General features: G+C 40.7%; 7 protein-coding genes across 9 annotated transcripts in view; 2 read left to right on the top strand and 5 right to left on the bottom strand.

Moving 5' to 3' along the window:
- LOC111964322 (uncharacterized) overlaps positions 1-1,676 on the bottom strand; it is a 1,777-nt gene extending 101 nt beyond the window's left edge. The window contains exons 1-4 of the mRNA XM_023988186.2: positions 1,283-1,676; positions 968-1,140; positions 429-768; positions 1-254 (exon numbers count right to left, since the gene is read on the bottom strand). The exon at positions 1-254 is cut by the window's left edge and continues 101 nt beyond it. Coding sequence (XP_023843954.1) covers positions 201-254; positions 429-768; positions 968-1,140; positions 1,283-1,366 — 651 coding nt within the window. The 5' untranslated portion in view covers positions 1,367-1,676 and the 3' untranslated portion in view covers positions 1-200. The remainder of the gene's footprint in view (positions 255-428; positions 769-967; positions 1,141-1,282) is intronic.
- Positions 1,677-7,944: 6,268 nt separating this feature from the next.
- Positions 7,945-14,496, bottom strand: casr (calcium-sensing receptor). The gene is made up of 7 exons (XM_023988118.2): positions 14,193-14,496; positions 12,624-12,927; positions 12,122-12,428; positions 11,197-12,036; positions 10,827-11,057; positions 10,015-10,138; positions 7,945-9,912 (listed from the first exon to the last, which is right to left on the bottom strand). Exons 2-7 carry the CDS (start codon positions 12,806-12,808, stop codon positions 8,774-8,776), a joined length of 2,826 nt encoding a protein of 941 aa, XP_023843886.1. The 5' UTR covers positions 12,809-12,927; positions 14,193-14,496; the 3' UTR covers positions 7,945-8,773.
- A 93-nt stretch (positions 14,497-14,589) lies between these two features.
- On the bottom strand, positions 14,590-18,541 carry eif4e1b (eukaryotic translation initiation factor 4E family member 1B). 2 transcript variants are annotated; one of them, XM_023988185.2, is made up of 7 exons: positions 18,333-18,541; positions 18,025-18,128; positions 17,523-17,618; positions 17,303-17,324; positions 17,029-17,142; positions 15,383-15,522; positions 14,590-14,919 (listed from the first exon to the last, which is right to left on the bottom strand). In XM_023988185.2, exons 1-7 carry the CDS (start codon positions 18,357-18,359, stop codon positions 14,805-14,807), a joined length of 618 nt encoding a protein of 205 aa, XP_023843953.1. In that variant the 5' UTR covers positions 18,360-18,541; the 3' UTR covers positions 14,590-14,804. The 2 variants fall into 2 exon arrangements, with proteins under 2 accessions (XP_023843953.1, XP_023843952.1); XM_023988184.2 differs by having other exon boundaries at positions 17,261-17,324; positions 18,333-18,538.
- Positions 18,542-21,732: 3,191 nt separating this feature from the next.
- On the top strand, positions 21,733-29,034 carry zgc:175280 (cationic amino acid transporter 2 family protein). The gene is made up of 12 exons (XM_023988128.2): positions 21,733-21,784; positions 22,426-22,796; positions 23,028-23,183; positions 25,473-25,635; positions 25,759-25,895; positions 26,009-26,231; positions 26,325-26,461; positions 26,603-26,705; positions 26,807-26,940; positions 27,027-27,193; positions 27,270-27,378; positions 27,568-29,034. Exons 2-12 carry the CDS (start codon positions 22,427-22,429, stop codon positions 27,675-27,677), a joined length of 1,809 nt encoding a protein of 602 aa, XP_023843896.1. The 5' UTR covers positions 21,733-21,784; position 22,426; the 3' UTR covers positions 27,678-29,034.
- A 2,191-nt stretch (positions 29,035-31,225) lies between these two features.
- On the top strand, positions 31,226-41,544 carry LOC111964283 (matrin-3). 2 transcript variants are annotated; one of them, XM_023988116.2, is made up of 22 exons: positions 31,244-31,325; positions 31,718-31,784; positions 34,527-35,068; positions 35,197-35,258; positions 35,399-35,440; positions 35,544-35,644; positions 35,752-35,795; positions 35,958-36,074; positions 36,203-36,328; positions 36,413-36,577; positions 36,817-36,941; positions 37,049-37,610; positions 38,662-38,755; positions 38,893-38,912; positions 39,040-39,168; positions 39,291-39,413; positions 39,562-39,690; positions 39,782-39,912; positions 40,167-40,290; positions 40,542-40,689; positions 40,795-40,916; positions 41,229-41,544. In XM_023988116.2, the coding sequence occupies exons 2-22, from the start codon at positions 31,745-31,747 to the stop codon at positions 41,265-41,267; spliced, it is 2,985 nt and encodes a 994-aa protein (XP_023843884.1). In that variant the 5' UTR covers positions 31,244-31,325; positions 31,718-31,744; the 3' UTR covers positions 41,268-41,544. The 2 variants fall into 2 exon arrangements, with proteins under 2 accessions (XP_023843885.1, XP_023843884.1); XM_023988117.2 differs by lacking the exon at positions 31,718-31,784 and having other exon boundaries at positions 31,226-31,325.
- A 462-nt stretch (positions 41,545-42,006) lies between these two features.
- Positions 42,007-45,352, bottom strand: LOC111964323 (transgelin-3). The gene is made up of 5 exons (XM_023988188.2): positions 45,150-45,352; positions 44,077-44,290; positions 43,331-43,505; positions 42,976-43,078; positions 42,007-42,717 (listed from the first exon to the last, which is right to left on the bottom strand). Exons 2-5 carry the CDS (start codon positions 44,254-44,256, stop codon positions 42,576-42,578), a joined length of 600 nt encoding a protein of 199 aa, XP_023843956.1. The 5' UTR covers positions 44,257-44,290; positions 45,150-45,352; the 3' UTR covers positions 42,007-42,575.
- Positions 45,353-49,469: 4,117 nt separating this feature from the next.
- On the bottom strand, positions 49,470-52,078 carry abhd10a (abhydrolase domain containing 10, depalmitoylase a). Its single transcript, XM_023988168.2, has 5 exons — positions 51,918-52,078; positions 50,989-51,172; positions 50,770-50,881; positions 50,294-50,431; positions 49,470-50,002 (listed from the first exon to the last, which is right to left on the bottom strand). Exons 1-5 carry the CDS (start codon positions 51,991-51,993, stop codon positions 49,661-49,663), a joined length of 852 nt encoding a protein of 283 aa, XP_023843936.1. The 5' UTR covers positions 51,994-52,078; the 3' UTR covers positions 49,470-49,660.
- Between the last annotated feature and the right edge of the window lie 17,501 nt (positions 52,079-69,579).

Genomic DNA, 69,579 nt, shown 5'->3' with positions numbered 1-69,579 from the left:
TACCACAAAAATCACACATTGACCCATGTCTACTAGACGCAAAGGATATCAGTTGTCCAGCTGCTTTTGTATGTTGGCCGTCTGGCACACTTAGAGGTCAGCCAGCGGTCCACGGCAGGAGTGGGATCGAACTGCCCTAAGCTTTAGTGCTTCCAGTCTGGTCACTGTCTTCCTCAACTCTGATGTGGCTTGGGGGAGGATTAGGCCATTCCTTTGCAGGGTGAGGCTAACTGAGGATAGCTCCTCAAACATGTCTGAAAGAAAATGGCAGAATACACAAAAGAGTGCATTCCCATTTCCCTCTTTATCTGTTAAGAAGTGAGTTAATAAACTGTCACCTGTCATTTACTTGATTCTGAAAGTTAATTTGAGTCTTGAACCTATTTTTTAAAACTAGTGTGGTATTACATTTCCTGTGTAAAACTGACCTTCTTTGCCCGCCCTTGAACTTCCGCTGTTGTTGATGCTACAGCCAGGTGCTCCGTGTGCTGCAGAACAACGGAGTACTGGCCTTCGTCAGTGGCAAGGTCCTTGTTTTGTCCATGCCATAGAAACAGTTTGAAGGCTCTGTGGACATGGGGGATCCAGCGAGGTCCCTTGACGCTAGACAGTGTGCAAATATCCACACCGAGCTCTTGCCCGAGAACACAGAGCTCTCGTTTGGATTGTCCGCTGAAGTGATACGTCTTCCATATCAGATTCAGAAGATCGTACACGACAGACACCTTTGGCTCTTTCTTCTGAATGGTCAGTATTGCCAGCTCAAGTCTGTGAAAGTCAGAACAGATTCTTCCAAACAATTCACCATCTCCTTCCCCCCCTGTCTCTTGTGCTAACAGAAAACAATAATTCTGTGGTATTTACCATTCCAGCACTTAGCGCACGCACAGAGACACACACACAGTATTGTTTAACATTCTCTGCTAGCAAATAAAACTAAATCATAGAGAATTTATTAGTTACAAACCTATGTGGCATACAGTGGATTGGGATTATATGCTCCCCTGCCTCTCTCTGCAGGTGGGCAATCACTCCCCCACGGTGGCCCATGTTCACGGAGGCACCATCTGCTCCGAAGGAGATGCACTTCTTCATCCATCCACCCTCCATCCTCTTCTGGGCAAACAGCACGAAATGTGGCTTTGGTGGCATTCAAAACACATCGAATGACAACACAAAAAAACAATTATACAAAAGTATTTCTGACAAACTAAATTATCTCCATTATGAATAATGATTAAACTTTACACAAGAATAAAGCCTATAAAGAGGAACAACTTACCAATGGCATGGGAGTGCTCAAGGGTCTGTTGTCCGACCAGGAGATTGAATGGCTTCCCATCCTCCAACGGGCGTACATATGCATTCAGTGTTGGATATATCAGTGTCTCTGTCTATTAGAACGGCAATATACTTTGCGGCTTTCAGCTTCGCTGACAGGCTCTCTCTCATTGTGTCAGCAACTTGACCGATCATCTACGCACATCTTACATCATTGTCGTATGTGGGATTAATGTCAACTCCGTTTTTGTGGTGGAGTCTGATAAGCAGCCCAAATTTGACGAAAGGTTCTTCTTCTTTCGCAATGAAGTATGCAATGTTTATCATTATTTTTAGCTGCCTCCTCCACCTTCTCCTCCTCAGACAGCAGCACTTACCTCCTCAAGGCTGCTGACACCGTGCCTGATGGTTTCTACCTGTCTCAACAGGTACAGATCTCTGCACTGGATATGCCGCCGCAAGATGTTATGTTTTGCTACGCTATCTCTTTCAGATGCGGGTTTCCTGACACGAAGGACGAGTTGCCCGCCTGTTTCTGCCCTCTACAATATTTGCAGTACATGACGTTGTTTTTGAACTCTAGCCATGGGAACGTTTTGAGCCAATTCGCATTGAATCTATATGTTCTCCCTCCACCGGCTACAGTGGACGTTGAAGTGACAGCGGGGGCCACGGTAGCTTCACTAACGTTGTTCTCAGCATCCCTAACATTAGCCGCCATGTCAACGTTAGGCGCCTCAGGTAAACCTTGTGAAGAGGCTTCATTAGCTGAACCTTGCAAATCGCCCTTGCCGGATTCCTCTTTCTCCTCGTCTCTTTTTCGTTTAAAATAAAATTGAATGGGCTTCATTTTTAGCGATGTCTGCATGTTAACTTATAGCCTATACCGATACTATTTTCCAGTGTTCACCTTTCTCTCTCTGACTGGATGCGTCATCACAGAAAACTCTACTGTGGTTGGCGCATGCCGCTTGTGGAATGTGGATTGGATTGAATTGTAGTTTTTAAACAATTAGCAGAGGGGGAAAAATAGATTATGGTAGGTTGTAATCTTTAATCGCACACTGTTTTTTCCGGTTCGCACATATCTATTTTTAGGGGCAAATGCGAGTGAAATACTCGCATTGTAGAGCCCTGGGTAGCATGTAGCGTTTGCAGCTCAGTGAAGGGGAAACTGCCAGTGTGTGTGATGAATGTGACTCCGGAATCACAGTTACTGAGGGAGGGCACTGAACTGGGGGGTTTCTCTATCTGGGAGAAGGGTAGTGAAGACACTCGTTGCTGGACTACAGGATTCTAACCAGCCGCCATACTCTCCCACCACAGCAAAGTGGGACGTAGAACAGATAATGCAAGAGCTGGACAGATTGCAGCCAGCTAACTGAGGTGCAGCTGAGAGCTGTAAAGGAAATGGTGGGAAGGTATGTGGGAGTTTTTAGCACTGGTGATTTTGACTTGGGCTGCACAAAACTAGTCCAGCATAGGATTGACACAGGGGACAACAGGCCAATCAAACAAACGTTGAGGCGGGTGCCTGTTCATCTGCAAGTAGAGTAGGACAAGCATTTGCAGGACATGTTTGAAATGGGAATAGTTAACCCATCCAGCAGTGGTGTTAGTAAGAAGAAGGATGGCTCAATCAGGTTCTGTGCGGATTACAGAAGGTTAAACAAAAACACTGTTAAAGATGCTTATCCACTTCCTAGGATCGACGAGACCTTGGACTCGCTTGCCGGTGCTCAGTGGTTTTCCAATTTAGACTTAGCCAGTGGGTACTGACAAGTCGAGATGCACCCGAGGATCTTTGCAAAATTGCTTTTGTAACAAAGAGAGGGCTTTTCGAATTCCAGGTCATGTTTTTTTTGGTTGACAAATGCTCCAAGCAGCTTCCAGTGTCTGATGGACCTGGTTTTGGTTGATTTACAGTGGACAACAAGTTTGGTGTACTTAGACGACATCATAGTGTTTGGTCGTACATTCCAAGGGCGTGTGAAGCATTTAGACAATGTTTTCAGCAGATTGGAGCAGACAGGACTTAAGGTCAAGCTATCTAAGTGCTACTTGTTCAGGTCGTAGGTGAGCTACCTGGGACACATCATCTCGGCTGAGGGAGTGTCCACTGACCCCATGAAAACAGAGACAGTCAGGTCATGGCCTAGCCCCAAGTCACTGCCAGAGACAGTCAGGTCATGGCCTAGCCCCAAGTCACTGACAAAGACAGTCAGGTCATGGCCTAGCCCCAAGTCACTGACAGAGACAGTCAGGTCATGGCCTAGCCCCAAGTCACTGACAGAGGCAAGAAGCTTTTTAGGCCTGGCGTCATACTACAGGAGGTTCAGACCAGATATTAAAGCTATGGTGGAGCCTTTTTACAGATTGACAGATAAGTGGGAAATGTTTGAGTGGAACTCGGCGTGTGAAGTGGCCTTTAATTAATTAAAGTCCAAGTTTACCGCATCCCCCCATACTTGCTTTCCCGAACCATAATCTAGATTTCATAATGGATACTGACGCATGTGACACAGGCATAGGGGCAGTCCTCTCCCAGAAACACGAGGGTAGAGAGAGTAGTAGCGTATGCCAGTCGGTCACTGTCAAAACAGGAGAGGAAGTATTCCACTACCAAGAAGGAGCTTCTTGCTGTGGTAGTGTTTCTTAAACATTTCAGACCCTTTTTGCTGTGGAGGAAATTTCTACTGAGAACTGATCACAGCTTACTGAGGTGTCTGAGTAACTTCAAACAACCTGAGGGACAGTTGGCTAGATGGTTCGAGAAACTGGATCAGTTTGACTATGATATTGTCCACAGGCTAGGGAGACTGCACAGTAATGCAGATGGTGAGTCACGCCGACACACACAGACAGTGAGTGTAGACACAGCCGTCTCACAGGAGGCCACTGTCAATCTGAGAACCATCGTATACAAGCCTCAGGATGTCACTATTGAGCCTGTAGTTGGAGCTCAGACAAGCCAGGCAGTACCCAAAAATGCAGCTTTCCTTTTGGAAGCACAGGATAGAGATCCAGTGGTCTCCCAGTTAAAGAAATTGAAAAAAAGAGGGTAGAGCAGAGCTCCCTGTGGAGTAGAAATGGGACCCAAAGATCAGGCCTTTCAAACAAGTGTGGGGGGCATTACATGTGAAGAATGGGGTGTTATGCCGTGAGAGTCAAAACTATGAGACAGATGACACCATCTGCAGAGGGGTTGTACCAAATGAGCTCGTACATGAGATACTTACCTTTATCCACAATGATAGAACCGGAGGCCTTTTAGGAGTTTAAAAACTCACCCGTAAAATTAGAGCAAGATTTTATTGGCCAGGCTGGCAGAGAGCTGTAAAGCAGTGGTGTTAGGGCTATGTGGCGCTGCATACAAGTAAGTTGCAGGGTCCAGCCCCCAGAGCGCCCATGACAAGTTCTGTCACAGGCCGCCCTTTTGAGAGGATAGCTGTAGACTTAATGGGTCTGTTTACAGAGACGGGGCGAGGTAACAAACACATTATGGTAGTGTCAAATTACTAGGTGGTCAGAAGCATATGCTATACCCAATCAGGAAGCAGTAACAGTGGCCAAGAAACTGGTAGAGGAATTTGTGTTGAAGCTAGGCATTCCTCGCTCTATCCATAGCAACCAGTGGCAATATTTTGAATCTACTCTTAGAGAGATGTGCAATCTTTTACAAATCAACAAAACACTAACCATTCCATACAACCCACAATCAGATGGTTTAGTGGAAAGAATGAACAGAACTCAGATCAATATGCTGTCACTTTTTGTTGATGACAATCAAAAAATTGGGATGAGATACTCCCATATGTGATGATGTCATACAGGTGTAGTGTTCAATCTTCCACGGGGTTCACACCATACAGGGTGCTGTTCGGCACTGAAATGACTTTACCGGTTGATGTGGTTATGGGATCACAACAAAATGAAGGGAAACAGTATGTTTCTCAGTATGTGCAAAAGGTGCAGGGGTATTTAAGCACTGTAAGAGAAGCTGTAAAGAGAAATCACCTAAAAGCCACAGTTAAACAAAAGCAATACTTTGATCTAAAGGTGACAGCACAGAGGTATGAGGAAAATGAATATGTGTGGCTTAGGGACTACCAGAGGAAAAAGGGGTTGTCACCCGAACTGACAGAAATTCAAGGGTTCTTTCAAAATTGCAAAGAAACTGTCAGAGGTGCTGTATGAAGTGAGTGCTGTGTAATGGACCTTATCATGCCGTGGTACACTACAACAGGCTCAAACCTTACTTTGGGATTAAATCAGAGTATGAGGTCACTGGCACGGGACAAGAGACTGAGTTGAGCACTGACTCATTTGTGCCTAGTCAGACATACTATCCCTCAAGGAAACAGGGTGCTCTGAGGAAAAAGCAAACAATTTTGCCTCAGTTACCCTTCAGGAGAAGGGTGGGGGAAATTGTGAGACTGGGGGCTCCAAGGGATGTTAATGTCTCAGTGGAACGGGAACTGGACACTGTCAGGATTGAAAGCTCATCCGAAGACAGAAACTCATACCACACAAACGGATGTGAACAATGAGTTGCCCTGTGCACCTGCAAGAGAAAGTGTCTCCTTTGAGACGAGTCAAGCACCTGAGTCAATTGCAGCAGAAGATCACATGGGTCACACCCCAAATAACTATTAGGAGGCCTGTTTGGCAATGTTATGCAAATTAGTTGCTGTATGTGAGGATGCGGGAGGCGTGCTTAGGGAGAGTTTTTGGGAAGGCGTTTTGTGTGGCGGGTCAGTCATGGGATGCACTGTCTGTTCATCCAAATAAAATACGAACCTGATTATTTCATGGGAAATCAGTGTCCTAGACTGTTTACGCCAGTCAACAAACATGCGAGTTTCGGTAGCCTTACAGGTAGGTTTGTTACAACACAAAACTTATTTGCATTTGGTGGTCAACCCCCAAATTTGACCATTTAAAGACTTGATAGTTGCATCCTTCCTCAGGGAACTTTCTGCTGATAGCTGACAACAGGGTGTCTCGGAGCTCTGCGGACAATTCCTTCGACCTCATGGCTTGGTTTTTGCACTGACAAGCACTGTCATCAATTGTGGGACCTTATATAGACAGGTGTGTGCCTTTCCAAATCCTGTCCAATCAATTGACTTTACCACAGGTGGACTCCAATGAAGTTGTAGAAACATCTCAAGGAAGACCAATGGAAACAGGATGCACCTGACTTCAATTTCAAGTCTCATAGCAAAGGGTCTGAACACGTATGTAAATATATATATTTTTTGCAAGAATGTCTAGAAGCCTGATTTTGCTTTGTCATTGTGGGGTATTGCGTGTAGATTGCTCAGGAAAATGTTGAATGTAATCAATTTAGAATAAGGCTATAGCGTAACAAAATGTGCAAAAGTAAAGGCACTGTATATGCGTGACTTACATACATGGAGTGCTCCATGTTCCGGGTGGTAGCAGGCCTCAACCTGGATGCAGGGAAATGCCCTGCCTTGGAGTATGGTTATATCCATCTCCACCAGGCTCCTGGAAATCATGACAAACCTGCTTATATTAACAAAAGAAAAAGGTAACTTTATTTAGTCAATGGAAGTCATGACAGCCATAGTTTCTTTACAAGGGAGAGTACAGTCGTGGCCAAAAGTTTTGAGAATGACACAAATATTAATTTTCACAGTCTGCTGCCTCAGTTTGTATGATGGCAATTTGCATATAGGTGTTAGTTGGTGGTATATAATAGTGGTATATAGGTGTTAGTTGGAGGTATATAATAGTGGTATGTAGGTGTTAGTTGGTGCTATATATAGTGGTATATAGGTGTTAGTTGTGGTATATTAATAGTGGTATATAGGTGTAAGTTGGTGGTATATAGGTGTTAGTTGGTGGTATATAATATGGTATATAGGTGTTAGTTGGTGGTATATAATAGTGGTATGTAGGTGTTAGTTGGTGCTATATAATAGTGGTATATTATAGTGGTATGTAAGTGTTAGTTGGTGGTATATAATAGTGGTATATAGGTGTTAGTTGGTGGTATATATAGTGGTATATCGGTGTTAGTTGGAGGTATATAATAGTGGTATGTAGGTGTTAGTTGGTGCTATATAATAGTGTGTATATAGGTGTTAGTTGGTGGTATATAGGTGTAAGTTGGTGGTATATAGGTGTTAGTTGGTGGTATATAATAATGGTATATAGGTGTTAGTTGGTATATAATAGTGGTATATTATAGTGGTATGTAGGTGTTAGTTGGTGCTATATAATAGTGGTATTATTATAGTGGTATGTAAGTGTTAGTTGGTGGTATATAATAGTGGTATATAGGTGTTAGTTGGTGGTATATAATAGTGGTATATTGGTGTTAGTTGGTGGTAGATAGGTGTTAGTTGGTGGTGCAATGTTTTCCTTTTACCCTCTTCCTTTTTGACTTCTTGTATCAAAAAAATGTTATGAGATTAAACACACTACCGCACAGTAGGTGGCAGCATGCACAAACAAATGTGCGAATGCTAGGATACCAAAGAAGAAGGTTTGTTAGTGCAGGGCTGAAATAAAAGCCTCTTCTCCATGTGTGTCCCCAGACAGACTGATGCATTGATAGACTACCACTACTAGCCTACATCTGATGAGCGTCCACTAATAGGCTACTTATTGCAGACTCTGATGCTTCTCTTCATTGGCATATGGTGATTTTATTGTCATTGGATGCATTGTGAAAACAAACCTTTTATTCCAGTGTATAGGTCTAACATGTGCAGTAACTTGGTGAAATACACACATGCAGAAAACAACCAGACAGTAGTATGACACCATATTGAAGAACCTACAGTAGTCCTAATGTAATTTTTCCCAACCCTGGTCCTCCAGTTCCCCAACAGTACACATTTTTATTGTAACCCTGGACAAGCAAACCTGATTCAACTTGTCAACTAATCATCAGGCCCTCAAAGAGTTGAATGAGGTGTGTTTGTCCAGGGCTACAACAAAAATGTGTTCTGTCGTGGGTACTGAAGGACCAGGGTTGTTAAACACTGGCCTAATGAGAAAGACAGTAGGAAAGAGACTGATATAGCGTACATTAGTAGGCCTATGTCCTGTGCCATTGTGCTTAGAGTGAATTACATAGTTTTATTGTCTCCTGTTATACCTCATGTATTTTACAGGTCATAGTTGAACTTTGACAATGTGAATCTATTGTTATAGAAAATAGGTATGGAAAGTATTACATCATTGTTAATTAATGTCTGCTCAACAATGACTTGAATAGGCTATTCTATTCTCAAGAAAACTCAGTAAATTATGTATTTGATGATTTTCAGCATTTTGTAATGAACAACACAGATTATTGTAATATAATGGAATCTTGGCCACCTATCCTGTGTCACCATTCTGAATACATCAAAGCTTTTAATATCATAATTTCTGCTACAACTACCCAGCCAACAAAGAATGCAACACCAACTCAGGTTTTGACAAGGCCCTCGGCCCACCAAAAGACACTTCCCTACTTCATAGAATTCTTTCTGGACTCCTCAAAGCTCAAGGACAGAGTAACTGTTCCACTTCCAAAGCTTACTCTTGGCTTATGGATTCTCTGCTGACCTGATGGGGAGTCATTGTCATTGGTCTTGAGGCTGATGGATGAGGAGGGAGTTGAGGCGCAGGATCCCCCCACACTGCTGGACCTCTTCCTGGAGGCTGAGCTGTGTCTCAGAGTGGCCTTGGCTGCCACTTTGAAAGAATGGGCCGCAGTGCTACAGCGAACCTCCTCTATAGTGTTCCTGGACGGTTTGAAGAGGATGATGTAGACTTTATTGAAGAAAATACAGGCCAGCAGTCCAAAGCTGGAGGCTAGTATGGCGATGACCTCCACAGCCGACACAAACTTTCCATAAGTGCTGAAGTAGGCAGGGATGAAAGAAATCCAGACGATGAAGAAGATGAGCATGCTGAAGGTGATGAACTTAGCCTCGGTAAAGTTCTCTGGCAGTTTTCGTGATTTAAATGCAAAGAAGAAGCATATGGCTGCCAGCAGGCATGTGTACCCAATTAGGAAGCCGAGCGCCATCATAGAGCCCTCATTGCATGTAATGAAAATTATCTCATCAATGTCATGGTTCCTGTAGCTCGCCGGAGGAGCATTGTAAAGCCAGACCACACATATCATCACTTGCACAAATGTGAACAGGAACACCAACAGGAACTGCAAGTTTAGCCCCCACCACTTACGATGGAGACTGGTGGGGATCTTGGCTTCGAACACTAGAAGTACTCGGTTAGTTTTGACCAGGATGCAGGAGATGCAGAGAACAAAACTTATCCCGAATGCAGGCTGGCGTAGACGGCATGTCCAGTCCTGGGGTTCACCAATGAATATGAGGGAGCTGGAGAAACAGCAGATGAGTGAGAACAGGAGGAGGTAGGATAGCTCTCTGTTTGTGGCCTTAACAATTGGGGTGTTGCGAAATCTGATAAACACTCCCATCACGAATGCTGTCAAGAATACCCCCAGCACAGAGCATAATGCCAAGGCGATCCCAAAGGGCTCTGTCCAAGACAGAAACTCTATCTCCTTCAGGAAACAGGATGTGTGGTTCTCATTAGACCATGAGTCATTGGGACACTTGGTACAAACACTGGCGTCTGCAGGAATAGAGGAGTAGTGTTTGTATTATTGATAGAAACATATGAAATAGCAACAGATTATATAATGGGGTATTTCAGATTTTTCACTGTCTTTCTTACCTTTGTGATCACTATACTCTCCTTCTGAGCATTCTGTACATTCAAAGCAACACGTTGGCATGCTTTCTATGATCCCCTTTCTGGTGCCTGGTTCACAATCTTCACTACAGTTAGAGAATGGCACCTAATGAAATGACAGAAACCCAGACAAAGATCATGCATAATATGAATTTGGATACAGAACCAATAGAAACAAATGCAGCACATACTGTATTTCAGGAAGAAAAAATATATAAGTTATCTCAATATCATTTCTGGGTAACAATTAAGTGCCTTACGGTAATAGTTGTCCATTAAAATGGTCAAAAAGCAACAAAAATAGCTTTTTAGCAAAGCACTTTCTAAAGCAAGAATTTTGATAGGACTGTCTGGGAGTGGTCTGAGGGGGATGGATGTGTAATCTGTAAACTAGCTGTTATTGGCAGAGAGATTATGAACTATTTTATTGGTCTATATTAATTTACTAAAGAATAGTTAATTAATGGTCTATATTAATTTTGGTAGGCCATCATTGTAAATAAGAATTTGTTCTAAGCTGGCTTGCCTAGTTAAATGATAGTTAAATAAATACAAATAAATTCACACCGCCTGGTGATGTCACCAGGCAAGCCAAAACTCCACCCATGCAAAACCTGCAAATCAGAAAGTCCTGTGTTGATTGTTTTTTCAACCAGCAACTATCAGTAAATAACACTGACCAAATTCTTCACACTTTTACAGTATTCGTTTCACAAGCTGTTGTACAATATAATACAAAACACAGAAAAAAACATGACTGCACTGGGCCTTTATCCCTGTTTGGAGCAACATACCTCAGTATTATATCCATTCCACAGAATCTTTGTGTTATCAATGAAAAGTTGTACTCCTCTCTTAGCTCGCATGTTGTAGAAGCCGACCTCTTCAAACACAACTGAACCATCCTCAGGAGACCGGTGCCAATTGATAATGGTGTAGTTTCCTGACGGATCAGCATTCTCATCAAAATGTACCTTTTCTCCCATACTGTTTGAGAAGTTTAAATGTCTGAGCTGCTTGAGAACCTGTAATACAGAGCCAGGTATTTGATCATGAAGGGATATAGGAAAGTATACAAAGGGGTCAACAAAGCTGGGAGCAAACAAGAGTATACAAATGGATTTGTCAATTAGATTTCCTACTCTTTTTAAAGTATCCATTCACCTGCCATGCTTCTATTTTCTTTATATCTGCACATGAGTTGTTAGAAAAAAGACCCCGTCCAGGAATGCAGGTGAGAATGTCCTGCAGGGCCTGTGCAATGGAGTGAACTGCAACATACACATTATAGGAAATACGAAGATGAGTGTAATCCAGATATGGGGTCTCTGCACCCATAATGTCCTCCTCGCCAGTACACAATGGTCTGAAACTGGTGCTCCCATTCTCACTGTCTCTCAATCTCTGGCTGTCTTCCAGATAGCAGTTAAAAGTCTCCTCCCAAAACTCCCTGACAAACTCATTGTGGCTGGATTTCTTTGGCGTGACCTCTTGTAAGAAGTCCTTGAAGCCAGGTATTTCGCCTGCTCTGAGCGCAAAGCCAATGGTCCCAACTACAACATCAAGGTACTCTGGTTTGGCGATGAGGGAGGTAGTTGCCCAAGCCTCGCTGGCCAACCAGATGCGGTCGGTGATGTTCCGTCTGACCATCTCTTTGATAAGAGGCTCAATGTCAGGCCCACTGGCGAAAACGACAATAACTTTAGCTGAGGAGTTCTCAATACGGTCAACCAATCCTTGGATCTGCCACTCCTCAAAGTACTGAGAGATCAGCTCACTCAGATGGATACAAAGGTCTCGTTCTTCCATCTCTTTCTCAAATTTTTCAATCCCTGGACGTCCATACTCATCATCAGACGCCACTGCAATGACCCAATTCCATTGGAAGTAGTCGATGATATCTGCCATGGCAGTGGCCTGGTGCTCATCTGTGGGAATGGTCCTCATGAAGGATTTGAACTGGTTCTTGTTGCTCAGCAGGCGACTGGAAGAGGCATAGCTGATCTGCAGCAATACAGGGGGAATAAAGTTACTGATATGTTATTGTTGATTGATTTAAATAAATCAGGAAATTGGAATTGTAGCTCACCTGTGGGATGTAGAAGAGGCCCAACAGATTGGCAACAGCAGTGGAGACTGCTGACCCAGAAGCCCCCACCACTGCTATAGTCGATGGGATGTGATCTGTGCAGTTACAGAATTCATCCAAGTTCAGAGAGTCAATCTTATTCTGTGCTACGAAACTGAGGGTAGCCTCCAGGGCCTTGGACACGGTGTTGCAGGTGTCAAAGATCCTGTAGCCCAGTGTGATGTTGGGCAGGAGAGTACTGCTGTTGTTGATCTCCTCTATTGCAAAAATCATGGCCTGAAGCCAACGGAATCCCCGGAAATTGTACCTGCAAGGGGTGGCACACCATAACATGCATTTAGATACCTTTTGGTTTTCATGAAGTACAATCCAATAATACTGACTGCAATACATTAATGTATATATTTAAAGACCATTTCATTGTCAGTTAGCACAAAGCATAGTTTTATACAGTTCTGCATAAAAATAAACATACAGCCTCAATTGCCGATTCAAACCTTACCGTACACACTCTGTGGATTCTGGCCGCGCTGCCAGGTCTTGGTCTTTGGAGGTAACACCAAAGTGCATTGGAAACAGCCCGCCCAGCAGAATATCCCCAGTCTTCTGTGCTCTCTGATGAGGCCCATAGGTGGAGATGACAGAACTGAAGCCCAAAAGCACCAGGTAATACAGGTAAAATCTCATTGTTTAGCTCTCAGGAGGGGCTTGTCCTCTCAGCACATTAGACTTCAGAGTTAACCTCAGTCTTGTCCCCTCCAGTGACTCTGGCTGTCGCCTTGTTTCTGACTCATGCTGTTCTTGATCTGAAAAACATCCGTGTGAGAAGTCCATTAGAGAGAGAATTGGAAATGTGTATATTCTTAGTTTAACAAGTCAATTGTCTTGCACAATCCTGTAAAAAAAAGGTTTTTTAAAAGACAATGTTTTAAAGGTTAATGAAATATAGCTAACCATGTTTGGCCCTAATGACTGCCATTGTTAGAGCTTGTCCAATGTAGAACACTGAGGAAAAAGTCGCTCTGCACCGTGAACCCTTTTGGGTATAAAAGCATTACAAGTTCCTGAGCTCCTATTGTTGTAGTCTTTTTCCCTCTTGTAGACGCACAGTAGGAGTGACATGAACTAAGAGCGGCGTCACACTCCACTGCTCTTCCTTCCTGCTAGTGCAATGCTGTGGCCAGTGTACCCTGTCACCATGGAGAGGGAGTAATAACGGCCTGGGTCTGGCTAATTATCCTGGAAAAATGCTAGAGCAGGATTGTGCTATTGAGCAGAAGCCTGCTAGAACACTCTCTGGAAAAGGATACTGAACAGGTTATACAGAGGTCGGCATGCCCCGTCTATACCAACCTAACTCTCAAATGTGTGCCCAACTAAGAAATTAAACAGAATGTATGAAAATCTGATACTGTACATCCACAGTTGCTGTGACTGGCAAAAATTGAGATTACAATAATGAAAACCCAAGGAGGATGGATAACAAGGATACCATCAACCATAATTTAATTTCACGTGGCATAGTAATGTAAAAAGAAATTCTCAGACCTTTAACTAGACAAGGGTTAGGGAACAAATTCTTATTTACATTGGCCAAACCCGGACGACGCTGGGCCAATTGCGCGCCGGGCTATGGGACTCCCAATCACGGCCAGTTGTGATAGCCTGGATTCGAACCAGGTTGTCTGTAGTGGTCTCCAGCACTGAGATGCAGTGCCTTGCGCCACTCGGATGCCCCAGATCACATAATTCCCATAACAGAATGCATAATTGAAAGCAAACATCTTCCAGGTAGGTACTCTTACCTAGTTCCTTAGTCTTTACTTTATGAATACACAAAAATGAGTTTCCTTCAAAATAATTGATAAATACAACAGGCATTCCATACATTTAAGCTAATGCATCTTTAGTAAACAAACATGTGAAACAGGTGTTTCAAGATCAACCCAATGATTATATACAAACAGTTAATTTCCCAAAAGCAATGTTTGTGATTGCATTTTAATGGTATACAATAACACTCCATCTTATATGAAGCGCTATATACAGAGCTGAGGCAAGAGAAACTTACCTTGATAATGCTTGATTTCAGACGAACCAAAAGGAAATACAACTGATAGAACAAAAATGTAATGCTGTTGGAACAAAGACTCTCCTGCAATTCTAGTCTCGAATTAATTCAGCTCAGTTGTTTTGCCGAACCCCGCATCTGAACGAGATGAAACATTAACTAAGAGGGCAGTCCATTTCCTTTAGGAGATTAAGCCAATCTTTGGTCACTCCTTTTAAGTTTGTTGTAGTTGAGTAAATTCGAGAGAGAAAAAAAAGGTACTTCCCAAATCTTACAGTTATGCACTGAAATGGCAGACAATTCTTTACAGCACAGGAACAGTATTGTTTGTTTTAATTCAGGGGTTAGTGCTGTGCCAAATACCATTCCAAGATCTGAAGAAAATTGCAAAGACAAATACAATCCATTCATATTTTATTTTGTAGGCCACAAAAAAAAAATGTCTTACCTTCAAAAGAAACAATGTCTCCCACATGTATCATGCCAAATTTACTATTTAAATAAGGTAATGAATTAAGCGCAAATACAAACTTAACATGATAAATTACAGTACAGAAAAACAAAGCAGACTTGTCCTTTGCTATAGGAGACTTGGAAAAAACAATAACATTTCTATACCACAAACTTGTTCTTTGTTATTGAATTGCTTTTGGTGGCTGTGTCTGCATGAGCTTGATATCCAATGACGAGTTTTGGAGGTAGGCCTAGTCCTTCCTTGTACTTTCGTCTGAAAATATGAATCATATGGTAAAACATTAATTTAACTGACCAATCAAATGATCAAAAAGGTAGCTTTGAAAATAAAGAAAAGCTGTTAAATCTGGATGTATGGGGGAAATTGTTGATGCCAATTATCTGTAGCCAATGCTATATGTAATACTAATATCCCGGGAGCAATGGATTGCACCATTAGGTTTTTCCTTGGTCTAACCATTTTTCATTAGGTTGCTATGCAAATGTCCTCATCCTGAACAATTATAGTTTACAACATGATGGCCAACAGGACACATCTGGCTTCTGTGGGATCTGGCCCAAGCCTGGCTGTAACTGGAGTGAAGCCGGCAGATAAAATCCATAACTGTTCAAGGCAAATATGACTAGTCTGTCGAGACCCCTGTGAAATCAGGGCAGACATGACACTACAGAAACGAGTAATTTGGTCCGGCCACACTGCATAATGTCAGACTTACCCAATATAGGTAACTGCTTCGCCATTCTCTGTATCGGTGGTCCAGATGGCGATTTTGTCACCTTTGGCTCGAACATTGATGACAGCACCGCAAACATCCCTGCTGAAGGAGCCAAAGCCCTCTCCAATGAGGCAAAGGAGCTGTTAAAAAAAATAAAAAAATAATGAAATGCATAAATTAAAGATTACTTGCATTTCAGAGGACTACAGTTTGTTTGTTGTTGTTGGAGCGCAATCTGAGGGGACAGTATTAATTCAGTGGTCCCACATCATTGGTTTCCTCAGTGTTACAGGGCCCTGGGTATGAACCCCAACAGGCAACTGGGTCCTAGACCTCCTGACAGGCCATCCCTAGGTGGTGAAGGTAGGCAACAACACGTCCACTTCACTGAGCCGCAACACAGGGGCCCCACAAGGATGTGTGTTCAGCCCCCTCCTGTACTCCCATGACTGCGTGGCCACGCACGCTTCCAACTTAATTATCAAGTTTGCGGACGACAGTGGTAGGTAGGCCTGATTACCAACAACGACAGAGCCTACCTGTGGTGAGGGGCCTGGCAAAGTGACAGGAAAATAACCTCTCCCGCAATAAAACAAAGAAGCTGATAGTGGACTTCAGAAAACAGCAGAGGGAGCACTCCCCTATCCACATCGACGGGACCGCAGTGGAGAAGGTGAAAAGCATCAAGTTCCTCAGTGTACACATCACTGACAATCTGAAATGGTCCACACACAGACAGTGTGGTGAAGGCGGCGCAACAGCGCCTCTTCAACCTCAGGAAGCGCAAGAAATTCAGCTCAGCCCCTAAAACCCTCAAACTTTTACAGATGCACCATTGAGAGCATCATGTAGGGCTGTATCACCACCTGGTATGGCTACTGCAACACCCGCAGGGCTCTCCAGAGGGTGGTGTGGTCTGCCCAACGCATCACCGGGGAACACTGCCTGCCCTCCAAGACATCTACAGCACCGGTGTCACAATGGACTTCAGCCAACTGAGCTGAACTGTTCACCCCATTATTATCCAGAAAGCGAGGTCAGTACAGGTACATCAAAGCTGGGACTGAGAGACTGAAAAACAGCTTCTATCTGAAGGCCATCAGACTTAAATAGCCATCACTCCCAGCCTCCAGCCCTGAACTTAGTCACTCACTAGCCAGCTACCACCCGGTTACTCAACCCTAAACCTTGGAGGCTGCTGCCCTATGTACAGAGACATGGAACACTGGTCACTTTAATGTTTACATACTGCTTTACCCATTTCATATGTATACACTATTATAGTCAAGGCCTATCATTTTAATCTATTGCTGTACATATACTATATATTATATCCACCTTGACCATAATGTCTTCACATCACAGTTATACTCTGTACTCAGACATTGATCGTCCGAGTATTTCTACATTTCTTAATTCCATTATTTTACTTTTAGAATGTGTGTATTGTTAGATTATACTGCACTGTTGGAGCTAGGAACAAGCATTACTACACCCGCAATACCATATGCTAAATACAGTATGTGACCATTAATTTTATTCAGATTTGAATCAGCTTTCTGACATAAATATTAAGCAAACAGTATTTCTGGTTTTCATAGTGATACAAAACTGAAAGTGTTGGGCAGAGTGGACCGACTACTGACTGTCTCCTTCCAGAAGCGGTCGAGTTCAGTGTGCCTCTGCTGCTTCGACAGTGTAATCAGCCAGCGTCCTCCACACTTGTTACGCCTGTCTTCCCACATTGGCTCAATGCCATCCTGGGGGAAGTGACAGTATCACTTTAGTCCAATTAATATAGGAGTACATGTACGAGAAGTATTATGGATAATGTAAATCACAAACTGATGGATACTTTTCTCCAAAAGTCTACATCACCTTGAAAACTGAGTAGTCGCAACCAGATGAAAGCTTGCTCACCAGCTGAATGTTGTTGTACAACCTATTAAAAAAAAAAAAACATTTTCAGTCAAGAAAACAATAAGTGGTGGTGACCTACATCATAGGTTCTCAATATACTTTTGTAGGTTGAATTTACTGAAACTTGCCTAGAAGTTGCAATAGCCACAGTAGGTGTAAAACTGTCAAGGATATCAGCCATTTAGTCTACTGTAAATCAAGGCCAAACTGCAAAACTCACGCCCAGAAGTCTTCCACTGTGTCAAACTTTGTGATGAGCCTCAGATTGTCCTGCCACATTTTGCTCTTATCGTTCTTGTAGAACCAGAGAGCCCATCTGAAACAATGCACAAGTGATTGAATAAAAGGAGGGGTTGGTGGACCTTCATCAAATATTTACATTGTTATCTGAATTGTAATCTGATTCGCAAGTGATTTCACTTCCTGCACATTAAAAGTACATATTGCAACAGAAACCATTTACCGTTAAAGAACCAAACAGAGTAAATTAAAATTAGAGGGACCTACCCAAATTTGTCCAATATAAATTACCTTTCGTTGCTAAACGTTTTCCGTTGAGTAAACGGTTGGTTGCAAAAACGTTTAACAGACGAAACGTTTTGCAACAGTCAGCGTAATGAATACACCCAGGTATGAACTATAAATGTTATTTATTGACAAAACAATAAAAAAACTTCCAAGTAATTTAAATGTACCAATAATCTCTCAACCGGAAAACACACCTGTTTTGTAGGGGATGCTTCACATGTGGTCCCACAACAACACGCACCACTTTGTTATCAACCCTTTTTTTGGCTCCATCAATCTTTTTTAGGGCTCCTTTGTCCTAAAAAATGGGAGAAGACATTTATAAAAATAGGCATATAGGAAACGCGTAGGGAGACGACTTCGATTTAAAGGCAACGGTATCAAACAAGCAATCATTATTTAAACAAAACTGTTCTAAAAAAAAGTTTGTCAAATTGAAAATTGCGAAATCAAGTAATTTAACACTAGAATTCCAGCAAAATATAGTCTAATGAAATCTTACCAAGCGACCTGCAACGCACGCCATCATGAACGTAATTAGTTTGACGAAGCAGGTGTGGCACTTGAGGTGTCACAGATAATTGAAACGGGTTCTTCCGGTGGATTTTTAACGAAATATGGATTAAACCAGAGAGGAAGAGGCAAAGCGAGAGAGTCCTCTCCCGTCATAATCTTTCCACGCGTGAATACAGCGATAAGCAGACCGCCTTGAAGACAGCTGCCTTCCCGCCTTCGGGACGACTCCCATTGTTAGGGCGGAGATAAGACCATCTCGTCATTATATACAGTATCTCTTATTAAACTTCAGTTATGACATGTTGGCCTTTCACCCATGTACTTTAAGCATTTACCACAAGATGGTGCCGTAGGCAACATACGGTAGTTTCCATTATTCTTTAGGCACGTTATGGACATTTGTTGGGAGGAAATCAGATGATTTTTTAAATATAATTAACAAATCAATACAAAAAGTACATGGGGGGAACACAAGTATATTTAAATAATATACAAAGGACATTTGGGCTAGGGGGTACAATATCAAGTTACAGAAGGGTCTGAAGGGGCCTACACACATTTAGAATTCTAGACGCCTTTTTGTTGGTAGAATATTTAATTGTCTTAAAACATAGTTACATTTATTTTTGTAAGGTAAAAAAATGTAGTGTTTTGTTTGTAAATTTACATTTGTGAATATAAAATTTGGCCCAAAAAATTATGAAATGAATTGCATAAAACGGTTTCAACTTATTTCTATCGTAGGTAAAGAATCCAAGCAGTACATCTCTTCATAATAGTGTACCATTTTCATAAATGTGTTAAATTATAAATCTACTGATGTCATGCCAGAAATTCCTTACATGAATAGAAGTTTCCATACACTAAGTTGATTGTGCCTTTAAACAGCGTGGAAAATTCCAGAAAATTATGTCATGGCTTTAGAAGCTTCTGATAGGCTAATTGACATCATTTGAGTCAATTGGAGGTGTACCTGTGGATGTATTTCAAGGCCTACCTTCAAACTCAGTGCTTCTTTGCTTGACATCATGGGAAAATCAAAAGAAATCAGCCAAGACCTCAGAAAAATAATTGTAGACCTTTGCAAGTCTGGTTCATCCTTGGGAGCAATTTCCAAACGCCTGAAGGTACCATGTTCATCTGTACAAACAATAGTACGCAAGTATAAACACCATGGGACCAAGCAGCCGTCATACTGCTCAGGAAGGAGACACGTTCTGTCTCCTAGAGATGAACGTACTTTGTTGCGAAAAGTGCAAATCAATCCCAGAACAACAGCAAAGGACCTTGTGAAGATGCTGGAGGAAACAGGTATAAAAGTATCCATATCCACAGTAAAACGAGTCCTATATCGACATAACCTGATAGGCCACTCAGTAAGGAAGAAGCCACTGCTCCAAAACTGCCATAAAAAAACAGACTACGGTTTGCAACTGCACATGGGGACAAAGATTGTACTTTTTTGAGAAATGTCCTCTGGTCTGATGAAACAGAAATAGAGCCGTTTTGTCATAATGACCATTGTTTGGAGGAAAAAGGGGGAGGCTTGCAAGCCGAAGAACACCATCCAAACCATGAAGCACAGGGGTGGCAGCATCATGTTGTGGGGGTGCTTTGCTGCAGGAGGGATTGGTACACTTCACAAAATAGATGGCATCACGAGGAGGAAAATTCTGTGGATATATTGAAGCAACATCTCAAGACATCAGTCAGGAAGTTAAAGCTTGGTCGCAAATGGCTCTTCCAAATGGACAATGACCCCAGGCATCCTTCCAAAGTTGTGGCAAAATGGCTTAAGGACAACAAAGTCAAGGTATTGGAGTGGCCATCACAAACCCATATACAATTTGTTGGGCAGAACTGAAAAAGTGTGTGTGAGCAAGGAGGCCTACAGACCTGACTCAGTTACACCAGCTCTGTCAGGCGGAATGGGCCAAAATTCACCCAACTTGTTGTGGGAAGCTTGAGGAAGGCTACCCAAAACATTGGACCCAAGTTAAACCATTTTAAGGCAATGCTACCAAATACTAATTGAGTGTATGTTAACTTCTGACCCACTGGGAATGTGATGAAAGAAATAAAAGCTGGAATAAATCATTCTCTACTATTATTCTGACATTTCACATTCTTAAAATAAAGTGGTGATCCTAACTGACCTAAGACAGGGAATTTTTACTCGGTTTAAATGTCAGGAATTGTGAAACTGAGTATAAATGTATTTGGCTAAGGTGTATGTAAACTTCTGACTTCAACTGTATAATATAAGTGTGGAGAAAAATGATGCTTATAAATTAAGGATCAGGAAAAGAAAACCTGCTGATGAAAAGCAGAGAGTTTCACTGGAACTTTGTCAATATTATAATTGCAAACCAACATGAAGTTAAGCCCACCAAAAGTCGAGAAGACATGATGAGGAATACAATTCCACATAGAAGTGGGTCTTCTTAGGTATTGTTTTATCCAATTGATCTTAAAAGTATTATTTAAGGTAGTAAAGTCTGGAAAATTCAGCCCACCATACTCATAAGTGTTCATCACAACAGATTTCTCCACAGAAATCAGAGGATTCCACATGTGCAGTACAGAGCTTCTGGACTGAAGGGAGTAGGCCTACACTCCGTTTTCACAGTGAATTCTAAAGCATATTCATTTTGCACTCTTAGAGCATGTTAATATAGCAAAGCATAATCATTGACATTTTAGAACTCATGAAATTTAGTAGAAGCAATAACGAAAATAAGTATGCAGTGTTTTATTTAATTATAATTTATTGTCATAAATCATACTATATGTTTGTCTATGGTTGTAAAATTTCCAAACACAGTAAATAAGCAATGAACCCAAAACATTTCCTATTAGAGAATAAGATCTATTGAAGTGGGGATTTGATACATCTTCTAGAGGACTGTGATCATCAACTGGTTATGAAATACATGAGTAAATTATGAAATACTGTATGTACCTTATTACCTTTTACGTCATAAGTCACCTAAATGTGCCCTGTTCTGGAATGTTCATATAGGTTTTGCCATGAAGGTGAGCATCAAGCTCAAGTCACTACCATGCATCCCCTAAAATAATGAATTCACCACCATACTGTAACCAAAAAACAACAATTAAATAAAACAATAAACAAATAATTTATTAAAACCCCAGTCTATTGGATATATTCTCTAAAACAACCCCTTGAGCTGTTGACATGACCAATTATGGACAGGTTGCGGACCAAGTCCAAGTTCTACAACAAATCAGTCTGGTCCTCTTTTTCAGAAATGGCACAGACATCTGAAATGTAACATAATCTGTCTAAAATGCTTGTACTTCAGAGATGTGAAAGTTAACAGGAGAGAAGCTATAGGATGGGTTTGTGCCCACGAATACCGAGGACAGAATACAGGACAACCCAGAGGGTCCGCACCTTAGCACACGGCCAAGAAGGTAAGATTACCTTAACTTAATACTAATAGTGACATGCACTGTAGCCTTCTGTACTGCAGCCTTGGTCATACGGAGTGGATCTGTATGGTCTCATCTGCTGCTCTACGGGCGGTATGTCTTCCATGCATGAACTGAAAATATCTAATATCAAAACGTATTTATGAAACAGGGAGAAGAAAATCCACTGCTACAGTCTATCACAAATATATTTTCAAAAGAAAAGAGCTAATTGTTTGCTTGATGAAGTTCATATGGGTTAAACATACAGCTGGTCATAGCTTTGTTTGATTTTGACAAATTGTATTTGTCACTCTGATCTTGTTATCAAATTTGTAATGCATGTGGAAGATGATCTAATCCTATTTATGAAATACTAGATACTGAATGTACTGCTTGCAAAGGTTTACAATAGTAGTAGTTTTGTCTGTAGTGTCTTACAAGCAGTATGTACAACAGTTTACAGTAGATCTATAATTAAAATCAACACTGCTTGTCATTGGTTGATAGATAGATTCAGTCTATACATTTGAATTCTGTTTTGATGTAATATATGCCTACCATTACTCAGTGTTCTAAAACAGTTGGTTTTACAAATTATGTGATGAACGGCATTTTGATGGACAGATCTTCTGCTCTTGCAGGATGTCTGGTGCCAGGCTGTTACTGTTCGTACAGAGCCTGTCTCGTAGGAAACCCCTGGAGCCAGAGGGGGAGGTGTCCAACTTTAAACGATGTCTGACTACCCTTGACCTGGTGGCTCTGGGGGTTGGCAGCACACTGGGGGCTGGCGTGTATGTGCTGTCAGGAGAGGTGGCCAGGGCTGTAGCTGGGCCCAGTATAATTATATCTTTCCTTGTGGCAGCAATAGCTTCCATTTTTGCAGGGCTGTGCTATGCTGAATTTGGAGCGCGTGTGCCCAAGACTGGCTCTGCCTACCTGTACAGCTATGTGACAGTGGGGGAGATTTGGGCCTTCATCACTGGCTGGAACTTGCTGCTGTCATATGTCATAGGCGAGTGACATCTGATATGGAATATAGAATATTTGATGCAAAATATGTTTTATTGGAAGCTACTGTCAGAGCTCAAGCCCATAAGGATTGTATAAAGGATGACAAGAATCAATCAACACTAACAATTAGAGCTCACTGTTGCATTGACAATGTCTCATTGACATATTGTAATGATCCTTCACACATAGCCAACATCACCTCCTTTGGTTTCTTGATTTCTTCTCTGATCAGGAACATCAAGTGTAGCCAGGGCATGGAGTGGGACTTTTGATGACCTCATTGGAAATGCCATTGCCAACTCTTTAGGTCAACATGCAGCAATGGATATGCCAGGCCTCGCTACTTACCCAGACTTCTTTGCTGCTGCTCTCATCATGCTGTTGGCAGGCAAGTGCTATTAACAGAAAGGTTTCATGGTGCAAAATAACTGGTCAATGGTGACAGTAAATAACTATATATACAGTTGAAGTCGGAAGTTTACATACACCTTAGCCAAATACATTTAAACTCAGTTTTTCACAATTCCTGACATTTAATCCTGGTAAAAATTCCCTGTCTTAGGTCAGTTGGGATCACCACTATATTTTAAGAATTTGAAATGTCAGAATAATAGTAGAGAGAATTATTTCTTTCAGCTTTTATTTCTTTCATCACATTCCCAGTTGGTCAGAAGTTTACGTACACTCAATTAGTATTTGGTAGCATTGCCTTAAAATGGTTTAACTTGGATCAAACGTTTCCGGTAGCCAACCACAAGCTTCCCACAATAAATTGAGTTAATTTTGGCCCATTCCTCCTGACAGAGCTGGTGTAACTGAATCAGGTTTGTAGGCCTCCTTGCTCACACACGCTTTTTCAGTTCTGCCAACAAATTTTATATGGGTTTGAGGTTAGGGCTTTGTGATGGCCACTCCAATACCTTGACTTTGTTGTCCTTAAGCCGTTTTGCCACAACTTTGAAATTATGCTTGGGGTCATTGTCCATTTGGAAGACCTATTTGCAACCAAGCTTTACATTTCTGACTGATGTCTTGAGATGTTGCTGCACTATATCCACATAATTTTCCTCCTCATGATGCCATCTATTTTGTGAAGTGCACCAGTCCCTCCTGCAGCAAAGCACCCCCACAACATGATGCAACATATGCTTCACGGGGGTGGCAGTTCTTCGGCTTGCAAGCCTCCCCCTTTTTCCTCCAAACATAACGATGGTCATTATAGCCAAACAGCTCTATTTTTGTTTCATCAGATCAGAGGACATTTCTCCAAAAAATACAATCTTTGTCTCCATGTGCAGTTGCAAACCGTAGTCTAGCTTTTTTATGGCGGTTTTGGAGCAGTGGCTTCTTCCTTGCTAAGCGGCCTATCAGGTTATGTCGATATAGGACTCGTTTTACTGTGGATATGGATACTTTTATACCTGTTTCCTCCAGCATCTTCACAAGGTACTATTGTTCTTACAGATGAACATGGTACTTTCAGACGTTTGGAAATTGCTCCCAAGTATGAACCAGACATGCGGAGGTCTACAATTTTTTTTCTGAGGTCTTGGCTGATTTCTTTTGATTGTCCCATGATGTCAAGCAAAGAGGCACTGAGTTTGAAGGTAGGACTTGAAATACATCCACAGGTACACGTCCAATTTACTCAAATGATGTCAATTAGCCTATCAGAAGCTTCTAAAGCCATGATATCATTTTCTGGAATTTTCCAAGCTGTTTAAAGGCACAGTCAACTTAGTGTATGTAAACTTTTGACCCACTGGAATTGTGATACAGTGAATTATAAGTGAAATAATCTGTCTGTAAACAATTGTTGTAAAAATTACTTGTGTCATGCAAAAAGTCCTAACCGACTTGCCAAAACTATAGTTTGTTAACAAGAAATTTGTGGAGTGGTTGAAAAACGAGTTTTAATGACTCCAACCTAAGTGTATGTAAACTTCCGACTTCAACTGTATATATACACTGAGTGTACAAAACATTAAACACACTTTGCTAATATTGAGTTGCACCTCCCACCCCAACTTTTGCCCTCAGAACAGCCTCAATTCGTCGGGCATGGACTCTACAAGGTGTCGAAAGCGTTCCACAGGGATGCTGGCCCATGTTGACTCCAATGCTTCCCACAGTTGTGTCAAGTTGTCTGGGTGTCCTTTGGGTGGTGGACCCTTCTTGATACACACAGGAAACTGTTAAATGTGGGGGGGAAACAGCAGCTTTGCAGTTCTTGACACAAACCGGTGTGCCTAGCACCTACTACCATACCCCGTTAAAAAGCACATAAATATTTTATCTTTCCCATTTACCCTCTGAATGGCACATGTACACAATCCATATTTAATTCGTCTCAAGGCTTAAAAATCCTTCTTTTAACCTGTCTCCTCCCGTTCATCTACACTGATTGATGTGGATTTAACAAGTGACATCAATTTGGGCTCCCGAGTGGCGCAGCGGTGTAGGCCGTCATTGTAAATAAGAATTTGTTCTTAACTGACTTGCCTAGTTAAATAAAATAAAAAAATAAGGGATCTAAGCTTTCGCCTGGATTCACCTGGTCAGTCTACTATGTAATGGAAAGAGCAGGTGTCCTTAATGTTTTGTACACTCAGTGTATATATATAGTATACTGTATAAGGAGCTTACTCTTGGTTCTAATAATTTATCACTTCCATAGGGATCCTTGCATTTGGCGTTAAAGAGTCTGCTATTGTGAATAAGGTTTTTACAGCAGTTAATACAGTGGTCTTGGTGTTTGTTATCATCGCTGGCTTCATCAAAGGTGACATTGACAACTGGTACATTAGTGAGGACACTATCCTGAACATAACAACAAATGAGTATGAACTTTATACATTTTTTTACTTTTAATCCCAGCACTATTATGAAATACGACATAAGTGTTCTAATGAAGTACAGTAAATTGAAATTCAAATAACATGAAGTGTGTCATTCCCCTTCAGAAACTTCACATCGGCACTAAATGAAACCACAAATTACGGTGTTGGTGGCTTCTTCCCCTTTGGTGTTGAGGGAACATTGGCAGGAGCTGCAACCTGTTTTTATGCCTTTGTTGGATTTGACTGCATAGCCACAACAGGTAACTGTTGTATAATGTGCTGAAAACCTTGAGCATTTTAGAATGATCTGAAGTATAATCAATGTGCCTTAGTCTCATCTGTATGTATAACCTCTGTTTGTGTAATCTCCCAGGGGAGGAGGTGCAGAACCCTCAGAAGTCCATCCCTCTGGGCATTGTAGCATCCCTGCTGATCTGTTTCCTGGCTTACTTTGGTGTGTCGGCAGCACTGACCCTCATGATGCCCTACTGCATGCTCAGCGTCAATAGCCCATTACCTGTGGCCTTTACATACATCGGCTGGGGCTCTGCAAAGTATGCTGTGGCTGTAGGCTCCCTCTGTGCACTTTCAACAAGGTATGGTATTATGTATAATTACATAAGTTGTCCCCTGTAGTGTCATTTGTAAAGTTTAAGTGGTGGAATGTAAATGGTGTGTTGGTTTCGCAGTCTTCTAGGATCCATGTTTCCCATGCCCCGGGTCCTCTTTGCGATGGCCAGGGACGGGCTGCTCTTCAAGCCACTCAGTAACATGAGTTCTCAACAAAGTCCTGTGGTAGCCACTCTATCTTCAGGTGTTGTGGCAGGTAACGCTGCTGAACAGCACAAAATCATCAAGCCTAGGTCATCTAACTATGTATTGACATTTACAAAGTCAAATGCAGATGCTGTTCCTTGTTTGGGTTGGTATTCACAATGTACTATGTATCACGTTTTTGTTTTTGCAGCAATCATGGCTCTGTTATTTGACCTGAAGGCACTTGTGGACATGATGTCAATTGGAACACTCTTTGCCTACACTCTTGTAGCAATATGTATTCTTATATTGAGGTATGCTTGATTGATCTGAACAGAGACATTTTACACAATATGATTTAACACCAAAGCATGTATGCATTTTATCTGGTTACTGTGTATGCGTTTTTATTTAGGTACCAACCAGATCTTGGTGAGGAGTCCAGTGATAATACATCTGAATCATTTTCGATGATAGAGGCCCTAAACCCTCCTTCTCAGCCCAATGCTCAAACCTCTAAAAATGTATCCATGTTCACAGTCTTTATCAGTGAGCGATTTTCTTTATATCCTGTTTCCTTTTATATCCAGTGTCATACTGTCTTAGAGGTCTGACACATTTGTTTTGTCCCCCAGTCCTTTTAGAAATTATTCTGAGCGTTGCCCTAACCAAGGCTGTGGATTCCCTGATGAACCAGGAGTGGTGGAGCATTTTAATCGTCTCTGTGATCCTTTTGATGCTGGTCCTCACTGTTTTCATCATCTGGAGACAGCCTCAGAATACAACCAAAGCTGCTTTTATGGTAACATTGTGTCAAAGCTTAACTCAGATTTAGTTTTCTCCACAATTTACACCCATTTTGTTTGTTATCTCTGCAGGTTCCTTTTATACCAGCACTTCCTATTGTGAGTACATTTGTCAATGTCTATCTGATGGTTCAGTTGGGAGGAGATACATGGATTCGCTATGCTGTTTGGATGGCAGTGGGTAAGGAACCTAGGACTATTGGGCACACACTGGTTGAATCAACGTTGTTTCCACATCGTTTCAATTAAATTAAGTTGAATCAACGTGGAATAGACGTTGAATTGACTTCTTCAACAACGCATACATTTAATAATAAATTATGTCATGCTATTGTAGCAAAAATATTAGTGACGTTGTATTTTTTCACAGGGTTATTGATCTACTTTTGTTATGGAGTTCATCACAGTGTGCAAAAGCAAAGGCTGGAAAATGCACACAATCAGGTCAACATACAAAGTCTTAACACAAATATGGAGTAAAACTTTGTGACGGATGAGGATTCCTGTGGCCCTGATATCCGACCTGGAATTGAAATACAAGATTTCAAAAGAAGAGAAACATCAATACATTGTATTTGATATAATTATAATAATTGTTATTGATATTGCCATATAAAGCTGTTTTGATTTGAAAGGGGCATCCCATAAAATACCCTACTGCTAATCACTCACTTTAACTCTTGAAATATATACCCCTTGAATTTGAACAACAAGGTCAATAGTTTGCATAAAGCAACTCGGGTTATCATGTCAACAATTTAATCTTTGAAGGTGTTGCCCCGACACTTTGTTTAAATAGAAAATCATGTGGATTATGCGATATGTAAAACTACTTGTAATGATGAATTCTAAATAAACTTTTACTTAAATCATGTCACAAGAGGCCAGTAATGTAACCAACATTAACAAATGTTTACCAATATACTTCATTGTAGCCTACAGTACACTGAAAATACCAGTGGTTTTTATTCTGTCGTGCATATCACAATAAAAGTGCTTTTTATGATGTGGCGAGTGGGTGGTATTGGAGTTAGTGCTGCTGCCTTCATCATACATATACCACTGTTGGTAACGGTTTGAATCTATCTCACCATTTTCCTGACACTCCTCTCTATCATTCCTGTCACTCCAACTATCTGTCCATCAAAATACATTACGAATTTAAAGGGGGAAAGTGCCGTAGATTTTGCGGCATGATGTATCTGTTGTGTTTTATACATTATTATATGTAATACAAATAAAATGTTTACTTTCTGTTGGTCTTCATACTGTATTGAAAGGTCAGTTGGCTCATTTATTGCTACCCTTTAAACAATGAAAGTAATTCATAAATACCACAGTATAATCACAAAGAGAGCTGTTTCTCTATTGAGAGTGATTAGATGTCCACCTTGTGTATACTAGATTGTCAGTTCACACCTAGTCAGAAATACCTGGACCTTGTCACATTGGTGTCAGAAGTGGGATGGATGGCACATGAATTGTGTTTGCTGCAGAAAAACATGAAGTGGCTTAAATGTGTGGTCTGTCTCACAAGTCAGCCTGGTCTCATAGACTTGACGTAACATAGTAAATGTAAATCCATGACACTCAAAGTAGTATGATATGTTACCTTTGGTATGGTTACATAAGACAGAAGGATAATTAAGGCAAAAAACGAAAGTAGGGTGGACGTGAACGTCTAGCAACCCAAAGGTTGTGTGTTTGAATCTCATCATGGACAATTTTAGCTAATTAGCAACTTTGCAACTACTTACTACTTGGACAGAAATGTAAACGCAACATGTAAAGTGAGGGTCCCATGTTTCATGAGCTGCAATAAAAGATCCCAAAAACATTCCATACGCACAAAAAGCTTATTTCTCTCAAATTTTGAGCACAAATTTCTTTACATCCCTGTTAGTGAGCATTTCTCCTTTGCCAAGATAATCCATCCACCTGACATGTGTGGCATATCAAGAAGCTGATTAAACAGCATGATCATTACACAGGTGCACCTTGTGCTGAGATCAATAAAAGGCCACTCTAAAATGTGCAGTTTTGTCACAATGCCACAGATGTCTCAAGTTTTGAGGGAGCGTGCAATTGGCATGCTGACTGCAGGAATGTCCACCAAAGCTGTTGCCAGAGAATTGAATGTTAATTTCTCTACCATAAGCCACCTCCAACGTTGTTTTAGAGAATTTGGCAGTACAACAAACCGGCCTCACATCCTCAGACCACATGTATGGTGTCGTGTGGGTGAGAGGTTTTCTGATATCAACGTTGTGAACAGAGTGCCCCATGGTGGCGGTGAGGTTATTGTATTGGTAGGCATAAACTAAGGAGAACAAACCAATTGAATTTTATTGATGGCAATTTGAATGCACAGAGATAGAAATACCTGGACGTTGTCTCATTGATGTCAGATTTTTTTAAATATATATCTGTGACCAATAAATGCATATCTCTATTCCTTGTCATGTGAAATCCATAGATTAGGGCCTAATTTATTTATTTCAATTGACTGATTTCCTTATATGAACTATAACTTAGTAAATTCTTTGAAATTGTTGCATGTTGCGTTTTTTCCAATCTTCCTCTGTCCAGTGTCTGTGTTATTTTGCCCATCTTAATCTTTTCTTTTTATTGGCCAGTTTGAGATATGGCTTTTTCTTTGCAACTCTGCCTAGAAGGCCAGCATCCCGGAGTCGCCTCTTCACTGTTGACGTTGAGACTGGTAAAACACCAGTCTCAACGTCAACAGTGAAGAGGCGACTCCGGGATGCGGGTACTTTTTAAAGTACCTGACAGTAGAAGACTTTTTAATGAACCTGACAGTTGAGGACTTGTGTGGCATCTGTTTCTCAAACTAGACACTAATGTACTTGTCCACTTGCTCAGTTGTGCACCAGGGCATCCCACTCCTCTTTCTATTCTGGTTAGAGACAGTTTGATTTGTTCTGTGAAGGGAGTAGTACACAGCGTTGTACGAGATCTTCAGTTTATTGGAAATTTCTCGCATGGAATAGCCTTCATTTCTCAGAACAAGAATAGACTGATGAGTTTCAGAAGAAAGGTCTTTGTTTCTGGCCATTTTGAACCAGTAATCGAACCCACAAATGCTGATGCTCCAGATACTCAACTAGTCTAAAGAAGGCCAGTTGTATTGCTTCTTTAATCAGAACAGTTTTCAGCTGTGCTAACATAATTGCAAAAGGGTTTTCTAATGATCAATTAGCCTTTTAAAATGATAAACTTGGATTAGCTAACACACCGTGCCATTGGAACACAGGAGTGATGGTTGCTGATAATGGGCTTCTGTACGCCTATGTAAATATTCCATAAAAGAAATCAGCCGTTTCCAGCTACAATAGTCATTTACAACATTAACAATGTATACACTGTATTTCTGATCAATTTTATGTTATTTTAATGGACCAAAAAATAGCTTTTCTTTCAAAAACAAGGACATTTCTAAGTGACTCCAAAATGTTTAACTATAGTGTATATGTTTTACAAATTTGTAACATATAACATATATGGCAATTCATAGCACATCATACTGATTGTAATTCGTAACATATTGTAATGAAACAGGCAGGGCGCAGGTCTCGAACCCTCGAACTTCTAGCCTGAAGTCCAGTGCGTTATCGACTGTGCTGCAAAAGCATGCTCGTGCGACAGAGTCGATATCCGCGTTTATAAACCTAGGGTCCTTACACTATCATACGAAATGGATGATGGACATCCACAATTTAATGCATATTGTAGCATACGAAACGTTACATATCATGCTTATTGAAGTATTACAGACTTCCGTTTACTATGTTATGTCTACCCCTGAGTTCAGATTGCGCAAGTGTGTGGGCATCCTGAATGAAGGTAATAACAATATTTGTCTGTGTTTCTGAATAGTGAGTCTGACTTGTGACGAAATATTCCACTCTGCCTTCCAAACGACAGAGCGGAAGTTCTCCGTTGACATACATCCTAAACTGACCAATGAAAACGTTTGCTTACCGTCCTGCACACTTTGTGGTGCAGGAAAAAACGATTAGCCAGACTGTAACGTTATAGGACTTAAACTGTGCTGTAGCCACTAGCTAGAACATTTTACGAAATAGCTGAAAGGGGACTTCTTTAAAGGTATGTTTTACAGCAATCACAATTTGAATTCAATGTAGTAGTTGATCTTCATGCTCAAACATTCAGACCAAAAAATCTGATATTGCTTAATTTGCTAGAAAGCTTTGGTAAACTACTTCTTGAATGCTAGCGGGCCGCATTCCCAAGTGATGCGTGCAGCTTGCTAGGCTTGGTAACACCAGCGCGAGCTAGTAACTAACAATACAGTAACATAGCGCTTGGTTGATATCTAATATTTTTATCAGGGGGGTAAGACGATATTGAGCTTCGTTTTGCAGAGTTAAAGATGCGTAGCTAACGTTAACAACAAAGCTCTTGTGTTGAAGGCCTCTCCACCAGTGAATGTATTTATCAAGCTTGCAACAATATTCTGGGAAACGTATGTTTTTCAGCAAGGGACATCAAATTGCTCATAGCAAATGAAGACTATCAAGCTAACCATGGAACTAATTGAAGATGGTAGGCATTCAGTCAGTGCTAAGGAGTCACAATCTGGGCCTATACTTTTTACCCAACCAGCAACTAGCCGAGCTTTTTCTTAACTCTACGATGTACGTGAAATCAATGGAGATGAACGGAGACTACTTTGCGGACTGAACTTCCGACTACATAGAGTCGCTGTCAGCCGATAATTGTAACACTGTAACACTTAAACCTTTGCAGTGTGCCTAGTTACGTTTGATACCGGTGCTCCGGCGGCTAGGCATGCGTCGAAATCGCGAAGTAGTGTGCCTAGTTACGTTTGATACCGGTGCTCCGGCGGCTAGGCATGCGTCGAAATCGCGAAGTAGTGTGCCTAGTTACGTTTGATTCCGGCGGCTAGGCATGCGTCGAAATCGCGAAGTAGTGTGCCTTTAAACAAAAAACTTTCAAAAATTTTTGGGGGGTGGATTTTTTATTTTATTTTTATTAACAACAAATCAATACAGAAAGTACATAAGGGAACACAAGTATATATCGATTATATATAATGGACAATCGAGCTAGGGGGTACAATATCACATTACAATTACACAAGGACCTTAAGGGACATACATACACTTACAATTCTAACAGCTTTTTTGTTAGTAGAGTATATAACTGTCTTAAAATACAGTTCAATTTCTTTTTGTAGGGTAAGAAAATGTTTTTTTGTTAGTAAATTTACATTTGTGTATATGAAATTTGGTCAAAAGAATAATGAAATTACATAAAAATGTTTCAGCTTATTTTTATCGTATGTAAAGAGTCCAAGCAGTACATCTCTCCACAATAGTGTAAAATCTTCATAAATGTGTTCAATTATAAATCCACTGATGTCTTGCCACAGTTTTCTTACATGTATACAATGACAAAAAAGATGCAACATTGTTTCTGGGTGGTCATTACAAAAGGAGCAATTTGAGTTGTTTTCCTTAAACTTCTTCATATAGTGGTTGGCAGGATAATATTTATGAATAATTTTAAAGGAAACTTCCTTAATTCTGTTAACAAGTAGGTATGTGTGTGGCAACATCCAAACTTTTTCCCAACAGATATTATCAATAAATCCATTCCAATAAGGCATGACATAAGGTATAGATACAACATCCTGCTGAAACAAGGTTCGTATCGCTCTGTTGTTGAATGGACCAAAAGAGAAACAAATCTTTCCTACTGATGAGTCTTGACACGTTCCTGAATAACAGAGCAACACCTGAGGGAATGGCGTCTAAAACAATTGCAAAATCTTTAGGTGTTACAGGGTCCTAGTAAAGTGATAAGAATTCCTTATAACTGAGTAAAAGACCCTCTGCATTTACCAGTTGGCTCACCAATAGGATATTATTTCGGAACCAATATTCTAAAAACAAAGAAGGCGAAGTAGTGTGCCTATGTGTGTATCACTTTATCAGAAGAACGTCATCAATGGCGTCCGAAGCTTCGTTTGATCACGTGCTTTTTCAAACCATGAGTTGAGAGATCCAACTTATTTCTACCTGGTTCCGGTGCTTTTTTCGATTCCAAGCTGTTTTCAAACATCGACCTCTACTGGACACCGTACTTAGAAATATAGTTAGGATTGTAAACATAAACTTTTACCTGACAGGTAGTTTAGCAGGTAGAGGAAGGGCTATGGAACATTCAGGGACGTGAGTGTATGAGTTTGAATCTTGTTGGCACACTATTTTGAATTTTTTTTCATTCTGCCCTGTTCAAATAATTGGTTTTATTTATTATAGTATAAGCGTCTGTCTTAAGCGTCATAAATAATGCCGTAGATTTAGTTTTTCAAAAATAGTCAACTTGAAGGCAAAAAAGGGAAGCATGATGTAAGATGCAAACCTGGTATTCCAACTGATTACAGGCTACTAAAGCCAAACACTTACTGCTGCGTGTTAGAATGAAAACAATGGAGAAAAAAATACCTCTTTCTGGTAATCACACGCTGCTATTGCTGACCAGCAGATGTCACTAATGTGTATTGTGAACAAATAATGAAGCTCTGTTTTTCTGCACAAAGCTCAGTTTCTCTGTTACCAATTTGGTGAAGCGCTAAAGCCTTCAGAAAGCCTCAGTTTCCCATCACTACTGAAATCCCAGGTGACTCAACTCCACGATTTAGGATGATGGAGTTAAGCGGCAACTAGTGTGGACGGACTGGAGCTATGAAGTTTTTATAAAAAACTACTACGGCCGGGATGATACCAGTATCGCAATATTTTTTCCCATGGCAAAAATGATAACATGAAGCAGGCAGACCAAACTCTTTGGACCTTAAAAAACCTGCTGTATGTAAACTATGGTGTGCTATAGTTTGGAAAATAAATACATGTGACTGGATGACAGCATGTTTGTTTGCAACATTATGGTTGTTTTCCTAAAGAAACAGCGTATTTCAGCACCCAAAGAATAGCCCTCATTTAGACAGGACAATGTCGGCGCTGAAAATTGCGGTTGTTAGGGCCGGGATGATAAAAATATTGATATATCGTGGCAAGGAAACAACACAAAGCGGATTTAACTTCACCGCTCAACTTAATCTTAAATTGTGTAGTTTAGTCTGCTACTGAAATCCATACTTTTTAATAAAACTTTAGTCAAATACAACCTGTTTCTTTGTATCGGCTGACAGTGACTTGATGTAGTCGGAAGTGCACTCCGCCCACATTCGTCACAGTTACACTCATTACTTTAGCCATCTGTTGAAATTGCTGAATCGGAACTATTCTCCCATTTCAGAATACACTTCTTTGTGCCCTGGAAATTTGAGGATGGAGGGCAGTGAGGGTCAAAGTTCTGCACGCAAAGGATCTGGTGATGGAGCGTTGAGCGCTATGAATTTATATGCCACTCTGGGGCTCTCTCCAGAAGACGTGGATGCTCTGGCCAAGATTCCAGAGAACGAGATCAGTGTGGAGACACTGCCTTATCTGATAATGCAACTGAAGGCCAGTCGAGCCAAGCAAGAGGAGCAGGGAGAGCCCTCCCCAAAGAGAGACGGACAGGAAGAGGATACAGATGTTAAAGACCGCGGCAGACGGGACAGTCCCCCTGCATTCCGTCGCCAGTCAAGCAGCCATAGTGACACTGACTATAAGAAAGTGGAGGTGCGACCAGAGCAGGCCGAGGCAAGAAAAGATTCCCACCACACTAGGCCCTCAACGGAAAAAACATCAGACAGCCAACCTTCTTCCTATCAATTGGAAGATTTTCAAGGAGTTGTGCCCAATATTTACCCACACACATGCTCGCTATGTTTCTGTATGTTGAATTCTACTAAGGTAAGCTTTGTTATATTTCAATACTCTTGCTGTTGGAGTGTGTCTACAAGTATATGCTTTTAATCAGAACACTCAACCTTTCATAATGACATTCATTTTTGTTTAATATGAGTTTGCTTTTTTAACAGCAATGGAAGGATCATCTCAATGGATTACGCCATGCAGAGGGCTGTCGAGAACTCTTGCGTCTGTAAGTGTTTCAATGCAAAGTAAAACATTTAGAAAATAAACTGAGGCAGATCACAAAATCAATCAGCAGAGGTATTTCCTATTACCTGGTTTTATTCTAATTAGAATTGTTTTTGTCTTCTTTTTATTTTTTTTTTACAGATATCCAGATTGGGAAAAACAAGATGTCCAAGGGAAGAAAATGTGAGGGCCATGAAATAAAGCTTCATGGTGAAAACAAGCATGTCATGATGTAAAACAATTAGCCATCCTGTTCTTTCTTAGCACTGTTTATGTTATCTTCCAGACCAATTTCCATCCCAAGTAGAGATGCTAATTCACCGCCCAGAAGAGCGCCACGTCCTGCTATGCCTTACAAGAGACAACATAGCTCAGACCGCGTAGGAGGTGATAACCTCATGTCCTATCCTAATGTCAAGTTTGATCCAGACCAAATAAGGCCCAATGGCAAACCACTTGAAAATGTAAACTTTTTTTCATGTTTTCATCTTTAGGTGAAGTCTGGTCTGCACCAGAAAGACACCATTTGAAGCCCAAGGTAATGCCCCTTCTGTGTCATTGTGTTGTCTAATAAATAGAGCATTTTTCCCATTCACTTCTTATAATGTAGTTTATAGGCTTAAATCTACATGCTAAATAAATAAAGGTTAAATAAAAATAAAATGCATGCTTGAATGTGTGATCTTATCTTTTGCACCAGGCTGGCACAAAGGTGGTGGTTGCTAAATATCCCCGTGGGTCTGTTGCTGTTGAAGACTTGGTGACTTTGGCTAAGCCATTCGGCACAGTTGTAAAACATCTGGTGTTCCCCTGCAAGGTAAGTTACACAAATTGATAAGAACCTTAAGTTTAAACACTCAACTCTTAACGTTCTCTCTTTTTTAAAAACATTTTATGTTGTGTAGTTTGTCTATTGGCGGATTCATTGTTGTTTTTTTGTTCCAGGGCTTTGTGGAGTTGGGTTCGCACAAAGAGGCAGTCAATATGGTGGATCACTACAGTGAAAGCAAAGCTATTGTGAAGGGAAATGGTTTGACTCTGTACCTGTCACCTGTAGTGTGCAGTATTTATGTAAGTGCACCTGCCTCTTAAAATTTTGAGATTCTGTTTTCTTAATCACAGATATCCCAGCATGAGCTTGTTTTTTTCCTATAGACGCCAAGGTCGGATGAACCACCAGGAAAACGCCCCAACAAACAAGTTAGCAATACAGTAGTTTGTTTTTCCCGCGTATCTCCTGGGAAAGAAAGAGAATCTGAGATTCTCGATCTTGCCAAGATGTTTGGGGATGTGAGACATTCGTCATTTTTAAGTGATCAGGTAAGGTTTGAGCAATATGGAATTGAATCAATTCCATATTGCTTGTGATCAATCAAATCTTCAAAATATCTCTTTCAAATAGAAAAACATTATTAAAACAATGGAACAATGCAGTGTATCTATTTTAAATTCCGAATAGCATGGAATTGTATGACTGGAGTAGATCAATCAACACACACCGCCATTATTAACCACCACCTCTAGCTTTCTCTTACACATTCTTCCTTATCCATCTGCAGGCCCTGATTGAGATGGTAGATTGGAAGGATGCTGACATTATGGTGAAGTACTACCACTCCAACCCCCTCAAGATCAATGGAAAGAGTGTCAAAGTCAGCTTGTCATCGTCACTGAAGCATCTGAGGTAAGTAAGAGTCCACCTGGGGCAATGGCGGCCAGACCAATTTTCCTGTGGGCCTCGTCGGGAAGTTTGTGTCAGGGAAGTTTACCTCAATGGTTTTTGCCTTGTAGAGAAAGTCCTGACTCCACCACATCCAGAAGAGCAGATTCCAGTAAAAGCCAAAGCAGCAGACAGAAGAGCGAGGAGACCAGCAAGAACTCAAACTCCACAAACAAAGAGGGACCCAGTACAGGCAAACAACCTGCTGAGAAAGTGGTGGAACAAGGAAAAGGTCAACAAAGCTCCTCAGAGGAGGTTAAGGAAGAGGTAAAGCAGGACATCAAGGACGAGGAGATCAAGGAAAAGATCGAGGAGGTGGTCAAGAATGAGAGAAAGGGGGAGGACATTAATTTGGAAAACAAAGATCCAGACAAAGAGAGCGTCCAGGTTGAAGATGACCAAAGCTCGTTAGATAAGTTTGGAGCTGGTGTTGATACTAACGACTCTGCTCCTTCCAAAAGTGCCTCTCTGGTGGCTGACTCTAAAGATAAGGGGGAACCTGAAAGCACAGAATTGTTGGCAGACAATACCTTGGAGGATTCTGACCTAAAGGCTGCCGATGATCCAGCTCTGTGTGATGCTGACGTCACAATGGAGGACATGATGGAACAGGAGAGCTTTCACGAACATGGTGTAAGGAATTATTGTCATTCATATGTGTGACCTGAACCAACAAAGGCATTGTTCGCAGAATTGAACATACGTTTTTGTCGAGTAAACAAGATGTTGGTTCCCAGCAATGGGTTCTTAAAGCAGCTTGGTTGAAGTTCTGTGTGCATTCCAGTGAATGTAGTTTGGTTGAGATCCTCCATTGATCAGTTGAAACAGATGTGGGCATCTTATGCGTAGAACCACTGAAATCGTTTCAGTGGCAAATCAAATCCATCTGACACTTGTGATTGAAGCTCAGATTGAACCTCGTCAACGCAGACAAACAGTCGAGATGTTTTCTGTGACTCATGTCGGCAATGCCCGGTTTCAGTCATGGATTGTTGGAATACTGAGTTTGCTTGGTAGCATAACATGCAATGTATCTAGGCTTAATGACATGGCTTATCTATCTCTATGTAGGCTTAATGACATGGCTTATCTCTATGTAGGCTTAATGACATGCTCATGGTTTATTTATTCCATCAGTTAAATGATGGAGATCAGCTCTGAAGGGTTTCTCTTTACCTTCCATGGTTGAATATCAAAGGTGATCGAATCATCTCTGTACAAGTTCTAGAAAACATAGCCTGTCGGTAGTAATCCAAAACAGGTGCTTACCTATGAAAGCTCCCATAGTAGGACTGAGTTCAAGTGACACAGCGTTGAAGCACAGCGAGTCAGCCAGACATTTTAAATGTATGGATGAGTAGCTGTTCAGCCTTAACTGGTTTGATCAACATGTTGATCTGACCAACAGGTTTTAATACGATTGAAGCTGTCTATCGTTTTGTTATAGTGCAGCCACAGGATTCACGTCCTAGCTTTAAGAGACATGGACCTTCATCATAGTTCAAGATCATTGAATACAGTTTTGCATACTTATATCTTCAGTGTTTGAGCAGCTTTTGACAGTTTCCCATAACAACCTCACAAATATTTGTCATGAGATTCGATGTGGTTCTGTTGCAGCACTTTGGAACTTGAAACACTCTTAATTATTTAACTTATTGATGTTCTGTACTTATTCCAACAGGACGATATGGATGACATGGATTTCCCTGATAACATGGATGATTTTGTTACATTGGATGAACTCGACAACGATATTGGAGAGGATGCGTCAATGGGTAAGCAATGAATGAGGAAAAACATTCTTACTTGGCAGCAAAGGACATAATTATTACTGTTCTGCCCGTGTGGATAACAAATTAAAGACAATCTGCAGATCATAATTTATACAAATTACGTTTCTTTTTATTTGCAGAGTCAAAGGATTCTTCATGGGTTGGTATTTTACATGGTTCACTAGACTACATGTTTCATTTAGAAACGTGTAGTTGGAATGTGTCAAAAATGTTGTTTTATCCAACATTATTGCTAGTATGTTGCTCAGTAAAACTGTTTTCTACAGGATGGAAAAGTTGTCCATATTAGCCCAATCAGAAAGGGCTATAGAGACGTAGAGGTGGCCATCTTGAAACTGGCAGAGCGAGCAAATGTGAAAGTTGTAAACCGTACCATATCCTTCTTCAGACAGGAGGTAGGTTCATAATTATGTTGCTTGCCCATATGTTATTTGGGGATCAGTTATCTAGTTTGTTTATGTGATGGAATTAATGTTATCATAGTTTGTATGCCGTTGTGCTTTTTATATATTTGCAGGGATGGTTAGAGCTTGATACTACCGATGAAGCGCATAAGTTGGTGAAATTCTACAAAGGCAAAGCACAGTTGTTGGGGAAACCTGTCGATATTAGAATGTGCTATTCACAGAAAAAGTTGGAGGTTGGTTTGGTGTAGTACCTATGGTTTGCACGTTATGCATTTGATGAATGAATTGAAATAAGCTAAGCTACACACCTAGCATATAGTCAATATTTGTAACACAAAGATTAGTATTATGTGTAATGTGACTTTGTTTCTGTCATTGTAGAGTCCCAGTGGGAGATCCATCTACATTTGTTTGCTTCCACGGCAGAAGTACTCGGACGTCTCTCTGTTACGGCTTGCCCAACCTTTTGGGAAAATCACTGGCTATCATTTGAACTGGGTTCATAGAAAGGTAAGGTTTCACCAGCCCATTTTTTTAGGGAGGACTTAATGTGTTTTTCTATTGGTAAAGGAATCACTTTTTTCTTCTTTCACCTCTCCAGTGTTATATCCAGTTTGAGAGTGTGGAAGCCGCTCAGAAAATGGTGAAGAAGTGCTTCCAACGTCCTCCCAGATTTTACGGCACCCTGATAAGGGTCAGTTTGTGCAAAAAGGGAGACTCACTGATATCCTGGTAAGTAATTTTCAATAACCCCTAAGAATATACAGTGGAAGTGTGCAGCAGAGTAGATGATGGAAATTAGTTAAAGTTGAATTTGAAGAATGCTGATATCCTATCCAGCCAACGTCCACTGCTAGTTCAGTTGATTACTTCATTCTTCCAATTGATATCAATCTCAGATACAATAATATTGTGTTATATGCTTAAACTGGACTGTATGAGTTCTAGTACTGGGTTGACATTGTATTCTGTTTCTTTGGATACAGGAAGCCTCCAGTCAAGTATGAGCTGTGGTTGGCCAGTCAGAACAACAGAAGAACAAGAGATCGCCATGGAGATGAGACTAATGGCCAGTCAGCCAAAAGCCACTCTCCAGTGGTGAAAGAGAAGGTTATTTGCTATAATTTTGTTTCCCCAATTTAAATGAGGTGAGAGATTACCTTGTTTAGTGAAATGCTTGCTGAAATATTTAGGTATTTAGGCATTTCTGTGAACATTACTTTTATAGTTGCCCAGTTAGTCAAGATGTAATCAGTTAATACGCTTCACAGAGAATAGTGAAATTATTTATTGGTGTTGGTCTCGCAATCTCAGGCTGAATAGAATGAATGTGATAGACATGATTGTGGTTGTATGGCCAGGATGTCCAGCGACCTGTGTCTGATAGTGAGGGGGTCTGTGTGGACCCTGAGGGTGAGGAGACCAGTGGTGTGGAAGCTGTCCCAGAGGGAGAGAAGAAGAAGAAGCAGCAGGAGCCTCTGGGTCCTTATCAACCTGACAACCCTGTTGGTAAGAGACTAGAGATACTGACTTCTGTTTCAGTTTGGCTGTATTTTTTATGATCAGGGGTGATGGGGATATCAGCAAAGTTTTTTTCTGTCCTTTTATTTGCAGGGTTAGACTATCTGGTGCCAAGGACCGGATTCTTCTGCAAGCTGTGCAACATCTTCTACACTAATGAGAAAACAGCCAACTCAGTCCACTGTAGCAGTGAGGAACATTACCTAAACCTGAAGGTAATTTTCAACTGTAACAAGTCACTTCTTACTTTGTGGTGTATTGGTAAGGAAATGTAGTTGACCTTGGAGCCCACAATACATTCTCAACATTCTTCAGGTTTCACTGTCAAATGTTAATTCTTAACAATAAATATCTTGAATAATCATCACCTTCATAGGGAAACCTTGTTGATTTAAGCGAGTTTTACCTATGCTTGTGGAATCTTGACCAAATGGAAAGATATGAGACTTTAGGGGATCTGTTTTAGCTGGTGTTCTTGGTATTGAGTTAATACCCCCATTTGAATATCCCACTGATTTTCTTTTCAGAGAAAGATGGATGAAGATAAACAGCCCTTAGCTGATTGAGAGGGTTGCTGTCCACCTGTAGTCTTCCCAGAGGAAGATTGGCCGTTTTTAGTATAAACGTTTCTGTCCAGTTTTAACATTCCAGTATTTTCTGTTACTGTTGACAGCATTGTTATCCATTTGAAATTAATTAATGCAGCCTATTACAAAATGTAGTCCCATTATGTGGTTAATAATAGTACCTGGATATAGTTTCCTCTTATTGAATAAACAAAAATGTTTGCTTGATGTATTCTTTGACTTCTGGAATTAAATTTGTAACTTCTGTTATGGCTAACATTTACTCTGAACCTTATTTGACAGGTCTATTGTTAATGTTTTTCAATGGTTAACTGTCATCAATGACCAGGACATGTGCACAGGATTGGCTGGAACTACAGAATTTGCCATAACCCAGACAAAGAACCATCTGGTGCTTGACTGTGACAGCAGAGCTGGCTAAGATTCACCTACCCTGTCGCAAGGGGCAGCAATTCGCTTGAAAGGACAAATGGGGGAGATTGTTCAGTCCAAACCATCATGAAGGATTTAATCCATACAGGCCTAGATGATTTTGAAACCAATTGGGGGAAAATTCTGTAAATATATTCCATAACATGATACATTTCACACAGTACTCGTACATTAAGTAATATAAATTAAACCAGAAAAAACATTCAATACTGAACATTAGCATGCAACAAAGTTATGTGAAAGAAAATTGCTGTATAGCGTTCACATTCCACACTGTAGTAAAAAATAAGACTAGTCGTGCTGTAAATTACCTGAATAAAGAATACTGTAATGTAAAACTATTGTGACTATCATTACAATGACATTTCTAAATAACCAAAAATGTCTTGGACAATGGCACAGTTCCATGCTGTCGTGTCACAACTGTGTTGACAGAAACCTTGGAACACCAGTCTGATGCACAGACAACATATATCCGCACTGATCGAAATGACAGACCTGACCATGAGTGAAGGCTGTTTACACAGGCAGCCCAATTCTTATCTTTTCCCCCCCCACTAATTGGTCTTTTGACCAATTGGATCATCTCTGGAAAAAGATCTGTGATTGGTCAAAATACCAATTAGTGGAAAAAATATCAGAGTTGGGCTACCTGTGTAAATGCAGCTGTAGAGCCACTGTGCGCATAAAAGTTTTTTTTGAAGGATGTCTATAATGCTCCATTAGAGCGCTCAGATTTTCAGTATGAAGTGACATCTAGGGCCCCTATAGAGAGATCATCAGGGAAACTTCACGCTGCCCCTGAGCTAATGAGAGAGCAACTTTGGATCCGTATAGGGGAGCCAAGTGACATTTTTACATTATCTGGCGTGGCATGCCGTACCCTGTCATGCCAGACTGAGACGCCCCTGAGTTGCCGCCCATCTGCATGCCAATCAGACTACGGCCTTGACGCAGCTGCTCCTCAGAAAACTCCCGCCGGTTTCCCTGAGCTTTCCTGAAAGCACAGGAGAGACACAACTGGTCAGTTACCTGCAGTGATAGATGTTTGTACAAGAGAGATTCAAATTTATGTCAGATAGGAAGGCCTACACCTAGAGTAATAACATGGATGCATGAACAAACATCAGAGGTAGTGGGGATTAGGTAATGAGACTCATTGTAAATAGTTAATTTTAGAGTGGTATGTAATAAAGAAATTGACAAATCATTTTTGCTGTTTTGTAGAACTCATTACAGATGATTAGTTTCTTACTTATGAAACCAATCAGGTTCACCACGATATTGACCATCATCCTTTGTGAGTGCCATACTGCCTAGAGCCGACAAGGTCCTTTGCACGGCAGCCATATCCTTCCCTGTAGTCACACAAAATACCAGACAGATATTTCAATATCATATTTGGCTTTAGTTGGTCCTCATTGGTTATAATGCAAATTTGTTTTTGTAGAAGAAAATGTATGATTTGACAAAGTAATCCATTCCAGAAAGTTATATTATATTGAACCGATATATTTACATACCTGAAGTTATCTAACATAACAACTAACAGTTTGCTGCATGTGAGTTTATGCTGGAGTGGAATCACCACTGTATTAGGAGAGCTGTACCTTCCCACAGGTCCACAGTCTGGAAAAGGTCCCCAGTGATCAGCCCATAAGCTTCAGCTGCATGCAGGAACTGGGAGATCTTTTCCATCTGCTTGAAGACCATTTTTGTCTCTGGGATCTTCTTTATGGGCTCTTGACCAGGGGGATATAGGCTGTTAATGAGCCTACAAAGAATCTGTAACGAGATATGAAATGTTGTAATGACAGGATACAACTGGCCTACACCCACCCAGCCTCATCAGGGGTGGCAGTGGTTGGTTGCTTGGAGGAGAAACCCCATAAAACCTAAGGCTATCAAATATGGCACATTATGACCATTGTGGATTAGAATCTGAGATTATCTGTATATGTGTGTTTTAAAGTGTTGCTCCATAATTTGTGTATAATTTCAGCCAGTAGTTTTGAAAGTGGTGCTCACGAGTCAAAATGGGTCTCCGTTTTTTCTGCACTACTCATCCATTTCATATGATATGTTACCCCCCCCCCCCCCCCAGTTTGCAGTTTGTATGATATGTTAAGAATCCAATTTCTACAATATGTAACAAATTTGTTGTGCAAAAGATCCCAGACTGCATCTTTAAGAGTTAGGTTTAGAATACAGTAAAGGCATGAGGTTATGTTTACATTTTAGTCCTTTAGCAGACACTTTTATCCATAGTGACTTGCAGGAGCAATTAGCGCTATGTGCCTTCCTCTCTAGGCTACCTGCTGCCCTACGTCAACCAGAGTTTGGCTCAGAGACTCACTGTTCCATCTTTGAGCCAGCTCTGGAAGTTCAGTCTCCCAGGCTCTGGTCGCTCTATGTTCCCCCCAACCTGCAAGATGATCCAGTCCACCAGTCTGGCCTCCAGGTCCAGAATATACTTCTGGTCTATCTTCTCCTGAACCTCCCTACTCAGTCCGTAGCTGGGTCCTCTGTTAGCCATGGCTGCCAGAGTTAGAGACCTTCCAACAGAGGGACTGCAAGGAAAGGGTTCAATTTAATCAATTATTGTGGGCCAATACATAACAATTGAACTGCCATCTAGTTTGAGGATGTGTCAGATGTGTAGGCCTATGCTGCTGGAACCATACACAATGGCTGTGTTTACACACACAGACAGCCCAATTCTGATGTTTTTTCCCACTAATTGGTCTGTTGACCAATCAGATCAGCTCCTTTGCCAACAATCGGGTAAAATATCAGAATTGGGCTGCCTGTGTAAATTTCACTGCTACCTGTGTAGTCTTTGTATTTATAAATAATGTACTCTATGCAGCTCACACAGAATCCCGCCCTGCGCTTTCATTTCTGATGTCATATGTAGGCTATATATAGCTAGATGCGGGCATGCGTAAGCCTCTGACTTCAAGGAGATGCAGATAACGTAGTTGTAAAGTTCAGCAATTTTCTTCATATTCGGACACCTCTAGTTTCATATTGAGAAATGTATAATTTAACCGTGTGAGTGATACTTCTCTCGAAAACAAATTCGAGGAAAATATGATAGAAATGTAATATACGTAGTGGTCCCGTGATGCGCGCGGTGTCACTCGCCACTGGAGAGCATATCCAAGGCAGGATTTATGAAACGCCATAATGCACTTGCATAGATAGGCAAAAGGCAAATGGATCCCCCCCCAAAATAAAGTTCCTCTCGGACATTCGAGCTATGTAAATAACTTAGGCAAAACGGTCTGGATACACTCCCGCTAAGGGAAAATACTGCAAGTGCAAGCAAAATGTATTAATTTATTATAGCGTGCGCAATACATCTAGGCCCATTCGGAATGTCATTCGTCTCAGCACATTATTTTTCCATTTCATTCGTTTACTTACTAATTTTAAATTAATGTATGGTCCGCTTCGCTCTGGTCCTGGTCGTTAGTCCCGCTCTGCAGTCACATTCTGTTCAAACTGTACATCTTTGAGGGGTGCAGTACCAAGCTCAGCATCCCTACTCAGCAACCGTTCTCGGACTCGCCACAGCTTTCAGAGCCACGCGAGTTAAGTGATGCCTCAGCGCCTCTGACAGGGGATTTAAGGAATGAATTCATGGCCAAACGGGAGAAACGTCACAACATCCAGTGAAAATGTCCAGGAATGGTTTTAGGACCACATTACCCTTCAATAATTTACTGGGAGTTCATTCCAATTATTTCATTAATATATTGTAGGCCATCAATGATTCAATTTGCATGATTTGTATATAATCTTTACCAGTTAATTTTACTACCATGGTTTATGTGTATGTGCTTTCTCTATGTTGATCAAAACATTGATATGTTTGTTGTACGTTTACATTTTAGTCATTTAGCAGACGCTCTTATCCAGAAAGACTTACAGTTAGTGCATTCATCTTAAGATAGCTAGGTGGGACAACCACATATCACAGGCATAGAAAGGAGGGATTATTTAAGATACTGTTTGATTCAAAAGTAATTCGAATCAAGGCATATTTGCCTTCATCTCGACGAAACCACGTGTTTATAATTCCTATAAAATAGTTTATATTCATATACTTACTTAAATGCATGTCACAGAAATACAGTAGCTTATGCTATATGAAAAACGTCCATGGAGAAACTAAACATACATACGAAAAAATTGCATTTTCCTTTAAATGTTTATTTTGACATACATACAGTAAATGCATTCTGCAAGCTATACACTCTTACGTCAAGGACAGCGCGTTAGAGAAAGCACATTTAGCGCAGTGATTGTATTCATCCACCCTCACGGAGGTGATGCTACTGTCCATAACACTGTGTCTGCTCAGCATCTCCACAACACATCTACTGTCCACCTGTCAAGGTGAGTACAAGCATTACCCAGCATCTCCATAAAGAAGAGCCTGTTGTTTTCCCTGGAAGACATAAATGCAATCTGACTATTTAAAAACGCATGCCAACAGCAGTTACACATGATATGAATGTGTAAGGCGTGTTCTAAATAGGACATGTTTGGGGTCTCGTTACGGTTATCTATGGGCGACTTAAGTAGCCTTAGAGTGGTCGAACATCAGGTGTCCCATATCCATGTAATACTTGGCATCTTTTCGGAGTTGTGTCCAGTGCTCATTGGCCTTGGGTAGAGAGAGCAATATATCATGGCAATGCAAACATACACCCATACATATTTACACAGGTGGAAAGCTTGAACTAATCAAAGGCAATACAAAATCCATTCACATAATACAATGAAAATCTATACACACAATACAATGGTAGATGTGGAGGCACCTGTTCTTGAACAGTGTAAGCCCACTGGTTCTGGTTGGGATCCCAGTGTCCTGAGGATCTCATCAGTCTGATGAATCACGTAGCTCTTCCTTTAGGAATGAAGCAGCAAAAACCGGTGTTAAAAAATATTGCTATTGCACATTTCTGTTTAGTAATTGATAAAACATCTTATTTTGAGATTGCTTCTGACGTGAAAAAATAAAATCTTAATCCAGTTGTGTAAATGACCAAAACAAAATGTATTTTGACAATATATGACACTAACATAATATGCCTACATTGCCCCAAAAACCTTAATAAATCAGACAGCTTGATTATGCATCTGGAAAAATATACCACTGCTGCAACATCTCATAGCTTTCAACCATCAACCTGTTAAAGGTATTTAAGGGAGTTCTGGAAAAGGTAGCAGAAATAAGTTAGATTTACCTGAAGCTGGAGACGTGAACTGTTGCTCTGTGGCATGTGAGAGTCTCTGGCCTGGAATCTCACAAACGGATGTGAAGGGAACAGAACTCTCTTTCACAGGGAATGGAGAAATCCCTAAGGAATGAATACCAGCAAGCGTGCAAGTTAGCAACCTGTTTCTGTGTCAGAGCTCAGATATAGAAATAGGCCTTTCACACAAAGTCGTCTGGCTAGGCTGGTCCTTTCAAGCTCTTAAAAACAAGTCTAGCACTGAGGATCACATAGTAGAGACCCTGTACAGACACTTGGTTTCCACTCCGACTTAACAAATATTTAGGTTTATTTACTGTAAAGGATAAGCATATCTCATTCTTAATAAAAGCTCAATGTTGACCAATTTAAGGAAAGCAGTGTGTATGTATAATATATATCAGAAACAAGACACTATACATGTTTGGAAATGGCTCATTTAAAAAAGAAAAAAAAGAGGCCTATCTGATGTACAGTATGAGAGAAATAAACAAGTGAAAATGTGCAAACGAATGTGTTAGGCCCATCCTAAAATGTTCATCCATAAGTTCTGGTACTTTGCTTATCGGCGTCAGCTTCAGATGCATTGTTAGCATCACTGTACAGTGAGCTAGCCCATCAATTCTGCAACATAGTACTATCACCTAGAAACATTTAACTGTGATATAGAACATGTCGAAAACAAACTTAGTTCACAAGATGAAACATTTCGGATAGAGATTGTGATACTTTTGTATATATAGTGTATGAGGACACCACTTCAAATTTGTGGATTCGGCTATTTCAGCCACAACCGTTGCAGACAGGTGCATAAAAATTGTGCACACAGCCATGCAATCTCCATAAACAAACGTTGGCAGTAGAATGGCCTTACTGAAGAGCTCAGTGACTTTCAACGTGGCACCGTCATAGGAAGCCACCTTTACAAGTCAGTTCGTCAAATTTCTTCCCTGGTAGAGCTGCCCCGGTCAACTGCAGGTGATGTTATTGTGAAGTGGAAATGTCTAGGAGCAACAACGGCTCAGCTGCGAATTGGTAGGCCACACAAGTTTACAGAATAGGACCGCCGAGTGCTGAAGCGCATAAAAATAATCTGTCCTCGGTTGCAACACTCATTAACGAGTTCCAAACTGCCTCTGGAAGCAACATCAGCAGAAGAACTGTTAGTCGGGAGCTTCGTGAAATGGGTTTCTATGGCCAAGCAGCCGCATACAAGCCTAAGATCACCATGTGCAATGCCAAGCGTCGGCTAGAGTGGTGTAAAGCTCGCCGCCATTGGATTCTGGAGCAGTGGAAACTTGTTCTCTGGAGTGATGAATCACACTTCACCACTGGCAGTTTGGGGAAAGGCCCTTCCTGTTTCAGCATGAATTAATGTCCATGATTTTTGAATGAGATGTTCGACAACCAGGTGTCCACATACTTTCGGTCATGTAGTGCATGTTGGAAACCAACGACATCAAGTCCTAACCACTTTTAGCTGACAATGTACTAGGCAGTGTATCTGGGATCACATTACACTAATGACAGCTTACCATCACTGTATGACAGTAGCCACACATGGCATTTTATCCAATTAAATCAGAAAGTTGACTATACTAAAACATGAGCTGCCTACACGGCAATGCTTTTCACTTAATTACCTGTGCTTCTTAGGCCAGTCAAACATACCAGGCCATCTCATGCTACTTACTGTTCAATCATTATTTGAAATCTGTCATTTTGAAATGGGCAATACTTGCAACAAAACCAACATGAACTGGGCCAACATTGAAAAGTTACCCAGAGTGACAGTTGAAATTACATTTTAAAAAGTTATCATTCTGGACTGCACTAAAATCACACCATAATATATATTCTACACTAAAATGTTAAAATATATTAAAATGTAACACAATGCTCAGTTCTACATGAGTTGTCATGCAGTCAATATTCTGTTCTGACCTTGTGTGCAAAATTAAATGGCATGGACAAAGCAATACAAACATAGATATGTTGTGTCAGCAATGGAACCAAACAGCAAATACAGACAGCATAAGAAATGGGCAACGCATGGACATCAGCATTAGAATCAAACATTACAGTTGAGTAAAGTCCTTTTTCAACTGATTGTTCCAGCTGGACACCAGGATGAGTAGCTGCAGCAGCTAATGGGGTTTCATAATAATAGAAATACATAGTGAAGTGCCTAAAATACTGTGCTGATATTTGCTGCCTCCTATTGGTCTTTAAGGGCACATGCATAAATATATAACAAAGGCACATCACACTTGTTTGAATAAAATTGACAGTGGATAAAATAAATGTCTCACAAATGGACATAATGCATCTGTACCTGATGGGCTACTGTAATAGGAGTGATCCCTACTCATTGAAGGTTTAACGGAATATCAGACCACATTGTGGGAATAAATCAAAACTGTTCACAGCAGGCCCAAGAAGTTTGGTAGTCGTGGGAACAAAGTGTCATGGCAATGGTAAATACAAATCCTAATAAAAAGGCATGGAGAGAGCCGGGAGAAAACACAAGAGTTCATTTTCTTCACAGTGTGTGTTTGGTACAATAGCACCTTCGATACTGTAACGCATTGGGAACCGAACGGCCTGAGTGCGGAAAAGTTGGGGTCGGGGTGGTAGGAGTCACCCACAGCATTGTCCTGATTTGGCCACTCAAACCAACGTGGTCAGCTTGTCTATGAGGTCATCGATGGTGTAGACTATGAGCTTGATGTCCTCCTTTTCTGCCATGCGGTGCTGGCCATGCTTGCGCAAGATGACGTCAACGTCGTTGCTAAGCACACGCTCAGCTAGCTGCATGGAGACGTGCCAAGGCACATCCTGGTCCTTCATCCCATGGATGAGCCTCACCGGGCAAGTCACTGGAATGGGGCTCTGCAGAACGCAGTGCTGCTCTGCCTCCTTCAGGAACTCTGTGGTGAACGTGATGGAGCCCTCCTCATTGTGTTTGGTAGGAACCACCCACTGCCCCTTCTCTTCAATCTCCTTCCTCACCTACAATGACAAAATGATACCATTTTATTTTGGGGGTAAAGACATTATCTAAGATGGCAGCCATTTAAAAAATGTGCTTAGTATAGATGTTTCAATTGTAATTCCATCCAAATGTTGTTCTTGCAATTTCAAGATTAAACGCATGTCCCTTTCCTTTGAACCACCTTCAGTGTATTGATATGACTCATTTAATCAAGCGTCTGTCATTAGGGGAAATGTGCATTGGTCTGTATACAGAGCCTGTTAAGGTTATTGAAAACTCCAGATGGTTTATTCTGAATGCTGACTCACCTCAATAGGAAGTGTATTGTAGACCGTTACAAAGTGGTCAGCTGCTGTAGAGATGCCAACCATGGCCGCAGTTCTTTCTGGACGAGCTATAGCTGCCAGGCACATCAGCCAGCCGCCCATACTGGAGCCAACCAGAATCTGCAACATCAGAACAATTAGCTAGATCAGAAATGATCTTCTAAATGACAGCACTGATATCTCTAGTGTCAATTACGCATGCCGGAGGATCCAAAGGCTTATTATACAACTGCAGGCCAAGTCGAGGTATATTAACCCTAAAATCCTCCAGAGGTTTATTATTAACTCAGTGGACAATTCACACTGAAATCTGTAACAGTTTTACATCAACTACCATCCCAAATGGTTATACAATATTATACATGAGTCTGTGCAGGTCTATTTCAGCTAACAATACTTTGGATTACACTGGCTGATTAGAATTCGTCTCATCATAGAAACGGAGAGGAACTACTTACTTGTGGCCCCTCCACAAGCTCGTCCAATACATATAGAACATCCCTCTTCCAAGTGCCAACAGTGCCATCTACTATTTCACCTTCAGAAGACCCACAGCCTGTATAGTCAAACCTGGAAAGACCACATAGATCTGCAAAGATTGGTTTTCCTGACTAATTGAAGAACTGACATACATGCAACTTTTTTTTTTATCACTGAAAATACTATAGCTAACTTACCGTAGGTAAGAGTGGCCTAGTGACTGGCAGAACTCCTCAAGGGCTTCTGCTTTCTTCCCACCCATGTTTGAGGCAAACCCCGGCAAGAACACTACCCCTGGGCTCTTCCCCTTCACTTTTCTATAAGCCAGTTTCGGCTGGTCTGGGCGTGTAGCATAATGCACTGTAGACTTATGTCTCACTCCTGTAAAACAGAAACATTACATACTTCCCCAACCCATTAGCTAGGTCAATCATGCAATACATGATTTCATGAGATTACAATGATAGCCATGTGGCGCAGGGGTTATTTACAACGGTTTTGTTTGTGGCTCCAATTTGGATTTGTTTCTTGTTCGACACCTCTGACCAATCATGCTCTGTTCTGACTGATGTAGATATTACGTAGCTGGTTAACCCTCATTAGTTAGCCAATACTGACAAATAACTGTCGGCGAGTTAGCTCCAGGTTCGCGTTAACAGGGTAACGTTACTTTCCCGTAACTACCTAGTTAGCTATCTATTTAGGGTTGTGCAGCAAAAGACGATATAGCCAAGCCATACATTATATCAAATTAGCCAACTACTGTAGTTCGCTAGCTGGGCTAGTTGGCCTTGCTTGGCTGGGCTAGCGTTACAGTTAGTTAACGTTAGCTAGTTATCTAACTAACGTTAACGCAACTAACGCTAACCGACTTGGTTTTTGAAGCAATGATTTCGTAGAAAGAACATTCGTTTGAAAATCTGTCTAGTTACCTAGCCAGTAGACGTTTTTCGTTAAGGATTTAGCTATTGGTTAATTAGCTAGATAGTTAACTCATTGTATCGTTAATTTCCTATTGTGGTGTAGCGACACACCCCCTGACGTTATTGTTTTTATGGAAGTAAGTCTGCATTACGCAAAGTTTAATAGTTGGGACATGAATTAAACACTTTTAGCTAGTACTCACCCGAAAACATAATATCTTGTCTTTGGACATTTAATTGGAAAACCCTGCTGAAACGCCTTACTAAAATATACGCCATCGCCAATCTGACAAGGATCCGACCTTATTGAACTAGCTGGTGCATTTGAATGACACCGACTGATTAGCTAGCCAGCCAGCCAGCCTTCCAGTTCCGGGTCCTACCAACCTCTGCGCTGGATGAACAAAACAAATACAAATACAGATACAGAAATATACAAACAAGAGTACATTAACCCAACAGACAGGGGTATTACATATCAAAATACATTTTTAATTTGTCAAAAAGTTTTATGGTCCGTATTGCTTTTTGTTTTTTACATTTACTGATAATTTCGAAATAATATTTCAATTCTATCTTAAATAATGTGAAGAGGGGTTTGTTCTCTGCCCACTTCATTTTATGGCTAAATAATCTTCCATGAAAAATAAACAAATTAACAAATGAAAGTTAAATCAGGGTCCATATAATTTGGATCAAAATAAAACATAATATCAGGGTCTCTCAAATTAAAATTAATAGTCGTTTCTTTTCAAATAAAGTCTTCCAACTCACTCCAAACTCTTCTGACATAAGAACAGTCTCAAAATAAATGGTCAAGAGTTTCTGGTTCACAACCACAAAATACGCATTTGTTATCAATAGCTATTTTGAATCTGTGTATAATAAAGGTCTTTACAGGGTAGATTCTATGAATGAGTTTGTATGATACTTCACCTTATTAGATTTACGGTATTTGACTGAGGTAAAGACAGTTTCAAGTTGGATATTCGACGGATATTTGCCTGTAGTTTTCCTTACGTCCACCAACAGCAGTTAGGGACCATCAACATAGTGACAAATCAAATTTTTCAAATTTCAATAGCTCTTTAACCATTACTCCTAAAACGTTCAAAACTGGTTGTAGCTAACCCGATGGCATAGACACACATTGCACACACTTTTATTTTGTTGATTTACATCTCACACTATTTTAAATTATTTATTTACAATTTTGAATTTCAATAGCTCTTTGGTCATATGACCTACTGACTTCAAACAAGGTTCAGAATGTACCCTCAGTGGGCCTATATATTGCACACCCTTTAGTTTGTCCATTTTCATCTCACACGTTTTTACATAAATTTTTCAAATGTTCAAATTTCAGTAGTTCCTTGGTCATGTGACCTACTGACTTCAAACAAGGTTCAGAATGTACCCTCAGTGGGCCTACACATTGCACACCCTTTAGTTTGTCCATTTTCATCATCATCATTTTGAAGTCAGTAGGTCACATGACCAAGGAGCTATTGAAATTTGAAAGTTTGACAAATTCATGTAAAATTGAGTGAGATGAAAAGGGACAAACTAAAGGGTGTGCAATGTGTAGGCCTACTGAATGTACATTCTGAACCTTGTTTGAAGTCAGTTTTTCACATGCCCAAGGAGCTATTGAAATTTGAATGTTTGACAAATTCATGTAAAATTGAGTGAGATGAAAATGGACAAACTAAAGGGTGTGCAATATAGAAGAGTATTCAGTCGACATTCTGAACCTTGTTTGAGTCAAGTAGGTCACATGACCAAGGAGCTATTGACATTCAAATGTAAAACAAGTTTGTACCTAGTTTACGCTCCCTAACTAATTCAACTAGGAATAGAAAATGCTGCTCACATTTTCACATGTTTATTAGCTTTGGAAAGTAAATTAATGTCCAAATCGTGAAAATAAGACCTGTGCAATGATGTGCGCAATTTTTCCAACATCATGACACTTATTTGGAATCTGTGGCTCAAGTGGTTAAAAAGCTATTGAGGTTTGAAAGCACGAATATCCGTTGAATATCCAACTTGAAACTGTCTTTACCTTGGTCAATATTTGCCAGACAACAAGACTTTGTTCTAGTTCAATTGTCCTAGTGCTTTATTCCAGTACTATTTAGCAGAGGGAATAGTACCATCTTGACAGTTTTCTTATATACATGTTATTACATTTATAGTTTAAAATATAAATTCCTTCTAGATGTATTGAGGTTACAAAATCCTCAACAGTTGCACTTGGAGTATTGTTATATTCTCCTAAACGAAGAATAGCACCTCTAGGGATAGCTCTAACAATTATTTGAAACTCCTCAGGAGTGAATGTAACATTGTGTGTTCTCATGAATTTTGGATAATCATATAGTTGTCCATCATTATTCAATAATTGTTAAACCCAGATAATGCTGTTGTCAAACCAGTTCTGGAAAAACATGTATTTTATGTATTTATTATTCCAGATTGTATATCTATGTGGGGAAAAATACATCAGGTTCCAAGTTAAAATACTTGTTTATGAAAGTTAGCAAGCTTATTAAAAGGGATCTTACCCACATCAAAGTTTCATTTGAGTAAGAATTCTAGACCACCAATCTGTTGGAAAATGAAATTAGGGATTATATTCTAAATGCAATCATAATTTCTTGAATCGTTTTGTATCCATTTGATCTTAAAGATTAGGTTTTAAAATCCAGAGCATTCAACCCTCCCTAACGTTGGGTGCTACATATTACCGCTTTTCTTAAATAATGAGGTTTATTCCTCCATATGAAGTTAAATAATTTAGTATCAAGCATTGTAGTTAGAGGAACATCCAATGCAAGGGAGGTATAATGTAACGATCGTCGTATCGATGAGAAGGAGAAGACCAAGGTGCAGCGTGGTAAGTACTCATAATTACTTTTAATGAATACTAATAAAACCGATAACGAACAGTTCTGCCAGGTGAACATACACTAAACAGAAAACAACCACCCACAACACACAATGGAAAATAGGCTACCTAAGTATAGCTCCCAATCAGAGACAACGATAGACAGCTGCCTCTGATTGGGAACCACACCAGGTCAAACACAGAAATAGACAACCTAGACATACAACATAGATTGCCCACCCACATCACACCCTGACCAAACAAAACATAGAAACATACAAAGCAATCTATGGTCAGGGCGTGACATATAAACTAATCTGGACAGACCTTCAGAATTTTACAAAAGTACACATACAGATAAAGAAAGATCTCTTAATAACCAGGAGTTAAATATCTTTCCAATTTTCTCTACAATAGGAGAAATATAAGTTGGCCCTTTCTTTCTGATCTTTGCTAACTTTAATACCAATATACGTGATCACGTATTTTACAGGGATATTACATACTGAATTTAAGTCACATCTTTTCAACGCAAATAATTCACATTTCCTAATATTCAGAGATTAACCAGATACAAGTGAGAAGGCATTAATACACCCAATAGCTGTCCTGACTTCATTATTATCTTCTTTTTTAAATGTTGGTGTCGTCAGCCAATTATGAACATTGTATCTCTTTATCTTGTATCTGAATACCCCTAAAACTATCCTTATTGATATGAAGTGCCGTATCTTGTGTGACCAATAAAAATAAGAAAGGAGAAACTGGGCATCCTTTTTTAATTCCACGTCTAATGTCGAATTTCTGTGAAGTTCCATGGGATAATTTAACAGAAGTGTTACTATTATTGTAAAGTGTCTTAATTACTGTAACAAGTGCAAAAGGAGTCGGGAAGCAAGTTCAGGGAGTGCATCATTTAATAAACAAAACAAGAACCACGAACAACGCACAGACAGGAAACTGAAACAATAACACCTGGGGAAGGAACCAAAGGGAGTGACATATATAGGGAAGGTAATCAGGGAAGTGATGGAGTCCAGGTGAGTGACGCACAGGTGCGCGTAACGATGGGCACAGGTGTGTGCCATAATGAGCAGCCTGGTGACCTAGAGGCCGGAGAGGGAACACATGTGACAATTACACTTACAACCAAAAAAATCGAAGTCTCAAAAAGAAAATAATGCCTTGTAAAAGTCTACAAATAAAATAAACCTTTCTTCCATAATGTGCTCATTGTAGTCTATCAAGTCCAATACTAGTCGAATATTATTACATATACAGTATGTCTTCCCTTCATAAAACCATCAATGATTTGGTCAAGACCTTTTTTAAGTCTTTCTGCAACTAGCTTTCCATCATTGTTCATTAATGTGATTGGTCTCCAATTTTCTAACATCATAGGATCTTTGTTTTGTTTGGGGATTACAGAAATGAGGCCCTATGTCATAGAAACAGGCAGGACCCCTAAATCAATTGCCTCCTTAAAATCATTAAATATAAATTCAACAATATCTTCCTGAAAATATTTATAGAACTCACTAATAAGGCCATCATTTCCTGGAGATGTGTTCTCTTTTAACTTGCTGATAATTAATTAATTTCCTTAATAGAAATATATTCATCACAAGACATTTGGAAGTCTTCATCTATGAATTTGGCATATTCTTTGACAGAGTCTTGAAAGGCAGATATGTCACTAGTTGTCACTAGTTGTAACGATTCTCGTCTGGTGAAGGAGAAGAGGACCAAAATGCAGCGTGGTAAGTGTTCATCATATTTTTCATAAAAACTGAACACTACACAAAATAACGAGAAAACGAAACAGTTCTGCAAGATGAACAGACACTAAACAGAAAATAAACATCCACAACCAAAATGGGGAAAACAGGCTACCTAAGTATGATTCTCAATCAGAGACAACGATCGACAGCTGCCTCTGATTGAGAACCATACCAGGCCAAACACAGAAATACAACAACATAGAAAAAAGAACATAGACTACCCACCCCAACTCACGCCCTGACCAACCTAACACAAAGACATAAAAAAGGAACTAAGGTCAGAACGTGACACTAGTAGGACAGGCATTACTGGTGTAAAGATTACCATAGAATTCTGAAACATATTTTGAAATATCTTTGGGGTTTTCATTTTCTTTGCTATCTAAACTCAGCAAAAAAAGAAATTTCCCTTTTTCGGGACACTGTCTTTCAAAAATAATTAGTAAAAATCCAAATAACTTCACAGATCTTCATTGTAAAGGGTTTAAACACTGTTTCCCATGCTTGTTCAATGAACCATAAACAATTAATGAACATGCACCTGTGGAACGCTCGTTAAGACACTAACAGCGTACAGACGGTAGGCAATTAAGGTCACAGTTATGAAAACTTAGGACACTAAAGAGACTTTTCTACTGACTCTGAAAAACACCAAAAGAAAGATGCCCAGGGTCCCTGCTCTTCTGCGTGAACATGCCTTAGGCATGCTGCAAGGAGGCATGGCGACTTCAGATGTGCCCAGGGCAATAAATTGCAATGTCCATACTGTGAGACGCCTAAGACAGCGCTACAGGGAGACAGGACGGACAGCTGATCGTCCTCGCAGTGGCAGACCATGTGTAACAACACCTGCACAGGATCGGTATATCCGAACATCACACCTGCGGGACAGGTACAGGATGGCAACAACAACTGCCTGAGTTACTCCAGGAACGCACAATCCCTTCATCAGTGCTCAGACTGTCCGCAATAGGCTGAGAGAGGCTGGACTGAGGGCTTGTAGGCCTGTTGTAAGGCATGTCCTCACCAGACATCACCGGCAACAACGTTGCCTATGGGCACACCGTCGCTGGACCAGACAGGACTAGCAAAAAGTGCTCTTCACTGATGAGTCGCGGTTTTGTCTCATCAGGGGGGATGGTCGGATTTGCGTTTATCGTTGAAGGAATGAGCGTTACACCGAGGCCTGTACTCTGGAGCGGGATCGATTTGGAGGTGGAGGGTCCGTCATGGTCTGGGGCGGTGTGTCACAGCATCATCGGACTGAGCTTGTTGTCATTTCAGGCAATCTCAACGCTGTGCATTACAGGGAAGACATCCTCCTTCCTCTTGTGGTACCCTTCCTGCAGGCTCATCCTGACATGATCCTCCAGCATGACAATGCCACCAGCCATACTGCTCGTTCTGTGCGTGATTTCCTGCAAGACAGGAATGTCAGTGTTCTGCCATGGCCAGCGAAGAGCCCGGATCTCAATCCCATTGAGCACATCTGGGACCTGTTGGATCGGAGGGTGAGGGCTAGGGCTAGGGCCATTCCCCCCAGAAATGTCCGGGACCTTGCAGGTGCCTTGGTGGAAGAGTGGGGTAACATCTCACAGCAAGAACTGGCACATCTGGTGCAGTCCATGAGGAGGAGATGCACTGCAGTACTTAATGCAGCTGGTGGCCACACCAGATACTGACTGCTGTTTTTGATTTTGGCCTCCCCTTTGTTCAGGGACACATTATTCAATTTATGTTAGTCACATGTCTGTGGAACTTGTTCAGTTTATGTCTCAGTTGTTGAATCTTGTTATGTTCATACAAATATTTACAGATGTTATGTTTGCTGAAAATAAACGCAGTTGAGAGTGAGAGAACGTTTCTTTTTTTGCTGAGTTTATATTAAGCTTATGAACAGAGGTAAATTCAGAATGTTTTTTTCCCCCCTTCCTCCAACCATTTCCTTCTTGATCTTACAAATGCCCCTTTTGCTCTCTCTTCATACATGCGGTCCATTTCTAGTTGTAAAGAAAATAGTTCACCTTCCCTCAATCTTTTAAGTTCAGCAATTTCTTTACCTCTCTTCATGGCTGTTTGTCTTATTTCACACTTCATTAATTCCCAATATTTCCCATAAGACCCAACAAATAGTTGTGCTTTCCTCCAATTTTCTTGTATAATATCTTTGACATTCATCTTGAAATTATCATTTTCCAACAGCCTACTGTTGAGTATCCAATAACTCCGATTCGGTTTATTAGATCCATTCATATTTAAAGATAAGGATATAACTTTATGATCAGTAAGAGTTGATGGTTCAATGGATACCTTGACTACAGTGTTATATAATGAATTAGAAATCAACCAGAAGTCAATTCTTGACTGTCTTTACATTTTATTTTAATTTTATTTATTTCACCTTTATTTAACCAGGTAGGCTAGTTGAGAACAAGTTCTCATTTGCAACTGCGACCTGGCCAAGGTAAAGCAAAGCAGTTTGACACATACAACAACACAGAGTTACACATGGAATAAACAAACGTATAATCAATGATACAGTAGAAAAATCTATATACAGCATGTGCAAATGAGGTAGGATAATAGAGATAAGGCAATAAATAGGCTATGGTGGCAAATTAGTTACAATATAGCAATTATACACTGGAATGGTAGGATGTGCAGAAGATGAATGTGCAAGTTGAGATACTGGGGTGCAAAGGAGCAAGATAAATAAATAAATAAATACAGTATGGGGATGAGGTAGATTGGATGGGCTATTTACAGATGAGCTATGTACAGGTGCAGTGATCTGTGAGCTGCTCTGACAGCTGGTACTTAAAGCTAGTCAGGGAGGTAAGAGTCTCCAGCTTCAGAGATTTTTTGCAGTTCGTTCCAGTCATTGGCAGCAGAGAACTGGAAGGAGAGGCGGCCAAAGGAAGAATTGGCTTTGGGGGTGATCATACCTGCTGGAGCGCGTGCTACGGTGGGTGCTGCTATGGTGACCAGTGAGCCGAGATAAGGCAGGACTTTACCTAGCAGAGACTTGTAGATGACCTGGAGCCAGTGGGTTTGGCGACGAGTGTGAAGCGAGGGCCAGCCAACGAGAGCATACAGGTCGCAGTGGTGGGTACTATATGGGTCTTTGGTGACAAAAACATGTCCTTGTTACTCCAAGTGAAGTCCTTTTTACCAGGATATTTAGATCTCCAAGACCAATAAATAGATTATTAAACAATGCTGGATCTGTTAGGATGGGGATATCTGTCAATCATCACATTAGATACAGAATTAAAATCTACACCTAAGATGAGTTTGATATCCTGAAATACACCTAGACTCTGTTAATCTCTTCTTCAAATTCTTGTTGTTTTGTTTGTTGTTGGATACATAAATACAGTTGAAGTCGGAAGTTTACATACACATTCGCCAAATACATTTAAACTCAGATTTTCACAATTCAATTTTCACAATACATTTAATCCTAGTAAAAATTCCCTGTCTTAGGTTAGTTAGGATCATCACTTTATTTTAAGAATGTGAAATGTCAGAATAATAGTAGAGAGAATGATTTATTTCAGCTTTTATTTCTTTCATCACATTCCTAGTGGGTCAAAAGTTTACATACACTCAATTAGTATTTGGTAGCATTGCCTTAAACTTGTTTAACTTGGGTCAAATGTTTCGAGTATTCTTCATCAAGCTTCCCACAATAAGTTGGGTGAATTTTGGCCCATTCCCCCTTACAGAGATGGTGTAACTGAGTCAGGTTTGTAGGCCTCCTTGCTCGTACACACTTTTTCAGTTCTGCCCAAACATTTTCTATAGGATTGAGGTCAGGGCTTTGTGATGGCCACTCCAATACCTTGACTTTGTTGTCCTTAAGCCATTTTAACACAACTTTGGAAGTATACTTGGGGTCATTGTCCATTTGGAAGACCAAGCTTTAACTTCCTGACTGATGTCTTGAGGTGTTGCTCCAATATATCCACATAATTTTCCTCCTCATGATGCCATCTATTTTGTGAATTGCACCAGTCCCTCCTGCAGTAAAGCATCCCCACAACATGATGCTGCCACCCCCATGCTTCATGGTTGGGAGGGTGTTCTTTGGCTTGCAAGCCTCACCCTTTTCCCTCCAAACATAACGATGGTCATTATGGCCAAACAGTTCTATTTTTGTTTCATCAGACCAGAGGACATTTCTCCAAAAAGTACGATCTTTGTCCCCATGTGCAGTTGGAAACCGTAGTCTGGCTTTTTTATGGCGGTTTTGGAGCAGTGGCTTCTTCCTTGCTGTGTGGCCTTTCAGGTTATGTCGATATAAGACTTGTTTTACTGTGGATATAGATACTTTTCTACCTGTTTTCTCCAGCATCTTCACAAGGTAATTTGCTGTTCTTCTGGGATTGATTTACACTTTTCGCAACAATGTACGTTCATCTCTAGGAGACAGAATGCGTCTCGTTCCTGAGCGGTATGACGGCTGCGTGGTCTCATGGTGTTAATACTTGTGTACTATTGTTTGTACAGATGAACGTGGTACCTTCAGGCATTTGGAAATTGCTCCCAAGAATGAACCAGACTTGGTGGAGGTCTACAATTATTTTTCTGAGGTCTTGGCTGATTTATTTAGATTCTCCCATGATGTCAAGCAAAAGACCTCCCGGGTGGCACAGTGGTCTAGGGCACTGCATCGCAGCGCTAGCTGTGCCACCAGAGATCCCGGGTTCGCGCCCAGGCTCTGTCGCAGCCGGCCGCGACTGGGAGACCCGTGGGGCGGCGCACAATTGGTCCAGCGTCGTCCGGGTTATGGGAGGGTTTGGCCGGCAGGGATGTTCTTGTCCCATCGCGCACTAGTGACTCCTGTGGCGGGCCGGGCACAATGCATGCTGACATGGTTGCCAGGTGTACAGTGTTTCCTCCAACACATTGGTGCGGCTGACTTCCGGGTTAAGTGGGCATTGTGTCAAGAAGCAGTGCTGCGTGGCTGGGTTGTGCTTCAGAGGACGCAGGGCTCTCGACCTTTGCCTCTCCCGAGTCCGTATGGGAGTTGCAGCGATGGGACAAGACTGTAACTACCAATTGGATACCATGAAATGGAAAAGTAAAAAAAATATATATATATTTCCCTTCACTGGAACTAAGGGGTCTAGCCCAAGCAATGAAAATTATTATTCATCCTACACCAAAATGTACAGTTGGCACTATGCATTGGGTCAGGTAGCATTCTCCTGGCATCCGCCAAACCCAGATTTGTCGGCCTGGACTGCCAGATGATGAAGCGTGATTCATCACTCCAGAGAACGCGTTTCCACTGCTGCGGAGTCCAATAGCAGCGAGCTTTACACCATCCCAGCCGACTCTTGGCATTGCGCATGGTGATCTTAGGCTTGTGTGCAGCTACTCGGCCATGGAAACCCATTTCATGAAGATCCTGACGAACAGTTCTTGTGCTGACGTTGCTTCCAGAGGCAGTTTGGAACTCAGTAGTGAGTGTTGCAACCGAAGACAGACATTTTTAAGCACTACGCGCTTCAGCACTCGGGGATCCCCTTCTGTGAGCTTGTGTGGCTTACCACTTCGCGGCTGAGCCGTTGTTGCTCCTAGATGTTTCCACTTCAGAATAACAGCACTTACAGTTGACCGTGGCATCCTGTGATGGTGCCACGTTAAAGATCACTGAGCTCTTCAGTAAGGCCGTTCTACTGCCATTGTTTGTCTATGGAGATTGCATGGCGGTGTGCTCGATTTTATACACCTGTCAGCAATGTGTGTGGCTGAAATAGCCGAATCCACTAATTTAAAGGGGGGTCCACATACGGACAGTCTGTATATTAGTCGTATACAATTGAGTCTGTTCCATATATCTGACCATACTGGTATGTCTAGTAAAATTATTATTAGTTGCATTCCTTAGAGTATGTAGGGAAGGGATAAATGGTACTCTGGTACCAGAGGTGGGACCAAGTCATTGTTTTATAAGTCACAAGTAAGTCTCAGGTCTTAGCACTCAAGTCCCAAGTCAAGTCCCAAGTCAAGACAGGCAAGTATCAAGTCAAGTCTCAAGTCCTAAACTTTGAGTTTCGACTCCTAAACAAGTCATAATATGCTCTTCACCAAATGTAATACCATTTCATATTTTTAACAAGAGTAATAGTTAGTATATTACATTTACGCAAATCATGAATGCTTATAAAAATATCTATATATTTATTACTTTTCAAATAAATGTTACATTTCCATGGAAATACATGGGTAGCCATGAGAAAGACCCCCCCCCCCCCCCCAATATTGATTGACTACCGAGGATCGCTATGGGGCACAATCGGGTGATGTAGGTTTGTACACAATCGCCCAACCTTAACACACACACACACACTCTGTGTGTGGTTACAGTAGGCTAACGTATGTCAATGGTTTTAGGAACAGCAGTAACATCAGGCAGGATTTAGGCTACCAACTACCTAGCCAGTTGTAGCTCAATCTTGGGTGCAATGATCACGTTCCCGCACTGACTGACTGTGTGGAGGCTCATTGGTTTAACGTTACGTTAGCCTACATGCTACACTAGCAAAGTTATAAATTATATAGCTGTCGGCTATATTAGCCACGACTTACCGTTCTTTGTGCAGCTTCAAATGTCGAACATAGTTGGAAATTGTTGCGCCTCCGTCTGTAATTTTCTTCCCGCATGTTTTGCAAGTTGCAATCCATTTTTTGTTGATACAGCGTCGTCTTTATATCTGAAAATAATAATTTTGGGTATCATCTCTGCAAGGGCTCGATCTGAATTCACCCGCCGACGTTCCTCTGCACTGCGACGCACAACTTTTTCTCAGCTGGCACAATTTGATTGGCTGCAGTCCGATTCAAACTGTAATCCGTTAATTTCTTATGGCTGAGGGACAGTATTGAGTAGCTTGGATAAGTAAGGTGCCCAGAGTAAACTGCCTGCTACTCAGGTCCAGAAGCTAAGATATGCATAATATTGTGGATTTGGATAGAAAACACTCAAGTTTCTAAAACTGTTTGAATGATGTCTGTGAGTATAACATAACTCATATGGCAGGTAAAAACCTGAGAAAAAATCCAACCAGGAAGTAGGAAATCTGAGGTTTGTAGTTTTTCAACTCTTTGTCTATCCAAGATACAGTGTAAATTTGGTCCGATTGCACTTCCCAAGGCTTCCATTAGATGTCAGAATTCTTTAAAACCTTGTTTCAGGCTTCTACTGTGAAGGAAGAGGGAATGAGAGCTATTTCAACCAGGTGTCTGGCAGAGTGCCATGAGCTCAGTCTTGCGCTCCCCCGTGAGAGTTAGCTGCGTTCCATTGCATTTCTAAAGACAAAGGAATTCTCCGGTTGAAACATTATTGAAGATTTATGTTAAAAACATCCTAAAGATGATTCTATACATCGTTTGACATGTTTCTACAAACTGTAGCGGAACTTTTTGACTTTTCGTCTGAACCTAGTGCTCGCGCCTCATGAGTTTGGATTTGTGTACGAAACGCGGGAACAAAAAGGAGGTATTTGGACATAAATTACGGACTTTATCGAACAAAACAAACATTTATTGTGGAACTGGGATTCCTGGGAGTGCATTCTGATGAAGATCATCAAAGGTAAGTGAATATTTATAATGCTATTTCTGACTTCTGTTGACTCCATAACATGGCGGGTACCGCCGTACTCAGATTATTGCATGGTGTGCTTTTTACGTAAAGTTGTTTTGAAATCTGACACAGCGGTTGCATTAAGGAGAAGTGGATCTATAATTCCATGTATAACACTTGTATTTTCATGAACATTTATGATGAGTATTTCTGTTAATTGATGTGGCTCTCTGCAAAATCACTGGATATTTTGGAAGCAAAACATTACTGACCATAATGCGCCAATGTAAACTGAGATATTTGGATATAAATATGAACTTTATCGAACAAAAGATACATGTATTGTGTAACATGAAGTCCTATGAGTGTCATCTGATGAAGATCATCAAAGGTTAGTGATTAATTTTATCTCTATTTCTGCTTTTTGTGACTCCTCTCTTTGGCTGGAATAATGGCTGTTTTTCTGTGACTAGTTGCTGACCTAACATAATCGTTTGGTGTGCTTTCGTCGTAAAGCTTTTTTTTAATCGAACACTGTGGTGGGATTAACAACAAGTTTATCTTTAAAATGGTGTAAAATACTTGTATGTTTGAGGAATTTTAATTATGAGATTTCTGTTGTTTGAATTTGGCGCCCTGCACTTCGGCCCTGCACATATATATCCCGTTAGCGGGATTTCAGCAGTAAGAAGTTAAATGAAGAGTTGATGCGCTGCACACTTTTTTTAATAGCATCATTTTTTATATTTCGGCTTGGGGAGGATATCAAGTCAGGTCGAGTCAAAAGGCTCAAGTCCAAGTTAAGTCACGAGTCACTGGTGTTAAAATCAAAGTCGAGTTGCAAGTCATCATATTTGTGACTCGAGTCTGACTCGAGTTCAAGTCATGTGACTCGAGTCCACACCTCTGGCCCGGTACACCTGTGTTCAATCTGTTTACCCATCGCTGGGTTTTCTAGACAGGCTCCCAAACTACCCCCAAAGTATGGTGCTTCTGCTGCAAAATTGAGCGGCATTATCTGTTTTGTTTTCCACCGGTAATCTTCCAGGCGTGCAGTCTCTTTCTGTGTTTCACTGAGAGTAGCAAAATAAAAAACTTGACTAATCTCATAGATCTAATTAAGTTACCTGTAAAAGGTATACCAATCATCAGAAGATCCTTTGGGCATCGATCACTACAGATTCAGTTTCCTAATATATATTTTTCTGACCGATAAGGGGCAGAGTTGTGAAAGGTCTTAAAGATAATGGATTGAGACCTACAGAGACTTAGTGCTGTCTGCCGTTTTGGGCAACTCTCTTTAAAAAAGTTATAGACACAACTCAGTAAAACTACACTGAGGACAGTCAAATGAATCCCAGAACATATGGCCAGTGAGCACAGATGTAGATCACCACAGTCAATATTATTAGTCTTCAGATGTGAATCCGATTGAAGTCCAAACATCCTAGGCAGTATAGGTAGTATAGACCAGGGTTTCCCAAACTCGGTCCAGTGGCCCCCCCTGGGTGCACGGTTTGGTTTTTACCCTACCACTACACAGCTGATTCAAATAATCACAGCTTGATGATGAGTTGGTTATTTGAATCAGCTGGGTAGTGCTCGGGCAAAAACCAAAACATGCACTCAGGATGGGCCCCAGGACCGAGTTTGGGAAACCCTGGTATAGACTACCGTTTCTTTATTGCATCTTACTTGAACAGACAACTGAAAATGTGGATGTTAGTTGTGAAGCTAACATGATAGGTTATCAATTTGTAGTGAAATGTATCTTGAATATCATTAGTGTTAGGCCTAGGCCATTCTTAAAGCATAACTTATACTACAATAGGCCTACATTTCTACTGCAATTACGCATTTGAGGTAACATTTTTTAAATTATATATACACCAGTCAAAAGTTGACACAGCTACTCATTCAAAGGTTTTGCTTTATTTGTACTATTTTCTACATTGTAGAATAATAGTGAAGACAACAAAACTATGAAATAGCACATATGGAATCATGTAGTAACCAAAAAGTGTTAAACAAATCTAAATATATTTTATATTTGAGATTCTTCAAAGTAGCCACCCTATGCTTTGATGACAGCTTTGCACACTCTTGGCATTCTCTCAACCAGCTTCACCTGAAATGCTTTTCCAACGGTCTTGAAGGAGTTCCCACATATGCTGAGCACTTGTTCGCTGCTTTTCCTTCAATCTGCGGTCCAAACCATATCAATTGGGTTGAGCTCAGGTGATTGTTGAGGCCAGGTCATCTGATGCAGCACTTCATCATCAGTAGTTTCATCATTGTGCTTGATGTTTTTTGCGACTGCACTTTAAGAAACTTTCAAAGTTCTTGAAATGTTCCGCATTGACTGACATTCATGTCTTAACGTAATGATAGATTGTCGTTTCTCTTTGCTTATTTGAGATGTTCTTGCCATAATATGGACCTGGTCTTTTACCAAATAGGGCTATCTTCTGTATACCACCCCTACCTTGTCACAACTCAACTGATTGGCTCAGACTCATTAAGAAGGGAAGAAATTCCACAAATTGTAACGATCGTCTTGAGGAGAGAGATTGGACCAAGACGCAACGGGTAATGAAGACATGATGAATTTATTGAACAAGACGAAAACGAACTACACTTGATAATTAACAAAATGACGTAGACAGACCTGAACTGGAAAAACTTACATAAACACGCAGAACAGACTACACAAACCGAAACAGTCCCGTGTGGCGCGACAAACACAGACACGGAAGACAATCACCCACAAACAAACAGTGAGAACATCCTACCTTAATATGGTTCTCAATCAGAGGAAATGAATTACACCTGCCTCTAATTGAGAACCATATCAAGTAACCCATTAACCAACATAGATACACATAACATAGAATGCCCACCCCAACTCACGCCCTGACCGACTAAACACATAAAAAAACAACAGAAAACAGGTCAGGAACGTGACACAAATTAACTTTTTACAAGGCACACCTGTTAATTGAAATGTATTCCAGGTGACTACCTCATGAAGCTGGTTGTATTTGTATGTGTATTTATTATGGATCCCCATTAGCTACTCTTCCTGGGGTCCAGCAAAATTAAGGCAGTTTATCCAGTTTTTAAACATTACAATACATTCACAGATTTCACAACACACTGTGTGCCCTCAGGCCCCTACTCCACCACTACCACATATCTACAGTACTAAATCCATGTGTATGTATAGTGCTTATGTTATCGTGTGTGTGTGTGTGTGTGTGTGTGTGTGTGTGTGTGCATGTGTGCATGTGTCTGTGCAAATGTTTGTGTTGCTTCACAGTCACCACTGTTCCATAAGGTGTTTTTTTTATCTGTTTTTAAAAACTAATTTTACTACTTGCGTCAGTTACTTGATGTGGAATAGAGTTCCATGTAGTCATGGCTCTATGTAGTACTGTGCACCTCCCATAGTCTGTTCTGGGGACTGTAGAGACCTCTTGTGGCATGTCTTGTGGGGTATGCATGGGTGTCCGAGCTGTGTGCCAGTAGTTTAGACAGACAGCTCGGTGCATTCAACTTGTCAATACCTCTCATAAATAAAAGTAGTGATGAAGTCAATCTCTCCTCCACTTTCAGGCAGGAGAGATTGACATGCATATTATTAATATTAGCTCTCTGTGTACATCTAAGGGCCAGCCATGCTGCCCTGTTCTGAGCCAATTGCAATTTTCCTAAGTCCTTTTTTGTGGCACCTGACCACATGACTGAACAGTAGTCCAGGTGCAACAAAACTAGGGCCTGTAGGACCTGCCTTGTTGATAGTATTGTTAAGAAGGCAGAGCATCACTTTATTATAGACAGACTTCTCCCCATCTTAGCTACTACTGCATCAATATGATTTGACCATGACAGTTTACAATCTAGTGTTACTCCAAGCAGTTTAGTGATCTCAACTTGCTCAATTTCCACATTATTTATTACAAGATTTAGTTGAGGTTTAGGGTTTAGTAAGTGTTTTGGTACAAATATGGTGCTTTTAGTTTAAAAAATATTTAGAGATAACTTATTCCTTGCCACCCACTCTGCCAAGAGTGTGCAAAGCTATCATCAAGGCAAAGGGTGACTACTTTGAAGAATCTCAAATATAAAATATATTTTGATTTGTTTAAGACTTTTTTGGTTACTACATGATTCCATATGTGTTATTTCATAGTTTTGATGTCTCCACTATTATTATATAATGTAGAAAATAGTAAAAATAAAGGAAAACCCTTGAATGAGTACGTTTGTTTAAACTTTTGACTTGTACTGTATATACATACACACATTTTTACTCCCTTGTTTCAGCCTTAACCATTTTTATTTAAAAGAAAATCTACCTCCATATCGCCACTAGATGATGCTCCTACTCCATCCAGTCTCTGAGCAGCACGATTTCTTTACTATTTGAGCAATAAGAAGTTAGGAAAATGTCGGCCAACAATGACGATGAGCTGAGACCCAGAGACTTGTGCGTTTGTGGAATGGCAAAAGGTAAATGTTATAATCCAGCAATGTCTGTGTTTTGCCATTAGTATTTGTCGTGGGTCCAGGCTACTGTTAATGTGTAGGTTATCAAATGTCATGTATTGTGATTAAATAAAGGCTTGTTGCTCGTCACAATCTACCCGTTCTCCACATTGTCTCTTATCTTTCCATTCTCTAGCCCTGCTACCGCCGCCAGATGGCGCTATTATTCCTTAAATCGTTTGTCATTGAATAATAGCGCCACCAAGCGGCAGCAGGGCTATCTCTTATTTCGTATGCATTTCTTCAAAAGATTTGCATATCAACATTTGGTCATGTCACAAAATTCTAAAATGTCACAAATTCGATCCATATCATGTTTTAGGCTATATGTCAGGTTAGGTATCATAGGCTGGAAAGTTTTAGGTAGACCACAAAAGGTTGATGAGTGAGTAACTGCAACAAGATCATGGGAAGCTAAGTTAGCCTATTCTCTTGTGGTAGCTATCATTCCTTGGCTGCATGCGCGCGTTCTCGTTCCCAGATCACTTTCTTGTTATGACATCCCGGTAAAAGACTGAAAATTGGAGGTCTCTCACCTCGACAATACATTCAAAATGAATGCAGTAACCCCCGTTCTCCACGGTGAAAAGATTCCAACAATTTAACTTCTTCTGCAGCTTGTGTCAAGCCTCATGACTAATTCTCATATTTAAATGTGAACAGGCGAAACAGGCCCATTTGACAGCAGCCAAGCGCGCTTCATCCGGTCAGAAAGATATCAATAGCAGAGGTAGTGAGAATTGTTTAGCTGTGCAAAATTCTACCAAAAAGATAAATGTTGAAATGAACATTTCGGCGTGGCCTTCTCTCGAGGTACATGCGGGCGGAAACAGGAGCGAAACATTCTTTTTGCACCCCGGTGGTATTGTTCTCGTGTCTCTTTATATCGCTTACAAAGGTTAACACTTGAAAGCTCAGTTCCAAGTCAGCGCAGTTCATTATTTCACGACCCTTGACATTGCAGGTGCAGACTCAAATAGCTGCAGATTCTCGTTCCGTACACTGAACAACAGTAGAACGACATTTTGAAGATTTAAACGTATTAAATA

Source organism: Salvelinus sp. IW2-2015, linkage group LG5 (genome assembly GCF_002910315.2).
Source record: "Salvelinus sp. IW2-2015 linkage group LG5, ASM291031v2, whole genome shotgun sequence".
NCBI classification, from domain to species: Eukaryota; Metazoa; Chordata; class Actinopteri; order Salmoniformes; family Salmonidae; genus Salvelinus; species Salvelinus sp. IW2-2015.
Note: the sequence above shows the minus strand (reverse complement) of the source record. Positions and strands in the feature narration are given on the sequence as shown.

Excerpts from the sequence above, each read along its gene's own strand:
- zgc:175280 (XM_023988128.2), top strand. The coding sequence starts at position 22,427 with ATGTCTGGTGCCAGGCTGTTACTGTTCGTACAGAGCCTGTCTCGTAGG. Across the intron at positions 23,184-25,472 it reads TCTCATCATGCTGTTGGCAG|GGATCCTTGCATTTGGCGTT; the intron begins GCAAGTGCTATT and ends TCACTTCCATAG. Across the intron at positions 25,636-25,758 it reads CTGAACATAACAACAAATGA|AAACTTCACATCGGCACTAA; the intron begins GTATGAACTTTA and ends ATTCCCCTTCAG.
- eif4e1b (XM_023988184.2), bottom strand. The coding sequence starts at position 18,359 with ATGATGGCGTGCGTTGCAGGTCGCTTG. Across the intron at positions 18,129-18,332 it reads CGTGCGTTGCAGGTCGCTTG|GACAAAGGAGCCCTAAAAAA; the intron begins GTAAGATTTCAT and ends CCCATTTTTTAG. Across the intron at positions 14,920-15,382 it reads GAAGCAGTTACCTATATTGG|ACGAAAGTACAAGGAAGGAC; the intron begins GTAAGTCTGACA and ends TCATATTTTCAG.
- casr (XM_023988118.2), bottom strand. The coding sequence starts at position 12,808 with ATGAGATTTTACCTGTATTACCTGGTGCTTTTGGGCTTCAGTTCTGTC. Across the intron at positions 12,037-12,121 it reads GCCTCTTCTACATCCCACAG|ATCAGCTATGCCTCTTCCAG; the intron begins GTGAGCTACAAT and ends GTATTGCTGCAG. Across the intron at positions 10,139-10,826 it reads GGAATGGATATAATACTGAG|GTGCCATTCTCTAACTGTAG; the intron begins GTATGTTGCTCC and ends TCATTTCATTAG.
- LOC111964323 (XM_023988188.2), bottom strand. The coding sequence starts at position 44,256 with ATGGCTAACAGAGGACCCAGCTACGGACTGAGTAGGGAGGTTCAGGAG. Across the intron at positions 43,506-44,076 it reads GCTGGCTCAAAGATGGAACA|ATTCTTTGTAGGCTCATTAA; the intron begins GTGAGTCTCTGA and ends ATCTCGTTACAG. Across the intron at positions 43,079-43,330 it reads GACTGTGGACCTGTGGGAAG|GGAAGGATATGGCTGCCGTG; the intron begins GTACAGCTCTCC and ends GTGTGACTACAG.
- LOC111964283 (XM_023988116.2), top strand. The coding sequence starts at position 31,745 with ATGAAGACTATCAAGCTAACCATGGAACTAATTGAAGATG. Across the intron at positions 39,414-39,561 it reads ATTCACAGAAAAAGTTGGAG|AGTCCCAGTGGGAGATCCAT; the intron begins GTTGGTTTGGTG and ends CTGTCATTGTAG. Across the intron at positions 40,690-40,794 it reads TCAACCTGACAACCCTGTTG|GGTTAGACTATCTGGTGCCA; the intron begins GTAAGAGACTAG and ends TTTTATTTGCAG.
- abhd10a (XM_023988168.2), bottom strand. The coding sequence starts at position 51,993 with ATGGCGTATATTTTAGTAAGGCGTTTCAGCAGGGTTTTCCAATTAAAT. Across the intron at positions 51,173-51,917 it reads ACAAGATATTATGTTTTCGG|GAGTGAGACATAAGTCTACA; the intron begins GTGAGTACTAGC and ends TCTGTTTTACAG. Across the intron at positions 50,003-50,293 it reads ACAATACACTTCCTATTGAG|GTGAGGAAGGAGATTGAAGA; the intron begins GTGAGTCAGCAT and ends TTGTCATTGTAG.